This window comes from Quercus lobata, chromosome 3 (genome assembly GCF_001633185.2).
Source record: "Quercus lobata isolate SW786 chromosome 3, ValleyOak3.0 Primary Assembly, whole genome shotgun sequence".
NCBI classification, from domain to species: domain Eukaryota; kingdom Viridiplantae; phylum Streptophyta; class Magnoliopsida; order Fagales; family Fagaceae; genus Quercus; species Quercus lobata.
Window position 1 is genome coordinate 19,036,915 of NC_044906.1, and position 65,993 is coordinate 19,102,907.

Below are 65,993 nucleotides of genomic sequence, written 5' to 3' on the forward strand. Positions count from 1 at the left end.
AAATCTTTCTTATTGGTGTGGCTGTCTAACACATTCTGACCGTGACTGTGACCTGTGGATTGACAGTGCAGGTACTTTGGAGGAGAAAGATAAACACTATGGCTCTTGGCTACGGGTTGCTCCTTTCAGGGGTTCATGCAAGGCAGTGGTAATGGTCCCAGGTTTCTATGAGAGAAAGGAAACAGGCGCAGGTCGAAGCGGCACCACACGTACTCCCCGGTGGACGCTAGCGGTAGAAATTGAGGTGGTTGATCAGACATCTACTAACACAGAAAAGGCAGGTGCATTGAAGGCGGACATGTCAGTTTCAAACTTCAAATCACCTTTCCAAAAGGAGAACAACCTTGCTGGCCAAGCCCAACGTAACCCAGAATTGATGCCCACACAAAAACTTAGATACGTTTGAGGAACAGATAAATGCCATTGATTGTGCTCTGAATAATTTTGAGATACCTGGAGGAGGAAATCACACCCAAAATAAATTGTCAAGAAACATGCCTTTCCCAAATAACCCAATAAATACCAAAAATGCCCCCTTGACCACTCAAACAACACCTCAGCCCGAAATATCTTCCCATATCCCACCTTTTACTCTACATAACTCTTTGGAGCCCACACTACCCAAAATATCCTCCCATATCCCACCTTTTATTCCTAATAACTCTCTGGAGCCCACATTACCCAAAATACTTCCTCATGCACCAACGTTAATCCCACCACCTTCCTCCCATATCCCACATTTTACTCCTAATAACTCTCTAGAGCCCACACAACCCAAAATACTTGCCCATGCACCAACGTCAAACCCACCACCTTCCTCCTATCCTCAAAACTCCCTAGACATCCCCATTCCAACCAAACTTCATTACACCACTCACTCCCTAAGTACATGGAAGAGAATCATCAGAACTGACAGGGAATAAGTTTTACCAAATATAGAACCGGTGAAGCAGAAAAGAGGAGCACCATCTGATACACATCAGACTGAGTTACCAAATAAGAAACTTGCAGTTTCTCAATCTGATCATGAAAATATCCAGATATTGGTGGAGGCTGGTTACCAGCCCTGCCAGAAGCAATGAGTCTCTTAGTGTGGAACTGTCGTGGGTTTGGGAACCTATGTACAGAAGATCAGCTCGTAGACATGGTGTGGGCAAAAGATCCCTCGGTTGTGTTTATAGCCGAAACATGGACCAATAGAGCAAGGCTGGAATTAGTTCAAAGGAAAATTCAATTCAAGCACATGTTTGAAGTACCAAGAAGGAATAAGGCAGGGGGTCTGGTACTGTTTTGGAAGGAAGATTTCAAGTTAGATATTGAAACTTTCTCTCCTAATCATATTGATACCACTATAAACAAAAACCAGGAAAATGAATGGAGATTCATTGGTTTTTACGGCAAACCCGACACATAAAAACGGCATGAGTCCTAGACCAAGCTGAGACAGTTGAAGAGAAGGAGTAGTTCACCTTGGCTATGCACTGGTGATTTTAATGAAATCACACCACAATCGGAAAAACAGGGGGTAGAACAAGACCACACGGCCAAATGCAGTTATTTAGAAATATCCTTGATGAATGTGAATTTATGGATTTAGGATTTGTGGGCTTCCCATTTACTTGGCACAAACATTACCTGGATTTCATTGTGTGGGAAAGGTTGGACAGAGCTGTGGTGACAAATGAGTGGTTCACAATGTTTCCGGATACAAAAATTTAGCACTTAGACACAAAAAACTCTGATCATAAACCATTATGGATCACACCTGAAGGTATGGATTCAGGTTTTCAAAAACCGTTTCGCTTTGAACAGATGTGGATGACGGAAAAGGGCTGTAGCGATCCAATAGAAGCAGTATGGTAAGAGCAAGTAACTGACCCATGGGATACAAGGGTGGTGAAAAAGATTGATAAGTGTGGCATTGAACTAGCACGATGGAGTAAGAAGTCTTTTGGAAGTGTGAAATGAGAACTGCAACAAAAAAGAAAAGGTTTACAGCAGGCGGAGAGGGACTTGATACGTACAGGGGACTCAAGAAGGATGAGATTTTTGGAGGCTGAGATTAATAAGCTTCTTGACAAGGAAGCTAAAATGTGGGCACAACAAGCAAAAATCCTATGGCTAAAAGTCGGGGATCGAAATACCAAATTTTTCCACACTAGAGCTTCCTAACGATGGCGACGTAATTACATTACAAAGTTGTATGATCCCACGGGCAGGTGGTGCACTAGACAATCTGAGGTGAATGAAATCATTGTAAACTTCTATAATGATCTTTTCACAACCGCCAACCGGGGAGGGATGGAGGAAGTTTTGGAGAATATACCTCATGTAGTCACTAATGATATGAATGAAATGTTGCTCTTAGATTTCACTATTGGAGAGGTTGAAACGGCATTAAAATAGATGGCACCCTTGTAGTCACTCGGCCCCGACGGTATGCCTCCATTGTTTTACTAAAGTTACTGGTCTTTGATTGGGTCTGATGTTGCTCAAACTATATTGCACTATCTAAACATAGGTACTTTGCCTCAATCACTTTGTCACTCTTTTATAACTTTGATCCCTAAAGTGAAGAACCCTGAATATGTGACACAATTTAGATCCATAAGTTTGAGTAATGTTTTGTATCGGATTTTTGCTAAAGTCCTAGCTAATAGACTGAAAACTATCATACCCCATATTATTTCTGATCATCAAAGTGCTTTTATACTTAACCGCTTGATTTCAGATAACATCCTAGTGGCTTTTGAAACTTTACACCCCATGATGAATCATACCAAAGGCAAAACAGGTTTTATGACTTTAAAACTTGATATGAGTAAGGCCTACGACAAAGTTGAATGGTCCTACATGGAGAAAGTTTTGTGGAAGATGAGTTTCAATGAGAGATGGGTACAACTTATGATGCTTTGCCTTACTACTGCATCCTACTCAATTTTGATTAATAGGGAGCCCCATGGAGAGATCTCACCCACAAGGGGACTTCGGCAAGGCGATCCCCTTTCGCCCTATCTTTTTCTCATGTGTACTGAGAGATTACATGGTTTGATACGGAAGGCAGCTACAAATGGAGACATTCAAGGAGTGTCTATTTGCCAAAATGAACCCAAAATTACTCATCTCCTCTTCGCTAATGATAGCTTGATTTTTTGTCTAGCAAGAGAGAGTGAATGCCAAAGCTTGTTGGATGTATTGGCCACATATGAAAGAGCATCGAGGCAGCAAATTAATAGAGCCAAAACTACACTTTTCTTTAGTAAATCCACATTAGGAGATATGCAAACTTTGATCAAGGACATGCTTGGAGTTACAGTGATATATCACTATGAGAAGTATTTGGGCCTCCCCTCTCTTGTTGGTAGGAATAAAAAGGAGAGTTTCACTCACATCAAGCAACAAATATGGAAGAAGCTACAAGGGTGGGAAGCAAAGCTTCTATCTCAAGTGGGTCGTGAAGTTTTGATCAAGGCCGTTGCACAAGCCTTACCCACCTATACCATGTGTTGTTTTAAGCTTCCCACTACTCTATGTCATGAAATAGAATCCTTGATTTGTAGATTTTTTTGGTGTCAAAGGGGTGATCATAGAAAAATTCATTGGGTGAAGTGGCAAGACCTATGTAAACCAAAAAATTAGGGAGGTATGGGGTTTAAAGATCTCGCCTTGTACAATGACGCACTTTTGGCAAAACAAACTTGGAGGTTGCTACATGACACTCAATCCCTTTTTCATAGAGTTTTCAAAGCCAAGTTCTTTCCAAACTCCACGGTTTTGGAAGCAAAATGTCCATCGAGTGCATCTCACACTTGGAAGAGCATAATCAAGGGAAGGGATGTGATAAAACGGGGAGGTTTATGGCGTATTGGGTCGGGAAATTTGGTGCTCGTGTGGGGTGATAACTGGCTGCCTACATCTGGATGTCCGAAAGTCATTTCACAAATGGTAGAGGGTGGTGAGACAACTAGAGTGGGAGACTTCATTGATCAAGAAAATAGGGTATGGAAAGAAGACTTAATTGATAGAGTATTCTATGATTTTGAGGCATCAATTATCAAAAAGATCCCACTTTGCCGATCCATACAAGATGATATACTAATTTGGCCTTTTAATTCGGACGGGGTCTACTCGGTCAAGTCGGGTTATAGATTCTTGCATGACTCGTCCCTAGCCTGTCAGCCAAGCTCATCAACATCAAACCCCCTGAAACAGCTCTGGAGCCTTGATGTTCCTAATAAGGTGAAACACCTGATTTGGCGAGCATGCATGGACTCACTCCCTACCAAGAAAAATCTGGTCTGACGTAAAGTTGTCTCTAACAGCCTTTGCGAGATATGTAAGCAGCACGAAGAGGATACCCTTCATGCCCTTTATCACTGCCTTGAATTGTTAAGCCTATGGACGACGACACCTTCTTGGAACCAGGACACCCTCAAGCAAAAAACATGCTTCACTGACTTTATTGTTTCTGTGTTTGTAGGTTTGAAGGAACCCAAGCTCCTCATGGTGGTATTATCGAATTTGTGGAAGCGTAGGAATAACCTCTGCTTAAGCAAGCCTACAATCCGACTTAATAAGGTGCTGGAGCACTCTCGAGAGCAACAGATTGAGTCCCACTCCAGCCCCTTACCATCAATCACACCAAGGAGTAAGCTACCAGCCATCTGGACACCACTTCCTGAATATTGGTATAAGTTAAATTTTGACGGAGCCATATTTGCAGACAAGGACACAACAAGTATCGGGATTGTTGTGCGTAACTGTGATGGCCTTGTCATGGCTTCTATAGCGCAACAAATCCCACTGCCACCTTCAGTTATTGAGGTCGAGACCTTAGCAGCAAGACGAGCCCTAGAGTTTGCCTTGGAGTTGGGTTTCGAGTGAATCATTCTTGAAGGAGATTCAGAGACTTTGTACAAAGCTCTGAAAACAGAGTGCAGTAGCTTCACATCATATGGACGCCATGTGCAAGATTTACTTTTCCTTAGTGAACACTTTTCAAACTTTAAAATATCTCTTGTACGTAGATAGGGTAATAATGTAGCGCACTCTTTAGCAAGAAAATCACAATTTTTAACACATATGTCAGTCTAGATAGAAGATGTACCACCGGACCTTTTATCTGTATTATAGGCTGATTCCACTAGCCTTCTTTAATAATACAAATGGTCTGTTTCTAAAAAAAAAAAAAAAGGATTAGGATAGAGTAAAATTTCTATCTTGTATAACCAAAAACAAAAAAAAAAAGAGGCCGTGTGAACCCTTAACACGCAACATCTGCATGTGAAAAAATTTGTCAAGCACAAGGTAATTACTTTATATCCAGATTCAACTATTAAATATCTTCATAACTTACCAATAAACAAAAATATAACCTATCATTAAAAAAAAAAAAAAAGAATATAACCAAACAGTGCTAGGCTTTAGTAGAAACCCAAACAATGCTAGCCCATTTTAGATCGTGAGAACAATAATGGACAACATTTGTATGAGAATTTTTGTCAAGTACACGGTAATTATCATTATATACAGATTTAATTATAAAATATTGTAGACAAAAATGTATACCATTTTGTGCATGTGTCCCCCAATGATGAACTAGTTGAATGAAGCACAAAAACTCTCAAATCTATCTCTCTCTCTCTCTCTCTCTCTCTCTCATTTGTCTTTTTAACTTTGATTTTGATTTTACTTTTATTTGTGGTTTTATTTTTATTTTATCATTGTATCATTTTTCACCTCTATTTTATCAAATTCTCAATTTAAAAATATTTAATTTTTTGCAATTAAAAAAGGCAAAAAAAAAAAAAAAAAAAACAAAATGAAGAAAAGGGTAAGGTGTGCACTGTGTAGTCTTTTTTGCTGTCAAACCAAAAACAACCAAGCCATGCTCTCTGTATTTTCATAGAGCCATTGGAAGCTAGAGGGAAAGAATACAAAGCTAACCAGTAGCAATTTATGAAATAACAGGCAGCTGGTTAGGAGACATAAGGGGAGGCTCTCTAGTCTCTAGTGGGTGTAAATGAAAAATCTTTGAGAGAAAGAGTGAGAGAGACTCACGAGCTAGCTCTCTGGTGTTCATTGAAAAAACAAATATATAACGAACTTTTCCTCTCCAGAAATTTCAAATTCTATTCGGAGTCCATTTGTTTTCTTTTCTTGTTCTCGATTTACCATTTCTTTGAATCTCAAACTATTTTGAGATAAAAATTAAGAAAATTTTTTATGAAAATTATGCTCTCTTTAAAAAAAAAAAAAAAAAAAATCCTTTGGCTTCACTGTGTTTTAACGGGTCTTGGAGAAACGACACCGTCTGGCTTTAAGCGTGTTAGGAAAACGGTATCGTTTGCATAAGCGATGGCTCTCGTTATAGGCTGGAGCTTTGGAGTGAATGAAAAAATAAACATGGACAAAAGAGATTAAAAGCACCAACGTTCTAGACTATGGGCTTGTTGTTGGCTTTATAATTTATTTGGGCTAGTTATTTAGGTGATGGGCTTGTTAAAATAAATGATCTATCATTAGGTAATAGGCCCATAGATTAAGCTCACCTCTATATTAAACCACATGCTCTTGTTTCGTTATATTACTCTCATCACACACTTAGGTTTTTTTTTTTTTTTTTGGTGATTAGAAAATATAATAATCTCAAATTATAATTAATGTAAATTATTAACTTTTACCAAAAAAATAAAAGAGTCTATGAACATGCACTTTCTCAAAAAAATCTATTACAAAACAAGTTTGACTTTTCTCGCTCCAAATAACTACTTAGCCATGCTTCGAGTAATAAAATCTATTTTCTTTCACTATTTGAACTTGTTAATTTCATTATCACCTTATTTCTATTACCGCTTGTCTCATCTCATGATTTTGTTTTAGGCAACCATGCAATAAAAATCACTACTTGGTTGAGTTGATGTAATAATATTGTGTCCATAAAATAATTAATTAAACATTACATAGCCCTTACTTAGTAAAGACCAGTAGATATATCAGACATGTATGGATGCCTCACACATTTCTACAATGTAATATGACTCCTGAACTTGTCCTTGATAAAACATAGACCATTTTATCCATAGAGCTATTTCTAAATAAAAATAGTTTTTGTTTCTTGTTTTATTTTGTCCTTAAAAAGTATTAAAATAAATGGCAACTCATCAGATTCTTCAAAACCCATGATTTCCAAAAAAAGAAAAAAAAAAAACTTCAAAACAATTTTTTTCCCCAAAAACCCTTCCAATGGGCGTCATGGGGTGGTGTTTAAGCTCTTCTATAACAAAATTCATCATACCTTTAAATTTTCTCATGCCAATACTCTCTATGAACAATCTTTAATTCCTCATAAAAATTGATTGAAAGGTATAGTTAAGATTAAAATTTTGTTAACTTTTATTGTGTATTAAATCAAATTTAATTTTTTGCTCGAAAATGTTGTTCAAGCTTTTTTTGATCCGGAATCATCTTAAACTTAAACTTCAAGCACTTTAACTAATCTTGATTGATTACCAGCACAAATTGGTGAGATAATTAATAATTTAATGTTGTCTTCTATTTATTATATTTATATTTTTCTATTTATGTTCTTAATATTTAATTATTTTGTATTAATTCATATTCTTTGCCCATTTAATTGGAGGAGCACTACTAGCAAAAGCATGGAATCCCAAAAAAGTAATCTACCTGTTAACTAGGATCACTGTTAACAATTCAACACGTACGCTCTCCCTCAGTAGGAGCTCCTCTCTCTCGCTCTAGCACGAGTCTCTCACTCCCTCATCTGATACGGGTCAAGCCTGGGTCTCTAGTAGCCCTTGGGGCTTGATATTTCACAGCCATTGAGATGGAACAAGTAGTTATTGATGGATTGCAGCATCTCCAACTTACTAAAGAGGAAGAAGAAGAAATCTCCATATCAACCGCTAGCAGCTCAAACCTCTTAGAAGAGTGCGAGCTGAGTCTGTTTGGCCTGCTTCTAGCTGACAGAAACCAAAACATGAGAGCTTTTAAATCAACTCTTAGATCAGTTTGGAAGATGGGTTCGGATTTACGGATCGTTGATGTAGGAAAAAATATTTTTCAGTTCAAATTTAGCTCAAGTTATCAACTAGAATGGGTTAAGAGAAATGGTCCCTGGAATTTCGACAATAACCTCCTGCTCCTTTGCAGATGGAGGAAAGGTTTATCAGTAACAAACATCTCTTTCACTCACTCTCCTCTCTGGATCCAAGTTTGGGGTCTTCCATTTGAAAGTATGACAGAGGAAGTTGGAAAGGATCTTGGCAGCAAGCTGGGCAAATATATCGAATCAGATAGACGTTCTTGGTTGTCGGAGCAAGCAAAATTTTTGCGAATACGAGTGGACATCCCCATTGACAAGCCTCTTCGAACAGGTGGAAACATTGTAAACATGGAAGGAGACAAACATTGGGTCACTTTCAAATATGAAAGGCTCCTAAACTTCTGCTTTCTTTGTGGAATATTGGGTCATGATGAAAAGCATTGCTCTAGTTCTCAAGACAGGTCTGAATGCAGCAGACAATATGGGGATTGGCTCTGTGCAAACAATGGAGCCAGGGGAGGTTTGGAAAAACAAAAAGCTGCGAGCAGTAGTGGGCATGAAGAACGAATGGATGAGGACCTTGGTAATCGGTTTTTTCCGATGAACACCAGTCCGGCGAGCATAGGATCGGAGAAGATGGGGCTCTCATCAGCCCAGTCAAATCACACGAGCTCCAATAACATGAACCAGGACCAAGGCTACACGTTAGACACACTGTCAGCAGAAAAACAGAGAAGCGACAACACGGTACGTTCCTTGAGCCCTGCACCCTCTCTAGAAAAGCTTTCATGTGACTACCAAATGTCGGTAGAGGCAAGAAAGGAAACAGAAGCCATGCCTTCTGCTATGGGCTGTTATAAGCATGCATTAGAGGCCCATAAACCAACCAGCCCAAAGAAACCCATTAACAATTCCTCCCATGAAAGTGAGCCCACCAACACCACTTCAAATTCAAAGAAGCCCATTAACAGCCCCACACCTATTAGTGAGTCCAGCAACATTTCTTTAAGCTTGAAAAGAAGAAACATTAAAAGGATTGCTAGAGCCCAAGGAAGGGGAACTCAAAGCACTAATCTTAATGACCAAAGTCCAATTAGGCTCTCAGGTTCCAAAAGAGCAGCAACGTGTGAGTTTCTAGCAGAGAACGTAAACAAGCCCCAGAAGAAACAACGTGAGTCATGTCAAACTGAAGCACAAAATAACATTGAGAGATCGGCGGTGACTGCTGAGCAGCACCGCTAGGAGCAATGAATTCCCTATGTTGGAACTGCCGGAGAATTGGGAACCCCCGGACAGTTTTTGTGCTCCGTGATTATTTGCGGCGCTGGAATCCCAAACTCGTCTTCCTCTCAGAGACAAAATTGATTAGCAGGCGTATGGAGAAAGTTAAGTACAAGCTAGGTTTTTCAAATGGACTTATTGTTCCTAGTAGGGGACGTAGGGGTGGCCTTGCTCTGCTCTGGTCCAGTGACACTGTTCTGGAAATTAAGAGCTATTCAGACTATCACATTGATGCGGTTATTACAGAATCTAGCAATGGTTTTTTGTGGAGGTTCACTGGGTTTTACGGGCATCCTGAAACTCATCTTAGGGAAGATTCCTGGAAACTCCTTTCTTTTCTTAATAGTCAGTTTAATTTTCCCTGGTTTTGCTGTGGTGACTTTAATGAAATTCTTTCAATGACTAAAAAAGCAGGTGGTGCTCTTCGTTCTCAATGCCAAATGGACAAATTCCGGAAAGTTGTGAATTTATGTGGATTTAAGGATTTGGGGTTTTGTGGCCCTGATTTTACCTGGTGCAATATGAAGGAGGGGAGCAGCAGAATTTTGCTCCGTTTGGACAGAGCCTTTGCTAACTCTGAGTGGCTTAATCATTTCAAGGATCCAATTGTGCATCATCTGGTTGAATCAACATCAGACCATTGTATTCTTATCACCACAGACCCCTCCCGCCCGGTTAATAAGCGCAATCGTAGGTTCCATTTTGAGGCGATGTGGACCAAAAGAGATGATTGCAGAGAAGTCATTGATGCTGCCTGGAACTTCGGCACCCTTGCCATCACGCCGGATGGGATTGCTTCCAACCTCCAAAGATGTGTTGCTACTCTTTCAACTTGGAACCAGAATGTAGTGGGAAATATTACAAAGAAAATCTAAGAAAAGAAAAGAGCCCTCTCGTCTCTTTCCATTGATGACAGAGGCAATAAGGGGGCTGAAGTCAACCAACTTAGAAGGGAAATTAATGATCTGTTAGATAGTGAAGAGATCATTTGGAGACAGCGCAGCAAGACTCATTGGTACAAGGAAGGGGACCAAAACACAAAGTTTTTTCACACCCACACCTCGGAAAGAAGGAAAAAAAACACCATTTTGGGGCTTTGGAATGATGACGGTGTTTGGTGTGAGAATAAGGACAGCATCACTGCTGCTGCAATATCATATTTTGAGAAGATTTATTCCACCTCCTCTCCAAGTGGAATTAATGAAGTCACCCATGCATTATCTAGGTGTGTTACGGAGGATATGAATGCTGAGCTCACCAAGGCCTTTACAAGAGATGAAGTCACCATTGCACTCAAGCAGCTCCACCTAACCAAAGCTCCTGGACCGGATGGTATGTCTGCAATCTTTTTCCATAAATATTGGGACATTGTAGGGTTAAATATCACAAACATGGTTTTAAATGTCTTGAACTCAAATATGCCTATATCTGAAATTAATAAGACTAATATTGCCCTTATCCCAAAATCCAACCAGCCATAAAAAATGGCAGACTTCCGCCCAATTAGCCTATGCAACACTACATACAAGCTCATATCAAAAGTTCTTGCTAATAGACTCAAACTAATCCTCCCAAGTATCATCACTGAAAATCAAAGTGCTTTCATTTCGGGTCATCCTATTTCGGATAATATCTTAATAGCCTTTGAATTTATGCATTATTTAAACCACAAGAATGAGGGGAAGGAAAGTTGCATGTCTATTAAGCTAGATATGAGTAAAGCTTTTGATAGAGTAGAATGAAACTTTATTTATGAGGTTATGATTAAGATGGGCTTTGCTAAAAAATGGGTGGACCTGATTATGAATTGCATCTCTTCTGTGTCCTATTCAGTTATTATCAATAGTGAGGCTTGTGGAAACATTACCCCCACAAGAGGCATAAGGCAGGGGGATCCCCTTTCCCCCTACCTCTTTCTTCTTTGTGCTGAAGGCCTCTCCGCTCTCTTTCACAAAGCTGCTCGGGACAAGCAAATAAATGGAATTGCTATCGGCAGGGGCTGCCCTTCCCTTACTCACCTCTTTTTCGCTGACGATAGCCTCTTTTTTTGCAAAGCATCGGTCCAAGAATGTCAGCATCTTGTTAACATCCTCAGCCGCTATGAAGCGGCCTCGGGGCAAAAAATCAATACTGACAAGTCTTCCGTCTTTTTCAGCCCAAACACCCCGCAAGAGAGAAAGGAATGCATTTTAAATATCCTTGGACCAATGCAAGACTCCAGGCACTATAAATACTTGGGGCTCCCCTCCATCATTGGCAAATCTAAGGCTTTGGTGTTTGCGGAAGTTAAGGAAAGGGTGGCGAAAAAGCTGGCTGGTTGGAAGGGAAAGCTCCTTTCAATTGGGGAGAGAGAGATCCTTATCAAGGCGGTTGCCCAAGCAGTGCCCACGTACACAATGAGTTGCTTCCAACTCCTTAAGACACTTTGCAAAGACCTTGAAAATTTGATGAGGAAGGTTAGAAACATCCAAGCTTTCAACCTTGCCATGTTGGCTAAGCAAGGTTGGAGAATCCTCACCAACCCAAACACTTTGATGGCTCGGATATTTAAAGCCAAATATTTTCCCCATGATGAAGTCCTTAACTCCAAAAAAGGAAACAACCCCTCTTACGCTTGGCGAAGTATTCATAATAGTCTTGAGGTGATTAAGAGAGGCACTAGATGGAGGGTGGGTAATGGCCGTCGAATTCATATTTGGGAGGATAAGTGGCTGCCAACGCCCTCCTCTTTCAAAGTGATTACGCCCCAAACTGATTTTGACAACTATCCTATGGTATCTTCCCTTATTGATAATGATACCAAATGGTGGAAAGTAGATTTGGTCAAGTCCATGTTTTTGCCCTATGATGCTAGCAAGATTTTAAAAATTCCCCTTAATTATAATCTCCCCGAAGACAACCTTATTTGGATTGGCAATAAGCGGGGGGTCTTTACTGTCAAAAGCGCATACCACATTGCTTCTTCCCTTGTGGACTCAAATGAGGTTAGGGAGTGTTCCTCATCAAATTCAAAAACGTTGCTGTGTAAAAGGATTTGGAGTCAAAAAGTTCCTCAAAAACTCAAAATTTTTGCTTGGCGTTTTTGTGTCAATGGCCTTCCCACTATGTTCAATCTAAGTCACAGGGGTATTCATTGTTCAAGTTTCTGCCCTCTTTGCGACATGGCTATTGAATCCACTGCCCATACTCTCTTCCTTTGTGATCATGCTAAGCTAACCTGGACACATTGGCACAATTGTCCAGTTGATGTTCTTCACTCAGCCAGAGATCCTGTGGACATTGTTCTAGACTTTATTGATAAAGGTTCCCCAAATGACCTAGAACTTTTCTTTGCAGTGGCTTGGTCCATCTGGTGGAACCGCAATCAAGCTATTTTTTATGACTCTGGCACTCCTCCAGGGCAGGTTTGGGAGATGGCAAATAGAACACTGGGCGAGTACAAAGCTGCTTGCACCCTCCCTGTTTTTTCTCCGCCTCCTGCCCCATCGGTTTGGCAAGCCCCTCCCCCGGGTTTCTACAAGGTTAATGTTGACGGCGCTGCTTTTGATGATGATAAACCTTCTTGTATTGGTGTGGTGATTCGCGACTGTATGGGCTCTCTCATTGCAGCGTCAAGCAAAGTCCTACAGGCGCCTTTCTCTGCAGAAACCACTGAAGCTTTGGCGCTGCAAGAAGGGGTGCTGTTTGCTTCAGTTTTGGGAATCTCCCATGTCCTTGTAGAGTCCGATGCACTCTCAGTTATTCAGGGTATTTCTGGCTGTGATACCGGCAGTGATCAGGGGCACATTATTCAGAACATCAAAGATGTCTCCTCTTCCTTCACCTGGTGCTCTTTTCAGCATTTGAAAAGGAGTGGCAACAGAGCAGCCCATGATTTAGCAAGAGCTGCCAGCTCCTCTGGTGTCTCCCGGATTTGGAAGGGTATGTGTCCAAGTTTTGTGAGGCATGTAATCTTAGAGGATTGTGGCTTGTAAGTCTCTGTTGTGCTTGTTATGTCCTCTCTGTTTCTCTTTGTTGTAACTCAATTTCAAATGAATGAATTTTCATATTTCCCCATAAAAAATAAAACAATTCAACACGTACGTTTAAAGTTTTTAAAACTCTTTCACAAGTTTGTTTGTTTGTTTTTTTTTTTTTTTTTTTTTTTTTTTTTTTTTTTTTTTTTTTTTTTTTTTTTTTTCTCTCTTCTTGAATTACATTTTATATTTGTAATTGATTAACTGTATTGGATATTGAATAATTTTAATTTTCTGTAGCATGTAGACAACATGGAGTAGAAATAGGTTAGTTGGAATTTTAATATCATATGGTGTTGCGATTTTTCCCCTTTCACCGGTGATGTTGTTTAACTGCTTAGTTTTTTTATTTTTTATTTTTTTTAATTGATATAGTTTCAACCTATGGTGTCCGTTTCTAATAATAGTTCTTTATCATCAGACCAAGAAACCAATTGGTTTTTGGTGTAGATGAAGATTGAACCCCTAACCTGGCATAAGTTTAACTTGTATGGTGAACTAATCCCACAAAAGAAGTGACAAAAAAATGTGTCTAAAGATAAAATTTAAAGTAATTAAAATGTTTTAATTAACCAATGTGATTAAAATATAATATTTTTTCCTAGTCTTTTTCTTTTTCCATGTTAATTTTAATTTTGATAGTACAACTTGCAACATTATAGTTATAAAAAATATTTATGCTCCATCACATAATTATCAAAGCAAGGATTGTTTTGGAGGGGAGGATGGGACATAAATGAATGGGATTTTTTTTTTTTTTTTTTTATAAAGAATTGAGATACACCAGTGTCAAACACATTGAGACACTGTTTCTTTGATACATGTTTCCTTTATTAATGTCTTGAAGATGCTTTCCTAAATATACCATTTCTAGATAAATACTAAGACGTTTTGAAAGAATAGAGATACACCAATATCAAATACATTGAAGCACTTTTTCTATGATCAATGTTTCCTAAATTAATGTCTTATTGACTCTTTTTCTAAAGACACTATCTCTAAACAGATGCAAAGAAAGATGAATAATCCGAGGGATTTTGCAGGCTAGCATAGTGAGGGGAAAAAATATAATAAGTTAACATACGTTCGAAAGAATTTTGGAAACTAGCATCTCGAGTTTTAAAAACTCGAGATCAATGACAAAAATTGAGACTTTCAAACTCGAGTTCTACTGCTACTGTGGAGCAATTTAGCCACATATATCTCGAGTCTATAAGACTCGAGTTCTAAAAAGCAAAACCGAGTCTTTGAGACTTGATTTTTGTCGGGGAAATTCCATTAAACTGGCTAAATCTGAAGACTTGGTTTATATGACTTGAAGAAGAACAAAGGAAGAGGAAGATGATCTGGTTGGAGATTTGCAACACCAAAGAAGAACGAAGAGACGCTGGGTGGGCGATTTGGTTGGAGAAGAACGTTGATGGACGATCTGATCTTTAGTGACTGGGTGGATGATCTGGTCTTCAACAATGAGGAAGAACGAATAGACGCAAATAGAGGCGAGGAAGAAGAAGGGAAATAAAATGGTGGAACTTCAGTCTTAAAAACTCGAGTTCCACGTGGATTTTTTTCCACGTCAAATGCCACAATTTACAAATCGAGACTTAGAAACTTGAGTTTTATCTTGAAACTCGAGTTTTAGACACTCAAGATGCCAGTTTTCTAGATTGTTTTGAAACGTGACAGCTAACAAAATTGTTTGATATTTAAGGCTAATTAGAAAAAAAATTCTAAATAACCCAGTGGCATTCAAGATGAAAAGTTTTCCTAGATTGTTTCGAAATGTGACAACTAACAAAATTGTTTGATATTTAAGGTTAATTAGAAAAAAAATTCTGAATAACCCAGTGGCATTCAGGATGAAAAGTGTTAAGATTGCTATAATATTAACACCATTTAACAATCATCTTTCAGAATTGAATTATACCAAAAAATTGGAACATGTATAGCATATAAAAACACACAATCAAAACAAGAACAGCCATAGATCATTTACTCACGGACCCAAAAGATCAAACAACTTCCACCAAAAGAGACATCACAAATTAATGGAAAAAAAAAAAAAAATTCCTAAATGCACTATTTAACATCCATGACACAAATTAATGCAAAAAACCATGTCTAAATGCAGCAACACACACTCCCTGTTCTGAGTTCCTAAGAAACAGGGGAAAGTTAACTACTATTACTGTTAGACATAATTCCAAACAATGTGTTTCAATATCATATGATGGAGGCAGCCATAGCATCTAGAACCACTTGCCAACTTGAACATGGTATATATCAACCGAGAACATTGGTTAGAACTATGGTAAGAGAAGACTCAACAACAAAGCTTCAATAGGATAAAATAAAAAGAAAATGCAGATTGATGTCAATGAATAGTGTCATAAGGCACACAAAATGACCATTGAAATAGTGGAAAATATTTTTCTTTTATTGAAGGTAAAACAAAGAAGTATTTTCAAGATGCAGTAGATATAGATATTTCCTTCCCACATTATTAAGATATTATTGGGAATAGTAGACCATATTGATTATGGAACTTAAGCGTTAAAGGAGGTATTTTTCTTCAAGATCATTCCTGATATCACTGCTCTTTAGTCCACGAATAATTTCAAGAATAATGACCAAAGTTCCAAAACCAAAACTACATGTATCTATCATCTCCAATAGCTGGCCATGAATTGATACTCAGGGGGCTGTATATCCTCTAAAGGATTAGATAAAAAAATTAGCTAATCAAATGGACATAGAAAACCATGAAAACTAACCAAGTTTGAGAAACAATTTCACAAAAACAAAGAAAGCAGAAAACAAAAAACAAAATATATCCACACTAGTTAGGACTTTAGTAAACCCATGAATTTAATAACCCAATAAAAAAAATTATAAGATATCTCAATTAAACCCAAAAATTAAAAAGAAAAAAAAAATGTTGCCAAATATATATTGAACGCATCAATTTGGCTCTAGGAAGCAAAGAATGAAGAAAAATGAGTTGTTCCAGAAAATCAACCTCAGAACTTTTATCGGTGGAGAGCATATCATAGTTATATATTATCCTTTCTTTACATATAGGTTGTATATTGTAGCAATTGAGTCGTTCTGGCAATATTCAATATTATGGTATGTAATTCTTTTCTGGTTAGTACACAACTCACACACCTATGTAGCAAAATTGAAATTGCGAACCACATGTTATATATTGTTGTATTTATATAAATATAACTGTGGGGCCAGAGAATTTGGGATCCCGACCCACTTTCCATTAGGGCCCAAGGCCCGCGTTGAGGAGAGGTGTTTCGGAGGACATGCGCCGAAAGTCCAAATGGCCTAGAGATATAGCCGAGGACGACCCTGTCCTCGGCATCCCAAAATCTAGAAGGAAGAAAGGCACGCCATCAAAGGCAGCCCCCAGAGCGCTCCCAGAAGAAAGGGTGAGTACAGTGTAGGAGTGGTTTTAGGATAAGCTGTCACCTCCGCATTAATGGAGAAAGGACCCTTGAACAGTGTGACGACAAAGAACAAAGGAAAGGCTGTCATTACTGCAATTAAGTACTCTGCGTCTGATAGAGTCATGCTCCTCATCTTTTACAATCACCCCCAACCACTTTGGGTATGGGGTGATAAGACCAGTATCAGCCCTATAAAGCTAAACCTACACGTGGACGTTCATGAGGGGAAAAAAGCTAGTATAAAAGGAGGAGGAAGCAAGCCAAAAGGGGAAGAGGTAGATCGCCTCTAGGACCATTGAACCCTAACGTAAAAAGAATAATAAGAACATAAAACTCCTCGGACGAGGTCCAAGGACCGGAGCCACTCAGGCCGTGCCATGGAGAAAGTCTTTTTGGATATGCTCGGTTCACCTCTGTGCAATCATCATAAACACTATGACTAACTACTGTCCGATAATCAAGACCTAGCCTTTTAGTCCACTCTCTACAAATTTTATTGTTTGGGTCTTTAACGTTCGAACCCAATACTCCTTGGGGATCGTTACAAATTGAGTCTTTACAATAACAATTTATAAATATAATAAAACATAAGCTTATTATTTTTTTGAAGTAATGCATAGTATCATTGAATTTTTTTTAATATATTTGGTACATAAATTGTCTTTATAATTAATAATGTTTCATTCTTAACCAACAAGATGCGTGTGACCCAATGGTTTGTGTGCTGGAGATGTTATCTCACCTGGTTAGAGCAAGTCCTAGTCCTGCCAGCAGCGTATTTTCATTAAATTTTACCAAAATGTTGAGATGATTGAACCATGAAATATAAAACCAACCCAAGGGCCAGTTCCTAGTTAACCCGGTTGGATCTCCTGGTCCAATGAGTTTCAAAACACTACTACATGTACAGTAGTAGTTTATATAGGTACGTTTATAGTAAAAAATTTTAATTTATGTTTTGTTGAGATTTTATGATTTTTTTTTTTTTTTTGGTAATTTTGACACAGTTCTTAAGTTCATACTCAAAAAATTATAAAAAAGAGCATTTCAATTCTTTTGTGATGATTTTCAAGCCACATGCTCATATCTTTATATTTTATATATGGGAAAGATTATGTGACTTCTTACAAAATTCAACTATGGATTGATGAATATTATCAAAATAAGATTGCTGAACTTTCCCATGCATAGCTTAGGTTAGCAACTAGTTATACAAATAAGGGGACTGTCTCCTTCGAACTATTTTTAGGTGGAATTTTCTATAATCGTAGAATTGTAATTAAAGTGTTTCTTATCTATCTTGTGCAAGTAATATGATCAGGGAATAAAAAAGATTGTACACTGTCCAGATTTGATGATATAATATATAGGTCGTCCCCTCATTCTAAGTGTATATTGCGTTGTTTTTGTGCTTGGAAAGCTGAGAGAATTATTACACTATATGAGAATCCACCCTAATACTCCCTAGTTAAAAAAGAAAGGAGAGGATTATACCAAAATTAATCTCTTTTTTTAAATAATAATAAAATTTTTAGGCACTCTTAAATATTATCAATAAATTTTAAAATTGAACTTAATCACCATTTTTTAAATTGGCAAGCACGTGCCTTGCACGTGCATCCCAAACTAGTAAGGATATAAAATATCAAGAAACATTCAAATTTTAGCAGAAAATATGGTGAAAAAATCATTGCTTGTTAGTCGACACATATTTTTGATAATTGCAACCTTTTTAAAGAACAAAAACAGAACAATAATCTGATCTACGAGGCAACAAGCCTCTAGGATTGGAGTAGGCAGATTATGCATATTACAGAGGAAACTAAACTAACTTTAAGAGAAGATGAGGCATGATAGATCATGAGTCTTGAACCTTTTTTTATGAGAAGTCCTGGTCCTCATAGTCATTTTCTCCTTTGACAGAAATTAGACTCTCCACTTAAGTAATCATTTGCAACGATTTCGGTTCTCCACCAATTTGAAGATTAGTCATTTCTTGGGTAGAGAGGTTATACAAGAGTAATTTCCCTTCATTATTTTCCAAAAACATGCTATCATTCTTCGAAAACCCTAATGGTTTTTCAATTCCCAAAGGAGGTCCAACAGTGAATAGCTTAGTCCATGACTCCCTAACACCAAATTCTAGCAACGGCCATCTATGAAAAAAAACTCTCCAACCATTCTATATCTTCTATAAAAATAACTAGAGAAACCAATTCATTTAACAAGAAAAACCTTCTTTGAATATAATGGTGATACCCAATAGCACTATTATCTGGTAGAGTTGTTAGAAATAACTCATTGCTCATATCAAATGATAAAATGCACTGATTGCATTTATCACTATGATGTGCCCACCATGAAAGCATCCCTTTCGTGTATGTCCTATGACAAAGTTTAAAATATTACCCGGCACGCATGCATGAACCTTTCTCCATGACATAAGAGTCCAAGTTGGTTACGAGACCACCTTAACCTGAAAAAAAAAAAAAAAAAAAAAAAAAAAATGTTATGGATAAATTTAAAAATTTATGAATTTTTTTTTTCTTTTTTTATCTTTAAAAAAAATTTGTTATTACCCTAATTTTTTTTAGGCCCAACATAATTAAACTTTCAACAAAATTTGGCAACAAATTTGGTTGTAAACTAAGGCTACAAATCTATTCAATATTTTTTTTTATTGAATGTGAATTTAAAAAAATCCATAATTTAATTATGTTTTCTTCTTATATCTTTCATACTTGCAAAATTTTTAAAAGATTAAAGATCAATAATTATATCGTCAATCAAATGTTTAATTTCGAGTTTTTATAGTCTAAGTTATACATTAAAAATAAGTTTATGAATCAAATAGTAAATAACATCTGATTGGTATGAAATTTGGCATGTGTTTTAAGAATATAAAGAACATGTAATTCAACAGTTAGATTTTTAAAATATGTAGCAATGTTAATTTGTTTAGTGAGAGTTATATCCTTAGGCTACAACTAAACTTGTAGCCAAAATTTGTCATCAAACTTTGGCACCCTTAACAATATATCAGATCCTTACAAATAAAAAGAAAATCTCTAAGAAAAATTTTATTTAACTAAATTTTTGAAGAGATGTAGCCTGTAATATTGATAATGATACTATCATGTAACGATTTCAAAATAAGAAAATTCATAGAAGGAAATTGTAAGATTTTATGTGTTTGCGTGTGTGTGTTTATTTTTTATTTTGTCAATATATAAAACTCTCTTTTCATTAAATTTTGTATAATTTAAGTTTCTTAATGACAACCCTAAAAAAAATTCTTGAAACCGCCTATAATTAGTTCTCAAACAATATACCTTAGCAACACTAAATTTTTTTTCGTTCATAAAAGGGTAATTCAAGATGTTCATAGCTTTCTAAGATCATGACCACCTTGTAGTCATTAGATTTGATGTCGAAACCAAACCCAAGATCTTGAAAGCAGGCTTTGCCTTGTGGATAGGATATTTGGGACTGTGGAACAACTATTGTTTCTTTTGTTGCTGGTGGTATTAAAATTAATTTTGAACCAACCAGGTGGACGGGGACCATTGTATGGCCTAAATTGATTAGTAGATAGCCCATATCAAATCCATTATGCTCTATGGACCATGGGTTTGGAACTTTGGATTTGATATGTTTAAATTCCATTTCTATCTTTTCAATCCTGACTTGTTAATAATTGTATCAAAACCTTTTAATTCTAATACGATAGGTTTGTTAAACAAGTTAATATGACACAATTCATGTAACATATTTAACATTATTCATGTTTGGCAAACATTAAAAACCCGTTTCAACATGATTATTAAATGAGTTATATTGAGTTGTTACGATTAACACACATTAAAATCTATCTAAAGAATATAACCCCATTTTAATATTTTTTAAGTAATTAAATTATAATAATTATAAAGAAATAAATTTTATGCAGATTATAGTTCATAATAACATCAATTAAAGTACTAATAGCATGCAACCTAAAAATTCTTTTTCCAACGAAACAAAATTTCATCAAAATTTGAAAATATACACAATCAAGAAAAGATAATAAAATCAAATTTTAAAAATACTAAAAATAATAATTCCTTTATTTTAGGTAATAGGATTGGGGGCTTTAGAGTTATAATTTATCAATATGATCATTAAATTATTTTAATTACTCAATTCTATATTTAAAATTCAAATATATATTGGATAAATATGAAATTTTATTTTTTGGAGAGGAAAGTTAAACAAGCTCATGTTAAAAGTAAAACACATCAACACACCTTAAGACGATTAATGAATTGGATTATTTCAGGTTAATTGCATGCTAAGCAAGTCAATACAAAAAATTAATCTATTTATTAATGGTCCAAAAACATGTAAAATCCACTTTGACAGGAACACATTTATACTAAATTTGTCTCCAACAAATATAATAATAACATTATAGCATGTCGTGTTATCGAGTAATGTCATATTCTTCCATCCCTAATTAAAGAAAAATTATCTTATTAGTAGATTTTATAGGACATTTCACTCACATGTGGTTTGCGAGAGAGATTTCTTCTCTTGACTAATAAGTATGAAGCTGACGATTTCTATTCCATAAATTTGTCTCTCATTGTTTGCTGAAAAAAGAAAAAGTTCTCTTGTTTGCTGGTTTCTAAGTTTCAACTCCCAATCTCATATTTCTCAGTTACCCATTTCAATTTGTCTCTCTTTCATCTATGGCCATGACCCACTTCCTTAAACTCACCATTGCCATTTCCCCTTATTCACAGTTCACTCCCTCTATACATTCACCTTCATCTCCATTCAAAACCCACTCTAACTCACACTTGTTCAACACCATTATTCCTTCAATAATTCACAACCACCAAACCCAACCACAAACATAACATTGTCCAGAAGATTGTTCATTCCTTCAGTTTCTGGCATTTGGGATGCCTTAACTGGTGGTAACAATGCTTGTGAAGCCGCATACTTTCCATTAGACGTGGAATGCTGCTCTTTAGGCAGGTATATATATGTTATGCTTCATGTACTTGCACACTTTAGTTCTTAAAGTTTCTATCTTTGAGTTTATGTACCTTTGGGTTTGTGTAATTTGGAATGTTTTGTTATTGTTAAGGATGATTCTGGGTTCTGTAGTGTAATTGAGTTGGACCCTCGTCAAAAGCTATGTAGGTTGCAGGGAATTATTTTATTTTATTTATTTTTATAATGCATCTTTGTGATTTGGATTTGTATTATTTGTTGAATTGGATTAGATTGAATTGGTGATTGTTGTTTTCAGATCTTTGGCAAAGGCGATTATCACTGTACTATCTTGATAGGTACTAATTTCTTAGTGGTTCTAGTTTCTTTGTGCCTTTGTTTGGTTGATGAGAAAATTCAAGAAAAGAAATTACAAGTAGAAATTTGGAATTAAGAAAAAAACATGTTGCTTTCATTCATCCTCTAGACTGAAGTGGGTTTTTCTTCTCAATAGGTTTGAAGAAGGGGCGGAGCAATTCCGGATAGATGTTGCACAAATTTCAAATGACACAGAGGGAGTCCATATGGTGCTTTCTTTGTGAAGCTCAATTATATGGAGTTATTGAAGCAAGGAAAAGCAAGGAAGCGATTTCTTGAGGTAATGTTCATTGTTAAAGAAGGAACGTCATCACTGACTCTATTCAAATGTAGAAGGATTACCTAAATTTGTCCATTGCCCACTTGTGTTGATTTTGATGACTTCACCTGCTAACCAACCAATAGATATTTCATATTTCCCTGCGCATGGGACACGATAAAATATATATATAACCCGACAGTACTAAAGTAGGTTATATTATGATTTTAGAATAAATTTCACTGCTTAACGAGTATCTATAGGTAAAGGTCCTGGTAATTAGAACAAAGTGAATTAATTGGAGGGGGTTTGATGGTTCTGTCCATTTTATAGTAGTAGAACTTGAAAGTTCAAAAACGTGTAAAAACACCTTTGAACAATTAGACCCTCAAATTACAACTTAACCAATTCAAGCAATATGTCAAACAACTAGTGTGCGGAAACTTAACATATGCTATAATATGAAATTGGTTAAAAACTATCTAAGCCATAACAAAATAAAATCCACAGCAGATAATAAAAAGGCAAAGATAGAAAGGAAGGAAGATGCAAACACAAAGATAACACGTGATGTGTTATCGAAGAGGAAACCGAAGGTCTCGGCGTAAAACCTCTCCGCCGCCCTCCAAGCGGTAAATAATCCACTAGAAAATACAGTTGGGATACAAGGACAGCAATAGACCCTCCAAGCCTAATCTACCCAGTGCACCTAAGCCCTCCAAGCTTCTTGCTCCAACGAGGTTGCGCCGAACCTTTTTCTTTTCTAGCTTCCCGGATTCCGCTACTAGACCGTAGCAACAACCAATGAAGATTGGTTCCTTCCTAACTACTTCCTAGAAATCCAAACAACTGTCTCACAGTGATGATGATGGTGAGAACCAGGTTTGGTATAATGCCTCTCAAGGATTTGACAATGGAGAGGAAGAGAGTTGAGGAATTTGAAGAGACTCTAAGGTATAGATTGTGGGTGAAACAATCTAGTTTTTCTTTAGGGTTTCTCTCTCAAAATTCTCTCTGGAAGCTCTCTTTCAATTGTGGGTAAAAGGGGTATTTATACTGGAGTGGGAGAGGAATGTGAAACGTCAGGTTTAACAAAATAGGGGTGGCTCGCGGCTTGACCTCACGGCTTGACTAAGTCGCGAGATCCAGTCGTGAGATAACCGTATGGCCAGTTGTCCTGTTTTGTCCTGTAGTGCTCCAGCTAGCATGACTGTTCATCTTCCAGCATGCTTGGCACGTGTGCTGCGTCTGGCGGCTTGCAGCCGCGAGTCACCCGCGAGTCCCAGCCGTGAGTCTCTGTTTTCTTGCACACTCTTGAACAATCTTCATTCTATCTCACTCACTACCCTTACATCAAACCCACCTAAATACAGGGTTACTAAATGCTGAATTACAAGCAAATTTGGCACGGAATAAAGCCAATTAGATGGTTGAATAAATTCAACCTTACAATCTCCCCCTTTGGCTATTCCGTGACAAAACCCTAAAACAAACTCTAGACTTAACATGTGAGTTGGGAACAGTTGAACAAAACTCACTCACACCTAACTCTAGAAGCTGTGAAGCACTTGAATCATATGAACATAATACTCCTGAAACACAACAATACACCATGATCATTGTATGCAGAAAATTATAGAATGCATATGAAACAGGCAATATGTGATCAAGCAAAGATGGAGTTAAGAAACAAACCATAACTTGATCAACCAAGTGAACACCACAAGGTAGTGATCACAGTGCTCATTCACACTTGGAATGAACACAAGGACATACAAGTTAACAAGCATAAGACAAGACACTTGTATGTTCAAGACTCAACCAATGCATAACACATAAGGTATATGCATCTAGGAACAATCCTACAAGGGCACAAGAGTGACAGTACATAAACCAAAATGCAGAATATTTAGATTAAAGTACTGATTTCAACATAGCATAAAGGCTGCACTAAGCAAGGTACAAACCATATAGCCTACAAACTATGCATAAAACATAAACCCTAAAAGCTTACAAAAGCACATGGGTACAAACCAACAAAACATCCTGAATAATATCATCAAAATATATTAAAGATTAAAACAAGAGTATAAGTTATGAATTAGAAACAACTATACACCAAAACACAGTGTATCAAACCCATCAGTGTATCAAACCCATATAAACATTAACTAGTCCAACAAACATAAACCAAAAACTATAAGTTTAGAGGATAAGACAAAAAAATATGACAAAAGTATGTGTGTACTCCCCCTATCACTATGCACACTTCCCTTTGAAACTTTCTCCCCCTTACTGAATGCTCTCCCCCTTTTTGTCACGAATAACTAAAGGCTCTCGTCCAACTTTCGTTGAATATCATCTAACTGATTCTCCATAGTCTCGAGACGCATTTGGACATGGTTGTTTGTGGAGTAGAGAAGTGTCACAAGCTCATTAACGCGTTTCTGAATATGCTCAAGTACACTGCCGACTCTATCAGTATGAGGAGCAGTCTGTGCTTGCGGAATACTAGCCGGTGAAGCTTCAGGAACAACGCGTGATGTAGATGTGGTATGTGCAGGTGTCTTTGAGTCAGGGGCAGAAGGAGTAACCGGAAAGATGTGAGCACTCCTTGGTGATTTAGAGAAGTGACTTCTGCTAGCTTGAAGAGTGAACAAGGAAATTGGACGTTGACGAGTCAACATTTTTCCATCTACAGGAGGAGTAATGCCTTCACAAAGAATGAGCTTCATGATGAGACTGCAAAATGGAATAATTCCTCGAGCTGCAGTTCTACACGTGGTCTTCCTCAAGGTGTAGTAGATGTGAGCACATATATCAATGGGGGCTCCTGTAATAAGATCACACAGGAATAGAGCTCTCCCAAGATTGATGAATGTTGTGTTGGACAGTGGGTAGAGATTGGTGAACATGATCAACTTCAGTGTGGTCAACTCAGGTGCAAACTTTGCGGTGCTGATGGATGTTCCTGCACTGGATACTTCATGATCGTATCCTAGGATTTGTAGAATTTCTCCAACTTCTGGATTTCGTTCATCGTAAGGAGTTATATTCACATTCTGAGGTCTGGTGATGCCGAGAAGATCTGCGATGGAGTCTGGGGAAACAATAAACTCTATTCCTCTAACCCAGAAAATGAGTTCAGGTCCAAGATCAGTTGCATTGGAGAAGCATTCTTTGACCAGCTCATCCATTGGATCATCAAAGTTCCAGAACAAGTTTGCCCAATCTCGTTTCTCAAAGATTCGAGGGATGAAAGTGGTCCCTAAGGTGTTGAACTCTATCACCCGTTCCACTATAGTGGTTGACTTGTCAAACACGTTTGAGTAGACTTGTGAGTTAAGCGGAAGTCTGAACCTATCCTCATTGGGATCTTGAGATGCCTGAGATGATAAACGAGTCCTTTTAGCAACTGGTGTTGTTGGTTCGTCAGTAATAATGTCTTTACCCTTGGAAGATCGACGAGACATCTGCAAGATAACAGGCCCACAGCAAAGAACCAAACAACAGTACCACACAAGATACATGTCAACAAGATTCAGTAAAACAATTTCAATATATAAATACAAACTGAAGATAGTGCAGACCCAACCAAACTTCCAACAATACAAAGAGGCACAAAATAACAGGTGCAGCAAAATGGTGATGGTGCACAAAGACATAGATAGACAAAACAACTGACAAAACTGTTAATGAGACAGGTTATCATGACCATGATATGCAAACAGATACAGCATTCGAACATTTAGAGCAGATAACATAAATCACTCCACTAGAGATATGAACAAGGGGAAAATATTTCAACATGAAGAAACCAATCATCCACACTAGAGCACATGGTTGAGAGACATACATTATGTTATCATAAAAACTCAATAACTAATACCGAAAACCAATATCAATACTCAAGCAAGAGAAATGAGTAAGTCAAATAGACAGCAAACCCATTTAAGAAAATATTTTCAGACTCAACAACAGGCAAATAACAGAACAATGAAAATCACATTGTGACCGCTCATCATGAAAACAGATGAGAATAATATCAAACAAGACACGCCATACCCATTACACAAGAGAGAAGTATTTCGAACACAATATCAAACCAAACAGTAACAAAAATATCCAGGAAAAAAGAAAATGAGATTGAGAAAGCAAAACCCATACCTTTTCTTGATGATTTGGATAAGAAATGAAGCATCAATGAGGTTTGAAAAATGGATTCACGAAGTGTTTGGAAAAAAGATAATTTAGAGAGAAGATGAACAGTCACAAAAGTTCGAGGGAAAACTGAAAAGAGGTTTAAAAACTACTCCTGTTTCTGCCAAACACGCGATTTTCGCGACTTGATTAAGTCGCCACACAGTCGCCAGCTCAAGCCTCCAAAGCACTCAAGAACGAAAATTTGAAAAATTTTTCTAAGTGTTTTTCGCGACTGGAAAGTCTACCTGCGAGTGAGTCGCGAGCTGAGCCGCGAAAATCTCTGAGTGAACCTCGCGACTGGACCTTCCACTCACGAACAAGTCGCCAAAAATGACCAGCGAAGATGCGACTGAGGCTCGCGACTTGACATACCCGCGACTGAGCCGCCAAAACAGGGCAAAACTGGATTTTTGAAAATTTTCAGATTTTTCAAACAAAATACTTTCCAAAAACACCTAAAACACTCAAAAATCTTTTTGTGCTTGAATTAACAAAGATTGAGCATGTGAAAACACATTTCATCAAGTACAATCACACAAATGAATATGGCATTTATTGAACATAAACTTGTGTGTTGTGTGTGGATATCAACAATGAGATAGTCCTTAGTCTAATGTGAAGTTTCAATGATCAATTCAACCAGGACATACACAATTAGCACTAGATCATGTGACCCATCTCAATTATAGAAGTATGTATATATGACCTCCCACAAAACTTGATAACATAAATTGGAGCTTTACATTTGACTCCACTTTCAATCATAACATTTGATCTTTTTGATCATTTGAGTCAATTACCTCTCATTGTGAGAGTGATATTTGATATTTCACTTTAATGAACAAGTCTTTGGCTTTTTGAATAAACATTCACTTTAATATAAGGTCGCTTACCCTTTTTCCTAGTCAAATACTAGAATGTGCGACAGACTTTTGCAGCTTAATATCTCTTTTCATTTGGAGATTTACATTTGGTGAGCTCTTTTTAGCAAAACAAAAAATAAAGAGTGGGAAGATATATAGACACAAGTCTATGCATGTCTCAAGATCAATATAACCATTCACTAATCATTCATGACAAATTTGAAGATCTATTTACAACAATCACATAGATTTCAAGATTTTTCCCACAGTGATATGAGTTCATGAAAATAAACAATGCTCGAAAATGCACAAAGCCATTAGCACAAAGGTACAAAGCAAAACAAGTTTTGAGACAAAAACTCAACAATGTCAATCAAGATTTTTGATTTTCTCATTTTTATGTGATTTTTGGATTTTTGACACGAGAAACAAAAAGATTGATAAGACAAAATTAAAAATATTCACAAGAAGACAAGCAAACAACCAACATCAAAAACAGCAAGTAAAACAAAACAAACATTGTCACAAAGCATAGGAAGTATTAATGTATGGACATATTGTAATGCTTATGCATGAGTACCCTTTTTCACCCACACGTCACTTGCGTTTGGGGTGATTTCCTTATAGGATTGGGTACGGGAGTTAGGGCTTTCAAACCTTCGTGAGAAACTTTCCAAGCAGTTGGTGAATGCACCAATCATCTTCATCACGTTCATCATTCCGGGATCACCATTCTGATCTCTAGATTGATCTCCAGCCCAAATTCTTCTATCATTTTTAGGTCCTCCTGACCTTTGAGGAGTTGCACTATTCTTTGCTCTCAGCTTTTGGCAATTTGGTCGAGTATGCCCTTGAAGTCCGCAATAATGACACACATAAGTTGCTCTAGGACCTCTTTGTTGTCGTGGACGTGACTTGGCACGAGATTCAGACCTGCCCACAGACTGATTACGGGGATTTAACATCCGTTGGTTCACCACATTCTTCTTCTCCTCCACCTCGAGCTTCTCACCAGTAAGGTTAGCTACAACTGGATCTTTGGCCTTTACAAACTTCACTTCTTTAATGACATTTCCAAATGAACTACTTCCTCCGGTATATCCCAATCCGGATTTTTCTGAAAAACTCTTTTGAGATGAGATAACATCATCTAACTTCTTGGTGGTGACCCTCTCTACTTTAGCATTTGCTTGCACAACCTCATTCTCAAGAAATCTTACTTTTGTGTAAATTTCGGACAACTCACCATTCAGTATTTCTATCTCACATTTGGCCTCCCTATATTGGATTAGGAGACTTTTGTAGTCCTCCTCAGCCTTCTTCATTTTTCTCACAGTAGCCTTGGCCACCCTTGTGTACTCACCCGACTTCTCCAAGAGTGAGTTATAATTCTCTTGAAGATTTGCTGTGCTTTCATCTTCTTTAGCATCTGATTCTTCAACAATTCCTAGTGATTCATCATCACTATGTTCTCCAAGGTCTCGTACAAGCAGATTCAACTCTTCTGAAGACTCAACATGAGCAATAGTCATAAAAACTGAATAGTTCCCCTCTCCATCACAGCTCTCTTCAGATTCTGAGTCAGACGAATCCGAGTCACTCAAGGTCGTGGCATACACTTTACCTTTCGATTTCAAATAATTCGGACATTCCTTCTTAAAGTGTCCATACCCGTTACATTCGAAACAAGTGACACCTTGTGTGGGTTGGGATTCTTTTCCATCTTTCTTTTTGAATTCCCTTTTCTCCCTTCCAGAACTTTGGAATTTTCTTTTATCATCAAATTTGCCATTATTTTTGAATTTCAAGAACTTTCTGAAATTTTTGATAAGGTATGCAACATCTTTGTCAACCACATCTTCTCCCGATGAGTCTTGATCTTCCACCTTCTCATTAATGGTCTTTAGAGCAAGAGATTTACTCTTCCGTTGATTGGGCAGCGACATCTCATAAGTCTGCAGAGAACCAACCAGGTCCTGTACTTTGATGTCATAAAGGTCCTTGTTCTCTTCAATTGCTGTCACTTTAGCACGAAAACTTTCCGACAATGATCGAAGGATCTTCCTTACAATCTTTGAGTCCTCCGTTTTCTCCCCCAAGTTGAACTTGCTGACAACCACTTCATTTAGCTTCCCATAGAAAGAGTCAAAAGACTCATCCTCACTCATTTTGAGTTCCTCAAACCGAGTGGTCAGCATTTGTAACTTGGTGTCTTTCACTTTCTTCGTGCCTTCATAGGTGGTTTCCAAAATCTCCCATGCTTCTTTGGCAACGGTAATATGAGAAATCCTGTGAAATTCATCTGGAGACACACCACAGAAAATAGCATTGAGTGCTTTACTGTTAGCATTAGATGCAGCAAGTGCTGCCTTATCCCAAGTGGATTTGGCTGCCTCAGGTCTGGTCCAACCAATCTCAACAGCATCCCAAACAGATTCATCAATAGAACACAGAAAAGCTCTCATGCGAACCTTCCAAAAAGCATAATTACTACCATCAAAATATGGAGGTGCATTTAGGGATTGAGACCTATCCATCTCAAAAGGGAGTCAAGGATCACACAATGGTAATGAAACCAATAGCAGTGTACCTGCTCTGATACCAATTGAAAGTTCAAAAATGTGTAAAAACACCTTTGAACAATTAGACCCTCAAATTACAACTTAACCAATTCAAGCAATATGTCAAACAACTAGTGTGCGGAAACTTAACATATGCTATAATATGAAATTGGTTAAAAACTATCTAAGCCATAACAAAATAAAATCCATAGCAGATAATAAAAAGGCAAAGATAGAAAGGAAGGAAGATGCAAACACAAAGACAACACGCGATGTGTTATCGAAGAGGAAACCGAAGCCCTCGGCGTAAAATCTCTCCGCCACCCTCCAAGCGGTAAACAATCCACTAGAAAATACAGTTGGGATACAAGGACAGCAATAGACCCTCCAAGCCCAATCTACCCAGTGCACCTAAGCCCTCCAAGCTTCTTGCTCCAACGAGGTTGCGCCGAACCTTTTTCTTTTCTAGCTTCCCGGATTCCGCTACTAGACCGTAGCAACAACCAATGAAGATTGGTTCCTTCCTAACTGCTTCCCAGAAATCCAAACAACTGTCTCACAGTGATGATGATGGTGAGAACCAGGTTTGGTATAATGCCTCTCAAGGATTTGATAATGGAGAGGAAGAGAGTTGAGGAATTTGAAGAGACTCTAAGGTATAGATTGTGGGTGAAACAATCTAGTTTTTCTTTAGGGTTTCTCTCTCAAAATTCTCTCTGGAAGCTCTCTTTCAATCGTGGGTAAAAGGGGTATTTATACTGGAGTGGGAGAGGAATGTGAAACGTCAGGTTTAACAAAACAGGGGTGGCTCGCGGCTTGACCTCGCGGCTTGACTAAGTCGCGAGATCCAGTCACGAGATAACCGTATGGCCAGTTGTCCTGTAGTGCTCCAGCTAGCATGACTGTTCATCTTCCAGCATGCTTGGCACGTGTGCTGCGTCTGGCGGCTTGCAGCCGCGAGTCACCCGCGAGTCCCAGCCGCGAGTCTCTGTTTTCTTGCACACTCTTGAGCAATCTTCACTCTATCTCACTCACTACCCTTACATCAAACCCACCTAAATACAGGGTTACTAAATGCTGAATTACAAGCAAATTTGGCACGGAATAAAACCAATTACATGGTTGAATAAATTCAACCTTACAGAACTTCCATCTGAATGTGTGAATTGTGGAAAGATAAGTATAATCCATTTCATTACTTACTAAATGCAGGTTGGCAAAGACATGGCCAGTTATGCGAGAAGCTTTTAACTTGTTCAAAATTGGTGGGGATCCTGTAAAGGTGTAATGCTTTTGACTTTAAAAATTTTGATTCTCTTTTGTTTCCTGATTTCTTTTTGTTCTACCTATGCATGTTTGGAACTTAAGACCTACCAAGCTAAGGTCTTTATGGTTGCATATAATCTAAAAAAATCTGCCTCAAAATATTGGTTTTACTGCACAGCTCGTTTCTGCGTTTTCTAATGGCCCGGAGAATGAGTACTTCTATGTATGCTGGGCTTTATTATGAATCTGTGGTTTGTCTTTCCTTGCTATTTAGTACATATGAAGATTTGCAGTCTTGTATTAGCAGTTCTTGGTGATAACTCTGGAGTAAGGAAATGATCCCATTTCCATTTAGTAACTGGAATTTCTTTTTCCATTCTCTCTAACCTTGGTGTTATGACGACTCATTGACATTATAATAAAAGAGTAATTTGAATTATCATGTAGCGTACATGATTACTGATGAGCTTATTGACAAATTTTTAGGAAAAATATACCAATGCTATATATCTTTTAATTGTGAGTTGTTAAATATTAGCATTGATACACCATGTTGAACATGCTAGTATAGATGCGGAAGCGAAAGTATAAAGTATAAAACACAATAACACACAAGGGTTACGTGGTTCAGCCTAATGGCCTACATCCACGGAGGAAACCCTAAAGGGCTACATCAATAATATATTATAGTGTAATACAAATCTTGTGTTACAATGAATTATAACATGTGTATATATAGTAGACTAAACCCAAGACTAATAGACTTCTAGTACAAGTAGGAGACTTGGCTTACATACAAAGTAGAATTAGGCTTGGGCCTATGCTAATGGGCTAATATATCTCTAACACCCCCTCTCAAACTCAAGATGGAAGCTTAATGAAATTTTGAGATTTGATAAGGTTGAGAAGATCCCTTGAATGAAGTTTGGCTCTGTGACGGTAGTTTGAGAAAGGTAATGGTCTTGCAGTGTTGATGCGACTTCTAACGGTGGCTTGACTATACCGGAGAGTTTTGACAGCAGCAGTAGGAAGTCAAAGAAGATAAACGCAGGGAAAAAAAAAAACACCAAGGAAGACAAAGATTGCTCTTAAATATACCGTAAGGACAGAAAACCATGGCCTCAAGAAGGTGGCTCTGATACCATGTTAAATATTAACATTGATACACCATGTTGAACATGCTAGTATAGATGCGGAAGCGAAAGTATAAAGTATAAAACACAATAACACACAAGGATTACGTGGTTCAGCCTAATGGCCTACATCCACGGAGGAAACCCTAAAGAGCTACATCAATAATATATTATAGTGTAATACAAATCCTGTGTTACAGTGAATTATAACATGTGTATATATAGTAGATTAAACCCTAGACTAATAGACTTCTAGTACAAGTAGGAGACTTGGCTTGCACACAAAGTAGAATTAGGCTTGGACCTATGTTAATGGGCTAATATATCTCTAACATGGGTGAATGCTTCGAAGGTCACTTTCTGACCTTAACTTAAGCTTTAGTAACTTTTGTGATTATTTGACCACAGTTTAGCAATTTAATCTGTGCGGAACAAAGCCGATGCAGCCATGGTTCACATACTTGCTGCATGCCAATCTCCTTATAGACAGAGGATCAATTCAGAATATGGGCATTTCTCAGTAATGCAAGCATACAGTGAGATAATTCTAATAGCATTTTTTCCATTTCAGGTCTGATGATTCTATGGTTTCAATTGCTAGGGTTTAGTGTCTTAGTCAAAATTGAAGCTCCAATAAAAAATTTTGCCCCATGCTTGAAGTTGCTTTGTTCAAAGTTTGGCTGTTCTACTAACAAATATTTATATTAAGGCTTTGTTGAGGTGAGTTAAGTTAGTGATGCAGGACAATGGGCTCTGATACAAATCTAAATGCAGCACAATATTGTCAAGAAAATTGTGGAAAACAAATAGAACAAAAAGAAAAGGCAAACTTAAGGACAATGAGTTCTGATACAAATCTTAATGCAGCGTAGGATATAGATCCATGCAGCAGTGTCCATTCAAGTGACTTCCCGCAGAATTTTCGTCTTGTTGGAAGCTTGCCTAGGAATTTTTCTTAGATGAAACAAAATATAACTATTCCTTGGCCTAGCTGCTATAGAGACTTTAGATTTTATATTTTCTTTGTAGTTGCAGTATTCAAATGTACTGTTCCGGTAGTCACGTATGGTTTAGCATATTGTTTTTGGAATTTCCCTCTGCAATTTACGTGAAGAAACTCGCTTCCTCAATTTTTTCGTGCTACAATTGTTATATGCCACTCATCTATAATCAAAATATTCCAATTTTGAAATATGAAATAGGATTGTGCGTGAAAAAATGTATTCAATTTTTTGTTAAATATATTTTTGTTATATTATTGGTGGCATAATCCAAAGGGTTTATACCGCATCCGGACAGAGTTTAAACTCATTTCATTTAGCTGATTAAGTGGGACTGCAACTGCATGTGCTTTGTTTCCTACCCAAAAATACCGAAGAGATGTCAGAAAGTGTACATCTAAGTGTGTCCATCTAAGTGTGTACATGTTGACGCTATTGTATGCATGCATGCATGCATGGGCAACTAAACTAAATAGATAGAATTATAAAGGATAAAAAAAATAATGACACAATAAATTATAAATGTAAGGGCAAAAACGGCACCAAACTTTTTTGTAGTCTCTATATAAACCCTACATACGCATGCATAGTGGAACTCGAAAGATTTTGTGATCCGGTGTATAGTGACAAAAAATGAAAGAGTTTAAAGTTTTGGTGTTGGTTTTGGTGGTCGAGCCACAGCGACGGGAGGACTGAAAGTGAGATTACTACATACAACAAGACGCAGGCTTACAAAAGTGAAACTACGAACTATATTCAACAAGACACTGCCTCATGAAAGTTTGAAGTTTGAACAATGTTACTTACGATTTTTCATACTTGGTCATGCGGTGGCCAACGTCATTCTGCAGTGCGAACGGCACTGCATGTAACGGCAGCCGATTCCCAACAATTTCACTGTGCACGGCCTGTGATCACAGAATTATACTGCGAACAGATCTAATCATCTAAAGGTATTGACTGCACAGACCCATCCCTCAGAGGCTCAGACAATATCCACTCTTCAATATTAGTCAGGTATATGTTTTTCATATTCAAAAAATCATGCATGTTACCGTTCATAAATATATATATATATATATATATATATATATACACACACACATTCACAAAATTGTAGGAGAGAACTCTAAAAAATCCTAATTAGTGTTAATTATAAATTAATCTAAAAATGTGGGAACATCACAAACAAGATGTTGTTATACGTATCTTAATTTATACCCTATTATATTAAGGACTTAATTTTAACTAAAATACTTCTAAAACAATTCTTATTCCAGAAAATTCTGAAATTTAAAAAATAATTATATAAAAAATTAATATCACTAAGAATTAAATTTTATATTCTGTTATGCATCAACAACTTACAATTAATAGATAGATCACTGAGACTATCAGGCCTAAAATCCAAAAGTAAGGGTTAACTAAGTATGTAACAACAGCTGCAAGCCCTTTAAAAAATACCTTATTATAAGTGTTTAGAGTCTCACTCCACAAGTATAAGTGTTTGTGGGATGTGAAGGACAAGAATCGAGGTTCAAGTTTTTAAGAGAGAATTTTACATATAAACACACATAAATTAGACAAGGAGTCTATTTGGAATTCACTTATTTTGCTGAAACTAAAATTTTTTTTACTAAAAGTACCATAAAAGAAGCTGAATTTTAATTTTTACCAAACACACACTAGAATAGAATTTCTATCTAAATATCAATGATCGTTATCACTTATCTAAAAGAGATTCTGTTATAAAGAAAAATTTCATTGACTATTCTCATCAACAACTCCGGTATAGCTGACATCCCAAATATTCTACCCTATCTCTTATAAATCAAAAGCTAATAAAAATATAAGGAAATTACAATTAATTGGCACGAAAGTTACCCAATTTAAAATCTTCCAACAGTACTTATTAAGCAAATCTGTCTAACATTTATTATTATGCATGCAACCAGAACAAAAGTCCCAAACTTGCTACTCTTTAAAATTTCAAATGGAGAAAAGAAGTGAGTTTGACAGCTTAGTAAATGACTAAAATCCCAACAAACTAAAGCAAGCATATAAGTGAAAATAAATTGCTGTTCATAGCATGAAAATTCATAAGCTTAAAAATTATAGTCATATTATCCCTGTGACTAGGCTTTGAATTAAGCACAAAAGAATGACCTAATGGTTTCTAAAGTTTTATTATATCTATGAATGGTACTCAATTCAAAACGTCTAGCAAGAATTTTAGAGCCATCATAAGGGATATTTCTATGTAATTACTTAATTAGTGTATATGTAAAGTACTCAAAAAGTTTGCCCGTATATGCCTCAAAAGAAATGAGTTTATGTGTCAACATAAATCAATTTTAGCAAGGTCTAAAGTGTAGCCAAATTGTATGATGAATTAATCATATGCCATAATATTGCAGTTCAAATAAATAGTTCATTTCAAAATATTGGTTCCTTTCACTAAATTTACACATGACCAATCTATGTTTGAAAGAAATAGAAATTTTTGAAGTAACAAACTAAATCAAATAAATTTATAACATTTAAATAAGGAAGAAATTCTATGAGATACATTATTCCTTTTAAGGAAAATGGACCACAAGCTAATATCAAGTCAACAAGGGGAGTGGAAATCTAATTAGTAAGAGACCTTTTTTGACGGTAATTATAGTAAGAGACCTTATACAATGTATCTTGTACTCCGTACGCATTTTCTACTATTAGAATCTGATACTCTCTACTATCTTCCTCACCTTATACATTTGCACCTTAAAATATAAAACAAATGGAAGAATTAATCAAATCATGTATTCGCACATAAATTGGGAAAAGCAAACACATTTGTCTTTTTCTTTTTGTTTAGTATCATCTTTGTTGTACTCTTTTTGTCCCTCATTTTAACGCAAACATTCCTTCATGAATCTATAGGCCTTACTTCAATTCCTTCAATGATGAGACCTCCTTTTAATTGATAACCCTTAACCTCCATCAAACTCATCTTCACCTCCTCATAAGATTCACTACTAAAGAATTCTCCTAGCTCAATCTCCATCCACCCATCCTCTCTTTCACTTAGGAATCGTTCAGTGCCCTCTATCACTCTCTTTCTCAACACTTCTGTGCGGTTTCTATAAAATAAGCACTCCATTTGTTGCTTCTTGCCATCTTCATGACGAAGATGAGTCATGCCATTACATACTTTATTGCCCACCTCAACTAACATTTCAGATGGTATTGAATCGAGCCCATATGCACGGTTAGAAATTTTCATTATAAGATAAACACCATATCTTGTCATTGGTGATAAAATTTGAGTATTGATTTTGCCACGAATTTCTAACCAACATGTTGTTCTAAGCTCAGCCACTTCTGTGAACCTGTGGAAGACAATTTGAAAGCTTTGGTTATTACATTTTCCCCTCTCTTTCTTTGTCTGAGCATATAGAATAATTAATAAGTCTAATGACACAAAAATTTTCATAATATTGATGTTAATTATTATAATTGGGACATAATATAAGTTGTGCCAGTTATCGGCCCATGTGAACAAGATGCTTCAATTAAAAATTTTCTTTTTAATAAGTTGTGAAAAGAATTGTTGTTAACATAGCTGTAGAATAATACTTTTATATTATCAAATTCTAGGCAATTTTTAAAGAGCACGAGAAAAGTAACCTTGATTGAGGTATTGATTTCCAACTCCATTGCATTGGATCATTGCCCCATGCTATGGAAAGTTCTCTTGCTGATAGCATATATGATATTTTGCCAAACAATCTCTCTAGCTTGAAGCTCTGCATTATTAAGAATATCAAACGAAAATGAAAATTAAGTATACTTTGTAATCTATCTTATCAATTTAAAGTCAATTCATTTATTATCTAAGCAGAAGAAAATTGAGATATATTTTACTATACTTTAAGTTTTTGCTTAATAGGTCAATAAATATATAATTTAATTACTCTGATGAGAAATAACACATTTTTTATTATATTGATTAATACAACTATATAATTAAATTAAACTGCGAAAACTAATGTAAGAAACTTACTCACTAAAAAAATAGTTAAGAAGCTATACCTAAATTTTACATATTTAAATCATCCATCATTTTCTGTAAGCAATACATGAATCCAATCTATAAAGTACCCTTATATATATGCTTAATTATCCCATAAATTAGTGTGTGTATATATATATATATATATATATATATATATTTATATATAATTAGATTCTTATACTACTGGAGGGTCGGGATGGACATTCCATGAAATGGTTGATCCCATTTCCGTTGTGTTTGACTTTGACATATTCCATTTCAAATCTGCCAGTCTCATATTGCAGCATGTGAAATAAATGTTTGTCACCATATGCATAGAAATTTAAATCTCATCCTTTGATCTATTAAAACAATTGTGAATATTCAATGGCTTTAGCAACATTTACATGTTTAATACCACTTGCAACGTGAAAGTCGTTCCGTGCATGCATGTTTATTATTAAAAAAAAAATTTTGCTACACGCATAAACCCATGCATGCACCAAAAAAAAAAAACAGGGAGGAGTGAGTAGGGTCTGTTTAGAATAGGCTTTTTTTTTTTTTTCTTTTTTGTCAATATTTTTTTAACTCAATTGGTCTCTTGGTATTTCTAACAAAAATATCCAAGATTCAAAATTCCCCACTCTCAATTTTCAAATTATAAAAAATTAATTCATTCAATTCAGTAGCTTTTCTACAAAACACATCAATATTGAATGCAAGAAAAATGTTTAAGGGTGAGTTTGAAAATCATTTCAAAAATACCTTTCTACCACCATCTATGAGAACTGGATTGCAGAGACAAAGAAAAAGCTCCTTCTTTGTAGTAAATGCCAAAGGAGTGACCAACCTTGACACAACATCCTTATAATCATCCGGCAAGAATCTCTCCCAAACAACATCGGACTCCGCCGCTGAATGAAAGATGGATGACACCATTGAAGATCGGAATGTGTCTGTTGGACAGGTGAAGGACAAAATTGTAGATACACACTCTTCTGGCAACATGTCAATGAATCCTTCCATTGAGTTTAAAATAACAATTATCTAGAAAATTATACTAACAAAGATATATGTGTAAAACCAGCCAAAGCTAATAATCAAAAGCAATGTCCTTGTCTCAGGTTTCTTGCTCTTAATTCTTTGCTGATGTGTCTTTTCTTTGGTTGATGCATTTAGTATATATAGAGACTGATCAGCTTCAAATTGATAATCTTTCCTGTCTAAGTTTCAGACGTGTTGACTAAATTTAGCACATGCCACATGTCCAAAGTAATGGTCTGTTTGGATTGAGGGGGAGGGAGGAAGAGTAGAGTAAAGTAAAGTAGATTTAGTATAAAATTAGTTTCTTTTTATCCAATTTTACTCTACTCCCCTTTACTCCCTCTCCTTCTCCTCTCCATCCAGGCCATAAGGTAATCATGGAAATCAACCAATTTTAAGACCAAATGTCAAACATTAACTTTGTTGGTAATTACCCAATATTTTATGAGTAATGGTATGCACACAAGAAATCTGACAATTTTTTTCAAGCAGTTGGCAATTTTTTCAAGTAAAAATTTGACAATTTCTACTTGCAACTTCGTTATATGTCCAATTTTGTGCAAATTTAGACTTTCTCGTATTTTCCCGGCCACGAAGCAATAATCTTAACACTATATCCACAATTATCCCAAAAAAGGCAGTACTGTATATCCACTATTGTCAATAGGATAATCAAGTGCAATGGATTAGACTTTGACCCAGCAAAGTCTGGTGTGTTTGATTTGGTCAATAACGAAGGCATATAGTAGTACCAGTGGTCTTCCATATGAGCCACATTATTCCAATCAGCAATGGCAAATGTAGGAGACCTTTTTTTAGCAACATGGCCACTCGGATTTCTTTTTCTTTTTTATTTTTTTTATTTTTTATTTTTTTGATTCTGGCCACTCGGATTTCATTTCATATTTTATGCCAAAAGATTAGAGATAAACCCTATATGTAATTCATTATGCTTGATTATGTGCCTTTTGGGTCTGCTATATATGTTTACACCATTATATATACCATTATCATCAACTCACAATATAGTGATGAAATATATTAGGCCTGTACCCTTGGGCTCGCATGTTGTCGAAACTAGAGGAATTGCCTTAAAACGAAGTCCATCAAAACAATCACCTAAAAGAATCCTATAATTCTATAAATAAATACAAGAATTTCAGAGCTTTAAAGGTATAGAAATTAAAGGAGAAAAAAAAATGCTCCAAAGGATTACAATACTTATTTTTATCTCTTAATAGATTTGGGGAGCATATGTTTTTTGTTTTTTGTTTCTTTAATTAATAGAAAAAAAATCTATTAATAAAATCTAACGTTTATCACTTGACTCTTCCAAAAAGAGAGATTATATATCTCTAACAAAAAAAAAAAAAAAAAAAAACCAAATAGCCTCTATCTATCTCCATCTTAATTTTTTTTTTTTTTTTTTTTTTTTTTTTTTTTTTTTTTTTTGTCAACGATATTTCACCAAATGACATCTCTTCTCAAATAACTATGAGATATGAGAGAAGCCGGAAAAAAAAATACAGTTTTTATCCCTACAAAATTGTAGAAATAATATGTTGATTAAGACGTTTAATTGAGATTAGAAAGGATTTTTCTTTTCGTTACAACAAAAAGGATAAGGTGGTTGAATCCAAGCTCTCTTTGTAAGAAAGATTAGGTAATACCATTCGTTAAGTTACACAAAAATTTTGTTAAGATTCAAGTGGATTTATAAGGTATCATGTGCATGCCTATAATTATATTGTAAGTTATATGCCTAAAATGAGGCTACATTGATGTGTCTTCTCACAATCTCACCTTCTATAATTGCAATATGCCACCCCACTTTTCGTTTTCACAAAATTTGAGCCAAGCCAAAGCTAAATCATATCCAATTTCAGCCAAATAACAACGAGACTTTTTTGGACCCCCAACCCATCATTTATTTCAAGCCTGAGAGTGATTTTTAGGGTATCAAAAATTTTTACAAAAAAATCTTTACAAATTAATTTTCAATTTTAAATATAATACAAAAAACTACTTTGTTAAATATGTTGTTGATATGAAAATAATAACATCCCTTTATGAATATTTAGTTGGTGTGCTCAATGAATTTAAAGGATGTGTCATAATGCAAACGTTCTAAATTTTATCCACCATACTATTAGTCTATGAGGTTTCTAAAGCATCTCATTTATGGGTAGGGACTAAGAAGTGACAGTCTGTATGGCATCACCTTTAATATTTAGTTTTTATATAAAATTTTTTAAAATCTCACTTTTTCTCACATATTTTTACTTTTTCAATTTTTTTTTCAAAAATACAAGTATATTTTAGCACATTTTTAGCAAAAAAATAGATAAATTGTTCCCAAACAGACACTATTTTACCAAATACTCAAAACGCTACTTCTTTGTATAAAAAAGAAAAAGAAAAAGAAAAAAGAAAGATAATAATAACAAAGGTTATTTTATCAGTTTGTAATTATTAAAAAAAAAAATAGTACCTTTAAATTTCCTTATTTCAAATTCTATCCATGAGCCCTCTTTTTTATCTGCTTACAAAATTGATAGACAAGTAATCTCAAGCCAAAGATTTAACGATAAAAGTGGTGTCACATATTTTAAAATTTAAAATCAAAATTCATCCCTTAGCCACTGAAGTTTTCTTCCTCACATCCCTTATTCATAGTATAGTATTGGATATGATTTGTGAATATACGTAACAAAAATCTGCAATAGGCATTGCAATTCTAACATATGTAGAGTCCATATTTTAAGTCTAAGTGAATGAATATATAAATATGATTTGGCATTTCTTAAGGCCTTCGTAAAGCTACTTAAATAAATAAAGGGAGAAAAAAAGGCGTAAATATTGAATCATGAAATTAACATAGACAATCATAAAAATCAGGCATGTGTGAACATGAACCATGTATTTAATGCTCCCAATTAAGTCCCAACCAATCATCCACCCTTGTAATAATGTTCTAAATTATTCTTTTTTCTTTAAATTAAAGAAATAAAAAAGATGCATTAAATTTCAATAAACAAGAGGAAAAAAAAAAAGGCAGATTAATGAGTGGGAGATGGAAGAACTAAGTAATGAGACTACAGTCGGTGCCCCCAATGATTGTTGTAAGAATAATAATGTGGCCGTAGTTTTTCTCTTTTGACAGAGAAAGAACACGTGTTTACACATTTTCTTAGTACGATTGATCTGTTCTTAGTGACATTAAAAAGATAGGATCGATTACTTTCCGAACTTTCCAATACTAGGTAGCTTTAAAAACGGTTTTAATTCCTATCCCAATTAATTTGGGTTTTACTCAATGAAAGGGGGGTTGAACTAGGGTTATAATTTCTAGTTGATGCTTGACCGTACGATTAGCTTAAATTGTCTCAATCATCAATGTATCTCCGCACATTCTAAAAAATTCTTAGTTCTTCAATTAACTTAATTGTGTGATTAATTGGTCAATGAACTATATAATTGAATTTTTTTTTTTTATTCTTATGAGAGTATAACACATTTTTTGTACTGCATGTATAGATTTATGTAACTATATAATTAAATTTAATTGGGTAAACAAATTTAAGTAACCATACCTAAATTTTGGTAATTTAAATAATCCATGATCCTCTCTAAGCAATACATGAATCCAAGAGTGGGATTTGAACAATTGACTTCTTTATTAGAAATTGAACTTCACAGTTCTTGAAAAACAAAGGTGAAAATTCAATAGTAACATACATACATTTACATGTTTATTACCACTTGTAATGTAGAATTAAATCCATGCATATTAATTTATAAGGATTTATTTTTTTAGTAATATTTATTACATACACTCCAGTATACATATAGTACACACAAACTACAATTTACAATGAATATGTCACAAATTTCCTTTTTCTCCAAAAAAAAAAAAAAAGTCACAAATTTCCTTCTAAAATGAAATTATTTGTACTATATGTACACTTAGGCTGTAGCTATATATGTGTACTAGTCGTTTTCATTTATTTTTTTAAAACCACTCGCATAAACACATGCAGAAGGAGAAGATAGAAGAGTTTTAGAATAAGCTCTTTTTTCTTTGGATTTGGACAAACTCTACAAGTCCAAACCATTTCAATCAACAAAAATATAGGAAAAAATATAGAAGTGTCCCAAAGAAATAGTCTTTGGTTGCGTGGCATGCATGTGTCTAACTCCTATAAAATATTGGAAAAAATGAACAAAAATTCCTTTCTTGTATCCCAAAGAAATAATCTTTATATTCTTTTGTAAAATATAAACATTAAAAAAAAAAAAAAAAATCTTTGATTTCCTTGCCAAAAGCAAACAATAGCTTAGTATCATCATTTTATCTTCTACTATGTATCTTACTTCACCTAACACATTTGCACTTTAACACATAAAACAAATGAAAGAATCAATCAGAACCTGTATATACATATTTAAAATGAAAAAAGAAACACCTTTGTGCCTTTCTATTTTTTTTTCTTCTGTATAATCTTTGTGGTACTCTTTCTCCCGCACTCATTCATAGTTTTTAGGCCTTATTTCAATTCCTTCAAGGATGAGTCCTCCTTTTGATTGATAACCCTTAACCTCCATAAAACTCATCTTCACCTCCTCATAACTTTCACCACTAAAGAACTCTCCCAGCTCAATCTCCATCCACCCATCCTCTCTTTCACTTGGGATTTGTTCAATGCCCTCTATCACTCTCTTTCTCAACACTTCTGTGCGGTTCCTATAAAATAAGCAATCCATTTGTTGCTTCTTGCCATCTTCCTGACGAAGATAAGTCGTGCCATTACATACTTTATTGCCCACCTCAATTGACATTTCAGACGGTATTGAATCAAGTCCATATGCACGATTAGAAATTTTCATTATAAGATAAGCGCCATATGTTGTGTTAGGTGATAGAATTTGAGTTTTGATTTTGCCATGAATTTCTAACCAAGATGTTGTTCTAAGCTCAGCCACTTCGGAGAATCTGTGGAATAAGAAAAATTGAAAATGTTGAAAGTTTTGGTTAGTTCATTTTCTTTAACAGGCAATATAGATTAGTCACTAAATTTAATAACACAAAAAAAATTCATAATTGTAAAATATATATCCTTTTGTGATTGAGACAAACATAGTATATGAAAGTGATATCAATAATGGACTCATATAAACAAGATATTTCAATCACAATTTACAAACTTGGCAGGTTGTGGAAAAAAAAAAAAAAAATATATATATATATATATATATACACACTTATTAGTATTTTAGTAGAACAATGCTCTTATATTATTGAATGCTAGGTGAATTTAAAGAAAGAACAAGATAAAAGTAACCTTGATTGAGGTATTGATTTCCAGGTCCACTGCATTGGATCATTTTGCGATGATATAGAAAGTTCTTTTGCTGACAGCATATACGATATTTTTCCTGACAATTTCTCTAACTTGAAGCTCTGCATTATTATGAATATAAAACAAAAATAAAAATTAATTATACTGTGTAATTAATCCTATCAATTTTAAGGCAATCCATTTATTATTTAAATAGAAGAAAATTTAGATACGTTTTACTATACCTTAAAATTTTCAATTAAATTAATTGTGTGCTTAATTGGTCGATGAATAATACAATTAAATTTAATTATTCTTGTGAAAAGATAACAAAATTTGTACTATATTGACTAATGCAGCTATATGATTAAATTAGAATTTTAAAACTAATACAAGAAGCTATATCTAAAATTTACATATTTAAATAATCCATCATTTTCTCATAATACGTAAAGCAATCTATACATCTATAAAAGCAAAAAAGGCTTTTTTATATACATAAGGCTTTTTTTTTTATATTCATCATATGATGAATATATAAAAAAGCCTTATGTATACTTAACTAGTTTCTTATACGGTCATACTTAGACTACAGTAGGGTCCCGATGGACATTCCATGGAATATTGGTTGGTACCATTTCTGTTGTGTTAGACTTTGACATATTTCATTTGAAATCTATCTTCTTCTCTCTTTCCTTTTTTTCGTTAGGTGGCGTTATTAGCATTTGAAATCAATCAATCTCGCTATTGCAGCATGTGAAATAAATGTTTGCCACCAAATGCATAGAAATTTAAATCCTATCCCCTCTATTAGAAAAACATTGCGCTTTTTCTTTTTTCTTTTTTCTTTTTTTTGAGAATAAAAAAATTTGTGAAAATTCAATAGCAACATTTACATGATTAACACCTTTTGTAACGTGGAACTAGTTCAATGCACGTTTATCAATAAAGGGTTTTCTCTTATTTAATTTTTTTCTACTAAACACGTATCGAAAAAACAAGGGGAAGGAGGGTCTGTTTAGAATAGGCTCTTTTCTTTTCTTTTTTTTTTTTTTTTTTTTTTTTTTTTTTTTTTTTTTTGGGACAAACTTCACAAGTCCGTTAAGAGTAATTCAATTAATCCACTAGCATTTTACAAAACACATCAATATTAAATGCATGAAAAATTAAGTGTTAGGCAGGAAATCATTTCAAACCTACCTTTCTACCACCATCTATGAGAATTGGATTGCACAGACAAAGAAAGAGCTCCTTCTTTGTAGTAAATGCCAAAGGAGTGACCACCCTTGACAAAACATCCTTATAATCAGCCGGCAAGAACATCTCCCAAACAACGTCGGACTTCGCCGCTGAATTAAAGGTGGATGACACCATTGAAGATCTAAATGTGTCTGTTGGAGAGGTGAAGGATAGGATTGTGGATACACAATCTTCTGGCAACATGTCAATGAATCCTCCCATTGAGTTTGACATAACAATAATCTTGAAAACTACTAACAAAAATATGCGTAAAACCAGCCAAAGATGAGAATCAAAATCACTGTCCTTGTCTCAGGTCTCTAGCTCTAAACTCTTTGCTTATGTGTCTTTTTTTGGATGATGCAATCGTGGATATATTATATATACACACGGGAGCATCAAGTTGATATCAACTCAACTGTCAACTCTATTCTTTTCGGTCCAAGTTTTAGGGTTGTTGAATTCACTATTCAACGTGTTGACTAGATTTAGCACATTTAATTTCAAACGTAATGTAGTTGTGGAAATCAATCAATGTTAGATCAAATGCCAAACATGAACTTCGTTGCAACCAGTCAATGTTAGATTGCCCATTGAGTTGATTAATAGGTTAAAAATTGAAAAACCAAAAAACCAAATTGCGTTAATGGACTATGCTACCCCTTTCTTTTCCATGAACGAATAGTCCAAACACTGTATATCCACAATTGCCAATAGGATAATTAAGTGGAATGGCTTAGAGTTTGACCCAAGAAAAGTCTAGTGTGTTTCACATGGTCAATAACAATGGCATCTAGTTTTACCAGATGTATTCCATATGAACCGCAATAGGATTCTAGTCAGCAATGGCAAACGGAGCCCTTTTTTTTTCTTATAAGAAATTTCAAATCATATTCATTATGCTTGATTATGTGCCTTTTGGGTCTGCCATGTTTGCACCATTATCATTGATTCCCACTATAGTTTTTAAAATCATTGCGCATGAACCCTTTGGAGGCGTGCGGAGCCGAGGCAGAGAGTGGGGGACGTATTATGGGGATTGGCTGTTGCGTGTGAAGTTTGGAACCACACAGTTATACATTTTGACACACGAGGATCATCCTTTCCAGAATTTGCTGATTTTTTATGGTATCTAATGAATGTTCGTCATTTCGTGGATGAGATACTGGAGTTGGTTGTTATGGTAGCTTGAGGCCTATGGTTCAGTCAAAATGGAGTGAGACAGGGGAACGCTAGACTACAAGCTTCGGCAATAGTGCAGAAGACGAGGTACATGTTATATGAATTTCAAACGGCTAATCTCAAGATTTCTTGGGTTGAGGCTGTGGAAGACGCACGGTGGGTACCTCCTCCTACACCACTGGCAGGTCCATGTTAGAGTCAGGGTATTCACAAGACCACGCTGGTTTGGGAAAAAAAAAATCAGTATTATGGCTACAACTTATTAAAAAAATTTATGATTTTCTAAACTTTAAAAAAAAAAAAGAAAATGTGTGACCACCCTAAATTTCTTTTTTAGGTCCAATATCATTAAACTTTGGACAAAATTTAGCAACAAACTTGATTATAAATTAAAGCTACAACTTCACTCAATATTTTTTTATTAGATATGAATTTTAACAATTCCACAATTAGGATTTTTTTTTATATCCTCCATGTTTACAAAATTTCAAGAAGATTAAAGATAAATAGATTATTTTATTAATCAAATGTTTAATTTTTGAGTTTTTGTAGTCTAAAATTATATGCAAAAAATAAGTTTATGAATCAAATAGTAAATAACATCTGATTGACATGAAACTTGACATGTATTTTAAGAATATAAAAAGAAAAACATAGAATTTAACAATTAGATTTTCAAAATATACAGTCATGTTAATTTGTTTAGTGAAAGTTGTAGTCTTATGCTACAATAAGTTTTTAGTCAAATTTTGGTCATTTTAACAATATATTGAGCCTTTACAAACAATAATAAAAATCCAAAAAAAAATTATTTAACTAAAATTTTGAAAAAAATATATAGCTTGTAGCATTGGTAATGAGATATAGCTATTTTTTATTATTAAATATTATATAATTTAAGTTTCTTAATGACCACCTTAGAAAAATTTCTAGAATAGCCACTGTCCTACACCCCCTTATACCAAATTAATGTTGACAGCACCATGTTTGGAGCACTTCAATCCACCGTAGTTGGGGTGGTAATTTGGGATAGTGTAGTCTATGTCACGACAACACTAAGCAAATGACTCCCTTACCTGCTGGGGCCTTTGGAGAGTTAGGCAATGGCAAAAGAGGAGGGAGTTAATTTTGCTTGGGATGTGGGTGCCCGTGAAGTGGTGTTTGAATGTGAGTCAAATATTATCTACGACGCCACCATTGGGGTGAATGATCCACCAACTGCTATAGCCAATATAATTGAAGGGTTTCGGCACAAGTTTCATGAATTTCAACAGATTTTGGTAAATCATGTTAGAAGATAATGTTAGAAGACAAGGGTAATCGTTTGGCACATATCTTGGCTCAGCAATTAACATACTAGGCATATTGTTACCTATGTAACTTGAATAAAGGAAAATCTTAATATTATTGAATTAATTTTAGTTCAAAATGTTATATTTTTATATCTTTTTCTTAATAAAATTATGATTTTCTTATCCAAAATAAATAACAAAATAAGAAGCCCCCATCAAAACAGATGCTACACATGTTCCATGGATGACTTGCTAGGAGCACAAATTATTAATTTTTTATGGAAAATATATTTGACTCAGTGGTAAATAAATATGAACTCAATTTATAATATAAAAAATCTGAGATTAGTTTCTTTAACCATTAATAATATGACCAACCTTTCAAATGTTGGTCTATATTTAGGGTCCAGAACATGCTAAATCGTATGATATATCTCTACATGCTTAAAAATGAATGGCAGAGACAGAGCACATATCTGAAATTTATGAATTTAGACCATAGGCTTTGTAGACAATAATAATATACCTTGTGAAATTATAGTGCAGTGAGATAAAAACAAAATTACAACGTCATATAGTTTAAGAATTAAAACTTTTACTCCTGTTCCAATCTCAAAAGAAAACCCATTAAAAAATAAAAAATAAAAAAAATGAAAAAAATAAAAAAATAAAAAAGAAAGAAAGAAATTAAGGGAGGCCAAAAGTAAGTGGGAGCCAGAAACAATTAATGTTTTATCACTTTTATGTAGCTTGTGGGCTTTGTTGTGTGCTTTTCAATAGTCTTTTCATTTTCTATGCTTAAGTCTTCTAGAATTAGTTGTAATGTTGGATAATTTGTTGCATTGTAGAGGTTAACCCACACACAAGTGGGTTGGGTCAGCAGGACCCATAAACAATTACAACCATTACCCACCCCACCCCATACTTCTTAAGCCTAACCCCGTCAGGTCTTAGCCCAATCCCAAATGTTCCTTTTGATTTAAAATCTTGAGCCCAAATGGCATTTAAATCTAAACCCAGTCTAAATTAAGAAAGTGTCAACCCGAGTCCACATCAAACAACACAAAGCATTTAAACCCAACTCATCTCGATCCTTCACTTGATGCTCTATAATGTTTTCTACAAAACAAGTCATTTTCCAAAAAAATATTTTCTATAAAATTATCTTATTTTTAACAACCTTAAATTAATGAGTTAAAAAATAATCTCATTGTTTCTCTTATTTAGTTTGCTGTAAGATAAAGTTGTTTTCTAAAAAATACTAGTGAAAAATAATCTCTAAAAATAAATATACTTTTTATATCGACTAAAAAAATAATTTTTCTTTGACTTATTTTTTCTGATACTACCAAATACTGAAAAATACGAAAAATTATATTTATACAAGGTTTTCCATTAAAACAAACAAAGTGCCATAGCTTTCATCACTTTTTAAAAATTCAAATTCATCTCACACACTGCAATTCTCCCTCTCGTCCATACAAGCTAAGCAAAGAGAGACATTCTCTTTCATTTTGTACCTTGGCTTTTGTATACGTCTTTATAATCAATAGAATTTCAATCGTACCTTGGCAACGTTTCATAATGTTTTAGAACTATAAATATAGTACAAGTATGTAATTGCCTTAGAGGCAAGCTTGCAAGTAGGAACAAAATCAAATTTTAAGTTACACAAGCACAAAGGATCAAACATATGTCTTCCTTTACCTGCCTTTTATTTCGAGTAACTTTGTTTCGAGAATCATGTGGATGTGAGCTGGAGCTCACAGGATGATCCTCTGCAGAATCTTCTTTCTTGGTATGTTCCTCAACAGCAAAAACACCTCGTATAGCAGCTTTTATTCTCCTTCCAGTCAAGCCAGTCTGAATCGGCACTTTGGGAGTGCTGACCACCAATGAAGATAGTGATCTCTTTTTCCTTTTAACTGGCAGTGAATTTGTAGGTGTAACTTCGGGGGCTTCAACTTTTCTTCTCTTCAGAAGGAAAATTTTGGCCCTTATATCTTGCAGATTGTGGTCTGTCCTGCATATGATCAACGAAAAACCTCTAGTGAGAACTGAGAACACATGATAACACAAAGCATCAGCACATACAGACATCATTATATCTATTTTGGCATACACATAACATTACAAATGAAAAATCGGTATCTGGAACTACGTGGGCCTATCTCAAAAATGATACTAACTTGAAACAAAGAAGACACAAGAATAAAATAAATTATGGTATTCAAAAAGCACTAAATTACTAAACAGTCCAAACATCAGACAATCACAATTTTTTAGAACCATTTCCAGATGCACATGCAGCCTCTGAGAAATGATATGCTAGCAGGAGTTTTTGGCTGTGTCTATAATAGGCAGAGATAAAATGGAAGAACCAGAAAATTCTTAAAAGTATACAGAAGGACTTGTTGAAAATGAGGCTAAATAAACAAGTCTTGATTTAACAATACAACCCCTAAAAAATTAGCAATGCTAAAAAGTAAATAAATAGAGTTAGAAAGATCTCACAAACTATAAAATCATGCAAAATGCGTTGTCCTTAAAGGTTGATTTGTGTCACCCAAAGTAAAACTCGGTATGAATGGTTCTCTTGGCCAAATAACCCCCAAGATTAAACTATAGTGATTTCTTCAAGTTGATCACACACTCAAGCAAGAAGAACTAAAAACAACCTTAATTTGCCTTTCCGTAAAACTAAAAATTGATGCTGAAATTTTCAGTGGAGAGAAGCAGAAAAATAGAGCAAAACAGAGAGGGAAGAGGCGGCTGTGTAGTTGAAAAAACTTTTTTGTTTCTTGGTTGGTGGTTTTTTTAAAAAAAAAAAAAAAACTAAAGAGATTAAAGAGGGGAATGGAGGGTTTTATAAGCCAACTAGTGAGAGGACATACGCTGCTCCAACGGTTACTGTGCATGCCCAATGGGCAGCGCATTAAATATTGTAAAAAGTACTGCTCTTAATTGCCATTGCCATTGCCTCCATTTCCACGAATTGTTGTAGCCCATTTTGCTGTGCCGAGAAAAGTGCTCCATCAACATTGGCCTTGTACAATCCAAAGCAATTATCAGAAGTAACAAATTGATGCAAAGAGTCGGCCAAATATATATATATATATATATATATATATATATATATATATATAAAGTCCATGTTAGAGATATATTAGCCCATTAGTATAGGCCCAAGCCTAATTCTACTTTGTGTGCAAGCCAAGTCTCCTACTTATACTAGAAGTCTATTAGTTTAGGATTTAATCTATTATATATACACATATTATGATTCATTATAACACAGGGATTTGTACTACACTCTAATATATTATTAATGTAGCCCTTTAAGGTTTCCTCTGTGGATGTAGGCCGTTAGGCTAAACCACATAACTCTCACGTGTTACTGTGTTCTATACTTTATACTTTCGCTTCTGCATCAATACTAGCATATTTAACATAGTGTATCAATGCTAATATTTAACATGGTATCAGAGCCACCTTCTTATGGTTATGGTTTTCTGTCCTTACGGTATATTTAAGAGCAATCTTTGTCTTCCTCGGTGTTTTTTCACTGCGTTCATCTTTTTTAGCTTCCTACTACTGCCGTCAAAACTCTCTGGTATAGTCAAACCACCGTTAGAAGTTGCATCAATACTGCAAGACCATTGCCTTCCTCAAACTACCGTCACAGAGCCAAACTTCATTCAAGGGATCTTCTTAACCTCATCAAATCTCAATATTTCATCAAGCTTCCATCTTGAGTTTGAGAGGGGGTGTTAGAGATATATTAGCCCATTAGCATAGGCCTAAGTCTAATTCTATTTTGTGTGCAAGCCAAGTCTTCTACTTGTACTAGAAGTCTATTAGTCTAGGGTTTAGTTTATTATATATACACATGTTACGATTCATTGTAACACAGGGATTTGTACTACACTCTAATATATTATTGATGTAGCTCTTTAGGGTTTCCTCCGTGGATGTAAGCCGTTAGGCTGAACCACATAACTCTCGTGTGTTACTGTGTTCTATACTTTATGCTTTCGCTTCCGCATCCATGCTAACATATTCAACATGGTGTATCAATGCTAATATTTAACAGTCCACAATTGTTCGAACTTGTGTAGCATGTTAGTGTTCTTTGAGCCCATATATATATATATATATATATATATATATATGGGCTCAAAGTACACTAACATGGTTAGAGAACCCATATATCTTATGTAGGTTCTCTAATACTCCTCGCTTCAGTAGGTTTTCATTTTTCAGTAACGAATTCAACTTTGCTCTCCATAGAAAGTGCTGTATTTCTTTTGTTGGTCATACCGATTTTCTTCGTTTCTAATAAAAATTAACTATAATAATGTCAAGAAACTTTTTTGTTTTTGTAGGGTGATGATAGTGTAAGTGTTTCATGCTTTTTGTTTTTGTTGGTTTTGGTGATTGGGGTTGTCTGCAGCTATGGGAGGACTTATGAAACTGAGAGTACTAAACAAATATCAGGGTAGAGTTAAGTGTCCTTCGATGATTTCATTGTGTACAGCCTATGGGTACAGTGCATTTAATGGTGGTGGTGTTTTCTGCAAAGGACCTAATACCTTCAAGTCTTCAATTATGCATGTATCGAAAATTACTGTCGTACACAGTACACACAGCAATGGACACAATCATACACGAGGAAAAATTGTTTTTTTAAAATAAGTTTTTGTTTCCAATTTGCAATAAAGGGTGGTAAAGTCAGGCTATTGTGTGAATGTTTGTTACTGGGTTTGTTTAATAAAAGATTATTTTCAATTCTTCACAAGAGAAATCGGATTTAAGGGTTCTTGGTAGGGATGGTGAGGGCACGTTGCATTTGCTAGGAAATTGGTATCAATGAAGCTTTCTAATCTCAGGTTTGGCTTTTCCATTCTTGGCAGGCCATGATGGTCTTGATATGATCGAAGAACTTGCAGCCGATGAGGATGATCGGGATGGGCTGCTGGCCACCGGAGCTGAGGCAACGGAGCAGCCTAGATCTAACTTTTGGTTTCAACGTTTTTTTTTTTTTTTTTTTTTTGATAGGTAGTAATGACTAATGAGAATTGATTGTGTGAGGTAACTCTTACTCAATTATTTGTGAAATCCCGACGTGGCATTCTTGTATTGGAAGGGTAAACAAAGGATTTTACACCACATTCTTATCAAATTTGAACTCAATTTATAATACTTGGGAGGTTGACAACCTAACAAATTTTGATTGATGGAATACAGACTTGTTATCTATCATATTTTTATTCATTAATCACAACTACATGGCTAAGTTTTTCTCTCTCTTTTTTTTTTTTTTTTTTTTTTTTTTTTTTTTTATTAGCACTTTTGTGGTTGAGCCTTTTTCTATGTTACAAATTTTAGCCAAACTATTTCTTCTGTTGACAATAAGTTAATTTTTAATTTTTTTTATAGATTTTCGACCTATAGCCGTTTTAATTGAAAACTGCATAGTTATATTTGATCTCATATTAGTAAATAAGCTAACAGAAACTACAAGGATACCAAAAAAAGACATTAATATTTAAAAATGAGAAAAAAAAAAATTTTTCCCTTTATGTTTGGAATAGTTCATAATCCCTCATTAATCTTTGAAAACCAAACAATGTAACCCTTTACTGTTTTGGAAATGAGAAAATATCCCACTTTGTTACTCTCTTTTTTAAACTTAAAGAAATTTTTTATTTTCTAGAATATTCCTTTGTGAAATTTCTAAAATATCCCAACTAATAGCAAAACTCCAAAATACCCTCATAACCAAACATGAGAAAACACAATCTGCTGACCAAATTTATATATAATATGATTTTTGCAAAAATGATATGAATTGAGAATCAAAAAATCCAATCCTACACGTAATTTTTTTTTTAATTTAAAAAAACCATATTAATGTGCTGCTTAAAAAAAAAAAATGGCAAGAGTGTAATTGGTAAAAAAAAAAAAAAAAATGATGAGTCCATGTGCAAGTAATAATTAACAACTCATAATATACCACGTTAGAGTTATGACAAGAAAACTATGAAATAATTTGTGGTTTTAAATTTACTCAATTTCTTTTGAGAAGTCAATCACCCATGAACATGTGGTCATGGGATTCTATAACATCATCTTGCCATAACAACACCCACTGCATCTGGGATAATTATACCCAAGCACAATAATAATAATAATAATAATAATAATAATAATAATAATAATAATAATAATAATATTATTATTATTATTATTATTATTATTATTATTATTATTATTATTATTATTATTATTATTAAGTCTTACCCATTTATATTCTATTTTGATTTCACATGAGGATGGGAAGTCATAAATTCAAAAAAATTATATAGTTTAAACACTCTATTAGTATTTATTTTTTGATAGCTTATTTTATTTGGAAAATGAAATACATGTTTAGAGGACTTAACAAGTGGTGTATATCTATAAGAACTAACTTTTGGATACACAACATTGGCTTTTAGACATACGCAAATACTTTTCTTATCCGGATGTGAAATAAATATCTTCTTTTTTTATGGTCTATTTCAGAGGGAAAATGAAGGAAAGATGTGTTTTGAAAACTTACAAGTAATTTATAAATTTTATAATAGTATTACTTAAAATTTTTAGGTATGATATCTAAGTGTTTAAATTTTTATCTTTCTTTTAAATAAAAATTAATAAATTAAAATTTTAGATTAAAACATTTGAAATAAATGATTATGATCATAGTGAGTAACATAATTAAGATGTAACATAGAAGAATATTATATAGATTTAACTTGGATGTGCAAGTTAAAATATAAATAGTGAAAGTAAATTTTGTTTAAAAGATTGTTAATGGCTAATTGACTATGCAGATTCCATTTAATTGAGCTTTCTTGTTAAATCAAAATATGACCAAGTTTATTCATTTATTTCATGGGTATTTCAAACCAGAATGAAGTGCAATCTAAAATCTTTAATTATATGCACATTTTGCATTAAGGTAAAATCAATAGTATCCATTTGTTAATGGATTTTGACACATTGTAATTGGTGATCATGGATGAGTTGCTAGTACTTTTCTTAATTGAATAGTTTTTTCGATCTGCAAGTTAAATTATTACTAAAAATAGAAGTTAGATTTTGTTTAAGAAGTGTCAAAAACCAGCTGTTGACAACATACAATTCGTATTTAATTGACTTGCATTTTGTTACAAACTGGAATAAGACCAAGTTTAGTCCATTTTTCTTTCTTTCTTTCTTTTTTGTATAGATTTTCAAATTTTACGTAAGCTAAATAAGTCCTTCATTAACAAGGATGCACAATTAATTAGATTCCTTTTGTTAATTCTACTTTTTGAATAAATAAATGGATTAATATCTAGTGATTAGTCTGGAGCTTAAGTCTCACATCACTTGTAGCAAAAAAAAGACATCAAGTGATTAATGAATGAGGATGAGTCATGACTATTGTTAGTAATTGTCTTTATTCAATGGTTGTTAGGATGCACTTCATATTATATGTTTTTTTGGTATTCAAAGGATTTGGTACTAATTTGTACCCAACATGGCATCATCTAATAACTTATACATGAAAAAAGAAAGCCAATCAATCTTACTATTAATCAAGAATATTGTGTTTCAATATTATTTCCTTCACAATTTTGATTAAATCAACCTCTTATACTCGTTGTAAGGAAAAAAGCAATCTTCTTTTACTTGTGGTACGCAAAAAATAGATAATTAAAATAAAAATAAAAGATCGTGGTGTACTTCTTCAAAACTAGCTAGATTTTCCATTGGTTCACATGGCAATAGCATGGAATGGTTTGTTTTTTTTTTTCGTAATTCTTAAAAGTATGAAAAATTCTCTACTTAATAAAGAATATAACTAAATAATGCTAGGAGTTTGGTTATATTCTCCTCATTAATACTAAATCGCACCATTTTATTTACGTCGTTACTTATGAGTGTTAAGTTTTTTTGTTTTTGTTTTTGTTTTTTTTTTAATTTTAAATTTGAATTAATTAAGTAGTTTAAAGATCAATTCAAATGTCTCATATATAATCATGTTTATATATATAATCTATATTTGAAAAAATGTCATAAACATTACTGTTCTATTAATTTCAATATTCAGTATATTGATGTACATGAAATATAGATAATAACGAACTATCATATATGCATATTAATTTGACCTTACTTTTATATTATTTTGTGACTGATTATATATTATAGTTGTGTTATAGGTAATAAGGACTTTACATGCCAAGTGGGGCTATGCCAATTGCTAAGCCAACTTGAAGAAACCAGGAAAGCATGAAGTAAAAGTTAAATGAAAAAGAAAAGAAAAGCAAAGCAAGGAAAAGAAAGAAAAGAATAAAAGAGACAAGAAGAAAGCTGGGAGAGCAAAAGAAAGAAAAAAAGAAAAGAAAAAGAAAAGTAAAGAGAGGAAAATATAATTGTTTGCTTTAGTAAGAGATGTACAACGGGCTTGATTGCATGTTTGACATGGACCACCTTATTTCTTCACCAAAACACAAACCTGGGATGGGAGTTCTTACTTTTGGGCAACGCTGGGATTTTACTAATTACTAATAAGGCTTTAGGTCAGCTGCATGTGATGGATTACAAATGAGCAAATCAAAGCAATGGTAAGTTGACTAATTTGATTTGTATTAGGAGTGGCTTCTCATATATAAACCTTTGGTCAATTTGTAAAATTGTGGAGAGAAAATAGAGGCTAGGGATGAAGGTGTAGCATGTAGAGGCAGCCACGTGTGGCTTCTCTGTAAATTTTTTTGGTGATAGCATTATGATTATTTCTTTCTCTATTATATTCGTAGTTTAATGCTTAATATTTTATTTTTGTGTTTTATTTCAATTACTAAGAGTAGCTAAATTTTCAACCAATTTATAAAGGTACTCTTTTTTTTCCAAAAAAAAAAAAATTATCAAGTTGAAACATTCATTTTCAAAAGCAATTATCAAAACCAAGTCAAATTCCACTTTCAAAAGCAATAAAGGTCCAAAAAAGCTCAATGAATCCATCAAAAAAAAGCTCAAAATTCAAATGCCATGCAAGTGTTTTGAACACAAACTCAAAATCTACAAATCTAGAACAAATCAAAACTGCAAAACTCAACAGAATGAGAAAATTCAACCTGGCTAGATCTCATATATCCATTCAATCAATCATGGCAACCATTTTAATCACATGCATGAAAAAGCAATTTAAACTCCAAAAACCCTAACTAATCAATTCTCATCATATATATAAAAAATAATAAAAAAATAATAAAAAAATCCAAAATTTAAGAAAAAATGGATGAAATTGAATCAAAACTAGAAATGAGAGTGGATCTAGATCTAGATCTAGAAGTTCATTTTTCATCCCTACACTAAGGTTGAGGGTAGTCAATAGGATCAGTACATCCTTTTTGATCCTTTGGGCAATCCATCGGCGCGTTGGTTATTTTGTTGAAGCAAAGATATATTTGGAACAATTGGAGGGTTCTAGTTAAGCTCCTATTGCATCGCACGGTGGGCCAAAATCTAGTTGATGCATGAATTGCTGTTCGAATAGCTCCGAAAGTGGTTGGGCCACCACATATAATGCCTACAAAAGGGGTTACGGGAAACTTAAGTTAGTTTTTAATTCATTAAAATGTATAAATTATATTATTTTAGCAAGAATTAAATTATCTTTATATAATACAAAATATAAAGAACCTGCTGCTAGAAGGATGCTATACAAGTCAGTAGAAGTCGCCACTCTATAAGCTGTTAAAAAATATGTCAACTGATCTAAGTAAAATGGGTGGACGCATGACCCATGTTTTTCATATTCATGCCTCCAAAAAGCTTCATTATCACCGTACATGTTTGGCCAGTATTGTATTAAAACATTCCTATCATCATCAGGTATCTGCCAAAATAAAATAAAAAATAAATAACAAACAAGTAAAATGCCAGTGTTATTTGCCCTTTAACCCAAAAAAAAAAAAAAAAGGAAGAAGAAGAAGATTACAATACCGAATTATTATCAAATTTTGTATTTCCGGGGTATCGTGTGCAGTCATCAAAACATGGAAAACTATAACGTTGAGGCCATAGGCCATGCAGAGTGAAAGAAGGGGGTATTGGTTTTGTACATTGATGCCAGCCAGTGTTGCAGACCGACTTTGGCCATTGTAAGACCACGGAATAGAAGTCATAAGGGACAGGGATGGGGTTTGGTGGTTGGGAAGCAGCTCTGACCACCATAGCTGCTAGGAACAAGAGAAGGAGCACATTCATTTTCATTTTTTGATTATGTGGTGGATGAGAATGAGGCAGGGGTTTGGAGGATAAGAATGAGGCAGAGGTTTTATATAGAAGTTAAGACTATTCTATTATGAAAGAAAGAAAAAGTGAGATTCCTAACAAGCCTTTTGGCTTATAAGAGTTTCCATTACTTCCCTTGTAAAGTTCAGAAAAACATATAGACGTATACAACATGATTAAAAGAAAAACTTTAGCAAAAGGTGTAAAAGAAGACAGTGACTTGAAGTCAAATGAAAGTGACCAAATTGGGGATAATGCAATGCAAAACTACCTTCATATCATATATGTAAGGGTCATAGTGGGGATCATCACTATTAGATACACTATTTAGATAACAAAAATGCAGAGAATTAGAAAAAGAGACAATGGTATTCAATTCTTTGTCCGTACATGCAACTACCATGCAACAGTGCAATATTCTCGTACAGACGTTCTAAATTTTGTAGCTAACATACATTATACACATTTCCATATATCCACACACATCATAACCTAGGTACACACTAACCAATATAATGCATATATATATATATATATATATATATACACACACGCGTGTGTGTAATTAATTTGGCTAACAAAATTTTATTCACGAAAATAAGTGGAATTTAAAAAATACCAAAATGACGTCATATTAAAGTGGCAGAATTAGATTGGAAGATTACATTGAATAAGACCAAAAGTTAAATAAAAAATTTACTAAGAATTAGACAAAAAGATTACATTGAATAAAAGTAAAAGTTAAATAAAAAATTACTAAATTTAATTTTGTGCAAATTTTATCGTTAAAAAATAATAATAATAATAATTGCCCAAATGAGTGAGGGACTGAGGACCTAAATTTTGTCCCTGTATCCAGGTTGCCTTTCCCAGCTAGATTCCAAAAATAAGAACAATAGTGAAACAGAATCTGGGCCGCAGGTTTGGGCCCATGCGTATCAATGTGGAGAGTTATTAGACAGGTTTGGCTAAAAGATTACTTACGTTAAGAGCATATTTAACTGAATTGGTTGCTCGTTACTGAGGGTCTATTTAGGATTTGTTTATTTTGTTAAATTTTTTTTTTGTTGAAATTATTATAAATAAAAGTAAAAGTTAGCTGAAATAATACAGTTAGATCCAAAGATTGTAACATAGTAGGGCAGCTTTTTTATTTATTGCTAATCTCGTCACACGTGCTCTGTATGTGTGATGATTTTTTTTTATATGTTGAGTTTAATATAATTTTTCAATTTAAATTTATCTATTATTAGTGAGGTTACACAGGAATTAATTTTTAAGAAACTAAAATTTAGGATTTGAAAATAAGTAAATTGTTGGGATAATGTGTGTTAGTTTTTAAGAAAAAATATATTACACATGTGTGAGATATATTCAAATAAAGAGTGCTAATTTTTAAGAAAAAAAGTTTATCGGTTATTTTTTTTTTTAATTTTGTTAAATTACAATTTTAACTTTATTTTTATTTTTAAAAAATATTGATTATCTAATTATATTAAATGTAATTTTGACATCTTACAAGCCCTAACTAGGTTTCACTCCCATACAAACTCATTACCTATACAATTTTATTCTATGTATAAACAAAGACCAACCCCTTAAAACCTTCCTCTCCCACCCTCCTAAAAAATAAAAAGGCAAAGAGAGTGACACTATTCTTCATTTTATCTATCTTCCTTAATATCACCCCCAAAAATCTCACTGCAAATTCCCCCTGTTTAACACTCAAATAAAACCCCAGAAAAACTTTCCCAGCAAAAATCAAGAGCAGAGGAGCAAAAACTAGAAAATCCAGCCAACTCAAGGGTAAATCCAAAATCCCTGTACATTTCTCTTTTCCTTTTTGGTTCCAGTTTCTTAAATTACATCACAAATCACACGCTTTGGTTAAAGAATTTCGATAGGCATGAGGCTGCTGTTTGGCACTTCGGTTAAGTGGGTCGGATCAGTCCGACCCATAAAAAATTTGAACCATTACCCAATCGGCCCCCATAGTTCTTAGACCCAACCCACTAAGGTCTTATCTTAGCCCAATTAATTATAAATGTTCCTTTTGATTTTTGGGTGAGTTGTGTACAACAGAATATAATGTATAGATCATAATTTCAACTTTGTTACATATGTGTGTGAGTTGCGTACTTTTTAGTTACCGGAAAATAATTTCTTATTAAAAGTATTAATTAGTGTCAGAACTAATACGATTCACATACTACGTACAATACAGTCTATATTAAAGAAAATCATACTGTATATCACTATGATATGCTTTAATTTTCTTCCTCTATTCGTCTAAAATCTAAACAAAAAGAACTCTATCCTTCCAAGACCAAACAGTTTCTCGTCTCTGTTTTTGTTTATCATTCATTTTCCTCTTTGTAACCCAGGAAATTAAAGGAAGAAAAGCAATGTTTACAACTAACGAAGCACTGCCTGAAGACTTAATTATACAAATTTTGCTATGGTTGCCGGTGGCGTCTTTAATACGATTCTAGTGTCTGTAAATCATGGTATGCTCTCATTAATGGCCAAGACTTCATCAATAAGCACCTTCTCCACAACCAGACCACCACTAACAATAGCAGGAATGCAGGTTTCCTCCTTATCCAACGCCAAAAATCTTCCAATGATCATGTTTTCTCCAAGCTTCAATATGAAACTCATGAAATATTGTCAACAGAAGCTGTTCCTTCACCGTATTTTGGTATTCCTAAGCATATACAAATTAACATAGTGAGCTCAATTAATGGTCTCGTTTGTCTGGATCTTAACACTGGTGGCTTAGATATTGTTCTATGGAATCCAGCAACAAATGAAACAAAAGTTGTTCCCAAGTCCGGTATATCCTACCCCCAAGGTAGAGCCTTAACTAGAGATACTGGGTTTGGTTTCTTCAAAATTAATGACTATAAGGTGGTCAAACTGGTAGAAATCTTTAACCCAGATCCTGAATTTTATTTCTATGAAATAAATTTTTTTATGCAGCTGAGGTATATTGCTTAAGTATTGGTTCATGAAGAACAGTTAGTACTTCTGCGCCCAGTCATTTTATAAACCATAGCTATTATAGGACATACACAAAAGGGATGTTTTCTTGGAGTGCAATTATTGGTGATGATAATCATGGTTCCTTTCAGGGCATTTTATCATTTGATATGAGCAATGAGGTATTCCTAACAACAACATTACCGGATGACGTTTTTGAGGATCCCATTGGTACTTGGAGAATTTTTTTTTTATGCTTAATGAATTGGTTTCTCTAGTTACTTTTGTTATAGATAGAGAATGATTGGAGAATTGTTTTCATATTTGGTCACTGCTTGAATTTGGTGTTAGGGAGTCTTGGACTAAGCTATTCACTATTAGACCTCTTATGGGAATTGAAAAACCACTAGGATTTTGGAAGAATGAAAGCTTGTTTTTGAGAAATAATGAGGGGCAATTGCTCTTGTATGACCCCTTGGCCCAACAAATGACTAATCTTCAAGTTGATGGATGACCGATACAGATGATTACTTATGTTGAGAGTCTAATTTCACTCAAAGGAGGAAATGATCTTGAGGAACAAGAAATTCATAAAAATGGTTCAATACTCATCTATATCTCTGTTGGAAGTGTTTGCAAGCAACATACATGATTTTTTACCATATGTTTCTAAGAAAGTATTAATGTTTCCAAGTGATGTCTTTCTCTCTTTTCTTTTCTTTTTTTATTTTTTCCTTTTTTTAGGAAGTAAATGATGTGTTTTTCGATTGGTATTTTATATACTTATTTTTATTGAAACAACCAACAACCATGAGCAAGGGTGGAAATAATTTTATGATTAAGAAAGCAAACATGAAAAAAGAGGGTTCTTAACTGAATCTTTTCTAACAGAGTACTTTTCCAATTTATACTACCTCATCTCTCCCAAAAAACAAAATAATGATTCTACCTCATTACACAAATCATGTTCCTGCAACCAAATCAAGGTATTTCTTTTATACCTCCTATCCTTGTATGTCTCAAGTATTTTACAGTTTCTCAAAAATCAAGAAATATTCAGCATCAAAATCATTTTAAAAAGGGGGAAAAGAAAAGAAAAGGAATTTGCATTCAAATCATTAATTAGTCTTTGAAAAAAAAATCAAATAGACAGTGAGCGTAATCACCAAAATGCACATGTTCAAAACACCTAAACATGCCATTCGAAAGCAAAATAACCAAGAACAAAGGGGAAATAAAGAGATAAAAGAGGAAAACGTGAATGTTCTTGAGGAAGATGTTTGTAAAAAAAAAAAATAGAAAGCTACACCATCGGCCAAGAGTTGAATATGTAGAATATGTGTGCTTTATTTAAGCAGCATTCTTCTCATATGCTTGTTCTTTTCATACACCCTTGAACTTAAGGTGAGTAGTACTAAGATTCCTGATCGGTATTTTAACACAAGTTGCTCCTTCACCGTATTTTGGTATTCCTAAGCATGTAGTAATTAACAGAGTGGGCTCAATTAATGGTCTCGTTTGTCTGGATCTTAACATTTATAGCATAGCTACTGTTCTATGGAATCCAGCAACAAATGAAACAAAAGTTGTTCCCGAGTCCGGTATATCCTACCCCCAAGGTAAAGCCTTAACTAGAGATATGGGTTTCGGTTTCGACTTCAAAACTAATGACTATAAGGTGGTCAAACTCTTACAAATCTATGACCCAGATCCTGAATTGTATTTCCATGAAATAAATTTCTTTTATGCAGCTGAGTTATATTGCTTAAGTACTGGTTCATGGAGAACAGTTAGTACTTCTACGCCTAGTCATTTTATAAACAGTGATGAAGTTAGAGGTTTATCTTTGAGAGAGCCAAATATAAAATTAGGAAAAAAAAAAAAACTGTGTATATATTAATTACATTTTTTTATGGTAAACTGAAGTTTATTCAACTAAAAAAGAAGTACAAAATACAATCAAGAAACAAAGGGAAACATTAGGCATTTTCAAATTAATTACATCCATACTATATATTTTAATAAGTAAAAATAATGTTATATGATATATGCATTATTTAATAATAATTAAATATATGGTAAAGAAAAGTCAAATTATAAAAAGATGAAAGAAAAAGTACCTTGGAAAGTGAGATTATGGGAATGCTATACAGTAACACAGGGCATGGCTACAACCTGCCCACTTGCTTTGGTAGAGATTCTAGAGAAGATGTTAATCACACATTGATACACATGTTGATCTAGTCTGCTGTCTGCAACTATTATTTACACAGAAGCTTTGTTTACATTGTAGATGACGAAAACTAGAGCCTAGAGTAAAAAATAAATAAATAAAAATAAATAAATAAAGGCGGATAGAGTGGTTGAGAGAATGAGAGAGTTGAGAGGCTAGAGAGAGAGAGAGAGAGAGAGAGAGAGAGAGTCACCTGTATGTGCTAGTGCGGCGAATCAAAAAGATCTTCAATCTTTTTGCTATTGCTGTGCAAGTAAGCCCTTAGGGTGAAAATTAGAATTTTTTTTTTCTTTTATTTTGTGAGATATTTGCTAAAAATAACTTTATGTTCATCTTAAGATGCCGAAATATGTCTAATTGTTGTAATTTTTTGATATATATATTCATCACTATATGATCTCGTAAATATAGTCATCTACTTGAAGCTAATTTCTCTAGGATGTGACAAAACCCAAATCCTCTTTTTTTTTTAATATATAATAGAAATTATACTCTATCTTAATTTAAGTATATATGTGTGAAACTCTAAATTGCCTATTCACTAGAGAATTTTTTATGTAAATATGTAATAGAATAGAATTAAGGTGCAATATCCTTCTCATTCTTGGATTCGCTAGAAAACTGTGAAATTCTTAGCTAATAATCAAATTTTGAACAAACTATTGGCTACGATCCAAACCACTCATAATTTGGCTCCTAGTTCTTGTACAGAATTTTGTCTCCATAATATAATATTCTTAGGATCTTTTTCAAGAAATAGGACAAAGGAACCACGATAACTTGACCAAGTAGCACCTAGATTCACATTTATAGACCAAGTTGTACTACAATCATATTATTAATATTAGTATAAATTATGGCAAGTTGGCAACCTTTCTTTTCCCTTAGCTATATTTACATTAACACTTAAATTTTTTTTTTCCTTTGTAATGGTTCTAGATTAACTTAATTGGGTACCCGTGCTTCTAAATTGCTTTCAAGTGTATTTAGCATGAATCCAATCCCTCTTCAGATTTAACCAAATAGAATGCCCTTCCAATCTGCAACCATCCCTTAAAATCAAATTTATTTCTAAGTATAGTTGCATTAGGTAGTATATAGACTGTAATCAGTGACAACAAAATCTTATTCTATATAATCACCTTAATTAAGATACAAAGCGTTCTGCTCCTTTCCATTAAGACCGTCTAATTAACCCATTTAATATTGCACATTACATAATCATGGAACCCTTCTTTAAATTCCATTTAACTAGAATAAAATTGATTGTTATTACCCCTAGGTCATGACATTGTATATATTTTTTCCCTTATTATTGGTTGGAGTAACTCACCCTTGCCTTATTAAATTGACATCTTGACTTGCAAATGAAGGCATCATGTCAGCATGAAATCTTTCCAATAGATTAGATCAAATCAAGATTACATTGAAGTGCAAAGAGGAATCAACATGACATTTACATTTCGTTTCTTGTGTATTAACAGGATGAACTTGCAAAGAAGAGTGAAAGAAGAGACATATGGCTGAAATATCATCCATGGCAATTCCCTGCCTCTTGCGCTTCCATGCGTGTGCAGCACACTCAACCAGATGTTTAGCTGACTTGGCTGTGTCTGGTGTTGAAGATACAATTTGTACAGCTTCTTCGTTGGAGATAACATCCCATACCTAAATAAGAGAAGCAATGAAATTTCTTAGTGTATTTTTAGCAATACCGTTGTTCGGGTTGCAACTGTTGGGTGCCTTACCGTGTGGGTCCAGCCCACTTGCTTGCCATGCCTTGTCAAAGCTCATTTATGAGCTTGGTTCCAAGAGCCTTCAAATTCAGCTTTCCATTTATTGAGAAGTGACCAAAACATGGAGAGGTCTAACTTCTCTTAATGAGAAGTGTTCCAAAAGTCAGCATGCCATTTTCTTGGGCAGTGACTTAGGCGTGTGAGACACGCTGAAACTGACAAAAAGAAGAAAAGAAGGAAAACAAAGGCATTCGGCCTTGTGAGCAAAGCTAAAACTGAGAGCCTTTCTTGGCCATTTTGTATGTGAGTTCCAGAGAGAGCAAAACACAAAAAGGAGAGAGCTTCAGCTGGAGGTGCAGTCCGAAAAATAGAGAGAAACACAGTGAGAGTGTGAGAGAGTGAAAAAGAAAAAGGTGATTTTTTCTTTGTTCAAGTTACACATAAGGAAGATAAATTGGTGGAGTTCTCATGGGGTTTTTGAGTGCTACAACCATGGAGAGTTGGAGTATTCAGAGAAAGATTTTGCTACTGGCTTTGTGGTGAGATTGTATTTAGTCCTTAAGATTAATTTGTTATATATCCAATTTATTGTGAACACAAGTTTATCATAAACTTGATAGTTGTAATCTCTATTTCATAGTGGATATTTTTTTGGAGCTGCCCCGTGGTTTTTTCCCTCTACACTATAGGGTTTTCCACGTAAGATTTGGTGTTCTTGTGTGATTGTGTTTATGTGGTGCTTGCTGAATTTTATTTGTTTCCATAATATTGCTATTGTTTGGTAGTCATTAATTTTAATTCACACACAGACATAGAGGGGATTAGGATTTTTTCCCAACAGCAACTCTCTCAGAAACTCAAGAAAACACATTCAGAAATAACTATGTTTTCATTTGTAATGAAATATAGATTGGTAGCATATATTGGAGTAATTTCCTTTTTAAGTTTGTACAAAAAGGCTGCTTTTCTTGTTAAAAAAAAAAAGTAAATAATATTTTTGGAAATTTATTTTTCGACTTTTCTTAGAAGAATTCATTTTAAGATATTCCAAAATAAAATTGAGACCAAATAATTTGGACTTAGTGTAATTTATGTGTAGTATATAAAAGTA

At 34.5% G+C, this 65,993-nt stretch overlaps 4 protein-coding genes across 4 annotated transcripts; 1 reads left to right on the top strand and 3 right to left on the bottom strand.

Moving 5' to 3' along the window:
• The first annotated feature begins 11,115 nt into the window (after positions 1-11,115).
• Positions 11,116-13,320, top strand: LOC115980487. Its single transcript, XM_031102728.1, has one exon. It carries the CDS (start codon positions 11,116-11,118, stop codon positions 13,318-13,320), a length of 2,205 nt encoding a protein of 734 aa, XP_030958588.1.
• A 23,055-nt stretch (positions 13,321-36,375) lies between these two features.
• On the bottom strand, positions 36,376-38,529 carry LOC115980488 (F-box protein PP2-B15-like). Its single transcript, XM_031102729.1, has 3 exons — positions 38,269-38,529; positions 37,137-37,255; positions 36,376-36,838 (listed from the first exon to the last, which is right to left on the bottom strand). The coding sequence occupies exons 1-3, from the start codon at positions 38,527-38,529 to the stop codon at positions 36,376-36,378; spliced, it is 843 nt and encodes a 280-aa protein (XP_030958589.1).
• A 4,545-nt stretch (positions 38,530-43,074) lies between these two features.
• LOC115980489 (F-box protein PP2-B15-like) lies at positions 43,075-45,347 on the bottom strand. Its single transcript, XM_031102730.1, has 3 exons — positions 45,087-45,347; positions 43,890-44,008; positions 43,075-43,540 (listed from the first exon to the last, which is right to left on the bottom strand). Exons 1-3 carry the CDS (start codon positions 45,345-45,347, stop codon positions 43,075-43,077), a joined length of 846 nt encoding a protein of 281 aa, XP_030958590.1.
• Positions 45,348-57,006: 11,659 nt separating this feature from the next.
• Positions 57,007-57,921, bottom strand: LOC115979293 (ribonuclease 1-like). Its single transcript, XM_031101305.1, has 3 exons — positions 57,641-57,921; positions 57,338-57,533; positions 57,007-57,224 (listed from the first exon to the last, which is right to left on the bottom strand). Exons 1-3 carry the CDS (start codon positions 57,908-57,910, stop codon positions 57,007-57,009), a joined length of 684 nt encoding a protein of 227 aa, XP_030957165.1. The 5' UTR covers positions 57,911-57,921.
• Positions 57,922-65,993: the final 8,072 nt, after the last annotated feature.

What these genes read in the sequence shown, in the direction of transcription:
- LOC115979293 (XM_031101305.1), bottom strand. Translation starts at nt 57,910, where the DNA reads ATGAAAATGAATGTGCTCCTTCTCTTGTTCCTAGCAGCTATGGTGGTC. An exon ending in CAAAATTTGATAATAATTCG is followed by an intron (nt 57,534 to 57,640) that starts GTATTGTAATCT and finishes TTATTTTGGCAG; the next exon opens with ATACCTGATGATGATAGGAA. An exon ending in TAGCATCCTTCTAGCAGCAG is followed by an intron (nt 57,225 to 57,337) that starts GTTCTTTATATT and finishes CCCCTTTTGTAG; the next exon opens with GCATTATATGTGGTGGCCCA.
- LOC115980488 (XM_031102729.1), bottom strand. Translation starts at nt 38,529, where the DNA reads ATGGAAGGATTCATTGACATGTTGCCAGAAGAGTGTGTATCTACAATT. An exon ending in TCATAGATGGTGGTAGAAAG is followed by an intron (nt 37,256 to 38,268) that starts GTATTTTTGAAA and finishes TTAATAATGCAG; the next exon opens with AGCTTCAAGCTAGAGAGATT. An exon ending in AAATCAATACCTCAATCAAG is followed by an intron (nt 36,839 to 37,136) that starts GTTACTTTTCTC and finishes TGTCTTCCACAG; the next exon opens with GTTCACAGAAGTGGCTGAGC.
- LOC115980489 (XM_031102730.1), bottom strand. Translation starts at nt 45,347, where the DNA reads ATGGGAGGATTCATTGACATGTTGCCAGAAGATTGTGTATCCACAATC. An exon ending in TCATAGATGGTGGTAGAAAG is followed by an intron (nt 44,009 to 45,086) that starts GTAGGTTTGAAA and finishes ATAATAATGCAG; the next exon opens with AGCTTCAAGTTAGAGAAATT. An exon ending in AAATCAATACCTCAATCAAG is followed by an intron (nt 43,541 to 43,889) that starts GTTACTTTTATC and finishes CTTATTCCACAG; the next exon opens with ATTCTCCGAAGTGGCTGAGC.
- LOC115980487 (XM_031102728.1), top strand. Translation starts at nt 11,116, where the DNA reads ATGGGCTTTGCTAAAAAATGGGTGGACCTGATTATGAATTGCATCTCT.